The sequence below is a fragment of the Photinus pyralis genome, unplaced genomic scaffold (assembly GCF_008802855.1).
Source record: "Photinus pyralis isolate 1611_PpyrPB1 unplaced genomic scaffold, Ppyr1.3 Ppyr1.4_LG2, whole genome shotgun sequence".
Taxonomy (NCBI): Eukaryota; Metazoa; Arthropoda; class Insecta; order Coleoptera; family Lampyridae; genus Photinus; species Photinus pyralis.
Window position 1 is genome coordinate 50,864,786 of NW_022170403.1, and position 51,406 is coordinate 50,916,191.

The following is a 51,406-nucleotide window of genomic DNA, read 5'->3' on the forward strand; positions in this document are numbered from 1 at the left end:
ATAATGCATGAAGTTGTTCATATTTATCGGTAATATAATGATAATACAATAGGTCGCGGTCTGGTTTGAAGCTCTGCCTTCATCGAGGGGGTGTTGACGGTATTCATCAGGAATCCATCAGTGGGTAAAACGATTCCAGCGATCTAAAAGATTCTAAACAGATTCATTCGGAAACCAATTGAAACCCAAAACGTTACATCAAAAATATAAATAGGAACTCCAGATTCAGTAGAAACGTTGAGTGGAGAGGAAAACACGGACAAACTATACCATTACAGGGAAATCTGTATTTATTTATTTTTGCGTTGGTCATGTTTGGGAAACTTTGCATTCCGGTCGGTTCTCCAGCCATAAAACATTGTTACCAGCGTAGCAGCGGCGTCTTCCGTGGTTTTGCGTGAGTGAGGCCCCCGCCAGCAGAACCTATAAATACAATCACCCTAAATCACTTCGGAGGTCGTATCAAGTCCTCCTCTTCGGTTGTGAGATGGTGCGAAGAGCGTCGCTATCAATAAAACATAAATGCCGCTTTAAATCACTTCCCATGCCGCCGCAGCGGCCTCCTCCGTGATTGTGCGGGGAAGATGCCTCCGTCCGTTATCTTAACAGTATTCTAGGTGTTATATACTTATGTGTGCAGGTGTTTTGTGTGTCCATCCATTCTTGTGTTGTCTAACTACATGGCCATTGTTTTTCTTCCGTTTTCTCCTTCCGACACCTGATTTGACTTTTCGAAAAATTTTTGCCGCCATTCTTCTTCCGTGGACAGGGCGGTCACATGTTTTTTAGGCAGCTGACCCCCGCACGCACCTGTTCGACATCTCCCGCGCCACTGTGCTGCACCTGCAGTTAGATATATTTTATTTTAAACAAAGTTTTAATTTTAGTTCAACAAGCTTTGAATACAAAATATATTTTATATTCAAAGGTTCAAGTGAGGATACCCCTAGAGTTATGCAACACAACTCACATCAAACAGAATCGAAGTACGGAAACACATACGAAATGCTATGTATATGTTGTGTATAGTGGTACACGATAAATTTTGTTTATATGCTAAATAGTATGCGTACTGCTTTGTGTGGCCATTTGTACCTTTCGTGTTAAATTTATGCCCATGCAATTTAGAGCCATGCCATTTTGATGTTGTTATGTAACATGAAATTTACCATTCATAAATTAATAAACAAAGCCTAGCGCGACGCAGCGTATGGATTTCATAGGGTTTTGAAAAACGGAAAATTATAAGTAATCGTATGAACAGATGCAGTATTTTTTTCTCTAAAAAAACGTATTTAAACTTTTGCTCTAAAATAATTAGGGGAGCTAGTAATTGCTATAAAGAAATTACCATTGAAATCCCGTTACAAGATGATGTCAACTATAGCGCGTTCGCAAAGATTCGCACCTCCAGATCACGAATAAGTTCGCGCTCGCCAGATGCAGTATGGGGTCTTATCACGAACTTATAAATTAAAATGGACTGCTGATCAAACAGTTGCATAGAGGTAGAAATGGCCCTAAAATTCTCGATGGAACATAAATATTCGTAAATATTTGTTGTCATTTGTCCATAACCTCATTTTAGATTTGTATTTATACAATGATTTAGGTAATCGACAAATCTGTATTCTAAAAAATGACTGAAACGATTTCACTATTATTTATGATAAACAATGAGGAATATAAATTTGAAATTCCTGTAAAGAACCAATTTTTGGCGTTCACTTTAAAGAGTAAATGCAATTTTTTGTAAAGTAGGTAGAAGTTATATGGCTAGTTCATCATCTTCGCTATCGCTAGATGACAACAAAAAACTCTCCAACGCCAGAAACAAATTCAAATTGGCGCACTTTTATTTTGAAAATTTGCCAATGGAACACAGAAAATTGCCCTAAAATTACCAATAGAACGTAAAAATTGCACTCGTGCAGCACGAGTTTTGCCAATCGAAAACGCTATTAGAAAACGTGAGGTTTGCTCAAGGTTGTTTTATTAGAAAGGTTGTCTGGTAACTCTAAACCAATAGAATTTTGAAGGCGGGAAAACGTCATACAGAATTCACATTTAAAATTGCGCATGCTCATAGGTTACAAAAAAAAGGGGTACAAAATTTAGTTTTTGCAGTATATTTTTGGATTTATATGGGTATATGTATATGAGGGTGGATCTTATATTAGAAATCTTGGAAGTTTATCGACTTCCACCTTTGAAAGCAATCAAAGTATTGCAAAAATGAGTGTGGTGCGTAAGCTGTTTTACATTGCACGAGGACTTGTGAAAATGTAATCAAATTAATTTTAGAGGTGGAAATGGATAAAATTCCGCGTTCTACAAAATAGGAACCACCCCTATGTACCATTACCTAGCCTTTGGGAATTAAAACTCTAAACATTATTTAGCGGATGACGCCAAATAAAATGCTGTTGCGTTTTATGGAAAATGTATATTTATATTATGTACAAAATGGTAACCGAGGTGCACACGGCGAGCTCTGTCGTTGGGGTGAGCCCAGATGCAGGTCTTCTGACTGATGGAGTGTGGCGCGAGGTCGATCTGGCAAGGCGACCTGGTTCTGCAGGTGGAGAGCTTTTTGTTTTGTTGAAGTGCAGTCGAAGCAGAAATTGCGTTGCACTTTGCAGAGTTCGTGGCTCTGCTTTTAAACGTTTGTGGCCAGGGACGCTACGCTTTCATCGGTTGGCCGTTTTGACCAATGAGGGCGCAGCACATTTTAGTTTGCTGCCGGATGTGAAACATTTTCTTGCCCATTCTTTAAGAACGGTAGGGTCCTTGGGAAACGTAAAAACCGAGATTTTATTTACACCAGGATGAGGAATTTTAGTGTTACCGCCACTCATCTAAAAAAATACTTAATTTTAACATACAAAAGTGCATATAATTGATGAACTAACCTTTCAATCACGGCTATGAAAACCCACAAAATTCACAAATTAAATATCTTTATATTGCACCGAACAGGTATCTATAGCTAAAATATGTCCTTATGCACTTCAAAATTAAACAAATAAACTATAACTCAAGAAAAATAAGCACCCGCGCGACTACAAACAACGTTGAACGTCAATGTCAGAATTCTTGATGACGTATACATTCCGTCCCTCCCGCTTCCGCCCACATAATTACCAGGCATTGAGTTAGAAAACTAATGGAGGGAATATAATGGTAGAGGGGGTAAGAATTTTTGTAGACGGAAGTTGCCACAGATAGAGGCCACTCGCGTGGATAGGTTCCCGTGAAGGTACATTTTGGCCGACATTATTTGACATATGAAAACGCGGGTCCTGTCACTGTCAGTTTTCCACCAAATTCAAATTTTATTAAATTTGCCATTTTAAAGTACCTAATAATTTCGGATCGGTTTGTGCTCTCGTTTATAACTAACTGCCGCCATAGAGTAAATAATTATTTACTCTATGCTGCCGCATAGTGTTTTTATCACACGCAATTTTGTGAATTGAGAATGATTAGCTGCGTATCATGCAAAATTTCTCATAAAGGGAAGAAACAGGGCATTTCCTTTCATCGGTAAGACATGTCATCTATCATGTTGTAGGCGAGGTTGTTAGGTACCTAGTTTATGTTTCTTAGTTTTCCAAACGAACCAGTACTTCGAGCAAAATGATTACCTAACATTTGTAAATATATCTCAAGAACAGCTCTCGAAATTTACTTTTGTGCTCACAACGCTTCATTGACTGTGATTTCGACCAAAGGTTGCACCGGAAAATGTTCATCAAAGATCTCGTCAAATATGCAGTAAGTACTATCAAAACTTGTAATGAACCTGAGACCAACCAATCAATTGTAGCTATTGATCAACACAGTGAATTTAATGGGAGTTGTCAAGTTGTAGTGGCTATAGTAAACTGGCCTTAATTATACTAATGGAACACATCGATGTATATTTAGATTTGTAATCAATGATTATATTAAATCTGCATACTTTCCCATCCTTGTCTATTTTGTTTACTTTACCACGAGCACGAGCATATATTTTACTCCTTCTATACGTTTTTTTTTGTTATTATTCCTATTAGTGGAAAGAAAATTATATCTCTACGCCACTGAAGTGAGACGCTAATGATAACGGAAGTGGTGTGGTCTCGGGTGTGGTACTTTAATCACAGTTAGAGGCCACGTTTGGTTCCCGTGGTCTACGTCTGGCCAAGCATTTGATTCCCTCCATTACTTTTCTAACTCAATGTTACCAGGTAACCTTTGAAATAAAATAACCTTGAGGTTTGCTTGTTTATTAGTTGATTTGAATTTCGCGCCTAGTGAGTTCACATCATGGCTGCCCCCATGTAGGTGTCATTTGTTAATTCAGCATTAGCAGTCCATTTTAATTTATAAGTTCGTGGGTCTTATGGTCTAATTGCCTCTCTTACTAGTTTGCGTCATTCTTCGATAATACTATCCTTGTTACCGCATTAATGTCAAATTAACATATGATTAAATGGAAGCATTAAAACAAAACATAATCTCCTTGTGCTGTCATTGTCACGTTTGGCAAGTATGCACTGTATGTCCATAAGCACCATACTGCATCTGGAGGTGCGAACGCGCTATAGGTATCCAACGGAATTTTTAAACTCACTGGAACTGCGCGGATTACCGCCATACAATCTCCAATTAAAAGTTGGATCCAAGGTGGATTGGTTGGATCCGTAATCATATGTTCCGAAAAAAACCAGCTACGGCATGCGGTAAAGAAATTAATGAACGTCATCGAAGCTCTAATTTCAAAAGGCGTCAGGCGAAGACGTTTTGATCCCGGAACGACAAATCGTTTACAATTTCCAGTGCGACTTGCATTTGGCAATGTCGATAATTAAATAGTAGGTATAAGGGCAACTATATTACCTACCCGCACCCGCCAGAAAACAAAACTAACAATGTTGTGTAACAAAAAGCATTACAATAAGCACTACGTTTTTGAAATAATTTTTTTATTATTTATAAAAAATCGATTTGAATATTCATAGCTCAGACAGGACAACGTCTGTCGGGTCAACTTATAAATTAAATGCTAGTGTCACCACCATTTTCTGTCTATACGCTTTACTTCTCGTAGTGCCCAATATAATGCACGGTAGCTTAGCTAGTTAGCTTTAAAAAAGCACTTGCTCTGCACAGTTTATACTACCTTTTAGCTCACACGCACACCTCCAATAAATAAGCGGAAAACCGCTTTTAGCTTTTATGACGGGGGCTGTCTACCGTAAATACAGAGTTGCCAAATACTACAGCTTTAAAACTGTCAAAAGACCTCGTATATATTTAAATATTTAATAATAAACAATAATTTGTTTTGTTTTATTTTTCGTACATTTAATTTTGGAAAAATTTACCCTCTCTTGGTGTTTACTTACCTACTGGAAAGAATAAAGAGGAGGAAGTATATTTTGAAAAACCCTTCAGTTATAGGTTAGGTTTTGCGTTTGAATGATAAGCAAGCACGTGTAATTATAATACTCAGCGATGGTAGGTATCTACAGCAAATTAAATTAATTTAATTTAAATTTTGTATGAAGGATGTTCTATCAAGACCAGCAGAAGAATTTGAAAATGACCAGACCGTAGAGGCGATGTGGGCTATGAAAGCCTTCGAGCATGCAGAAATTTACTTTAACGTAACTTAAGACACCTCACTTCTGCAATGCATAATTAACAAAGCCATTTTTTCAGCTTCTAAGCTCAGTCGATGCGAAATTATTGCATCTAACACCAATAGATGATTTAATTTATAGACTTTTCCGAGAGGATTTCCCAAAGCTTAATGTAGCCGTTATAGATGAAGATAATTTAAAAAGTACAGCTGAAAAGGCCAAATGGAGGCCTTTCTGTGAAAAGTTTAAAGACATTGTTGAAGACTATAGTTTTGGCACTCTGCTGCGTGCAGATGCCTCTAGAAATTATGACGAACAAAATTCCATTTTAGTTACTAGGATACAATTTTATGCTATAGAATTGGCGAGGAATCGGGAAGGCGTAAATGATGTGATACGAAGCAAGTTTTCAAATTCTGCCACCGCTGCTACAGTATAAGCAATTAACTTTTTGGTGTTGTTCAGTGAATCTTTTAGTTTTTTATATACCTATTTATATTTAGCTTTTAAGAGTGAAATTTAGTTTACTTAAATATATCTTGTGGTTTTGAAATTTTATTTATCAGTTAAATCTGGGCAGGTGAGTTCAGGGTGAAAAGTGTGGCTCGTCCTTGCACTCTCAAAAGTGCATTATTAAACGAATAAAAATCTTAAGGTCTTAAAAATATGAATGGAGGAGCATACATTGCCCAAGGACGCAACGTTACGTTACTCCGCCTTTGCACCTATGGGGCAAACCAAACTTATTTGCAATCCTATAACTATTTTACTTTATCATATTAATCCTTTTTGAGTAATTTATCCAATAGCAAGGATTTCAGGCAACTTTGAATCTACTCTTCTTGTATATATTTTTTAAAAGACCACGCTACAGCAAATAGTGAAGACCTACATCAAGATTATGTTTAATTCGGATTCCTGCTGCTTCTTAACGTGTATTTCCGTCAAAAAAGTGAGGGGGGGAGGGAATTTTTATCCCAATGCAATATCTCCCTTACTAGCGTAGGGGTGGTAAAATTGGAATATTTTTTTATATTCTCTACCATGTTGGCACATTGATTATTATTGTTAAGCACCTCTGACCAAACTAAAGACTGTTCATATTTATATCACCTACCAATAACATTTTACATTCATTATTATTATTAGTGACTAATGTACTATTAAACAGGTCTTATATAGAGTTTTCTCTATGAGGGCTATTTAATTTCTAAGTAGGTACAATTTTTTAGTTGCTAATTATATGTAGTTGTAGTGAAACAAATACATAAGGAATATAAATTGGAAATCTCTTCAAACTTGAAAGTTTTAACGTCATGCACATGCGATGTTTGAAACATGATTGGACTGACATTAGCAAGTTCTCTGGAAAGCAGTTAAATCCTGACAGAAATAAAAAAGGGCGATTTGAATTCACATTCAAGGTGGACCAAAGGGATGTTAAATATTGGGGGGGGGGGGGGGAGGATCGAGATCCATTGGGCTTACTCTTCCAATACATGTTGACAAATAAGAGCCACTTTTCTCTTATAAAGAATGTCGGTAATTTCTTCTAACGTCAAAAGACTTGAGATTCATGAAATTAAGGTCATTTGACAACCAATTTATCTTATAAACAAGTGTTAAGCAATGTGCGAATTGAAAAATGTAGAATACAAAGTTAGCCACAGAGTTCTGCTTGGAAGGTAGATCTTGCAATCGCAAGACAGCTTAATGAATCTAAATCTAGATTTTAACAAAACCTTAAAAACACACCGCACATTAACGGATGTTTTATTTGTTAATTAAATAAAAAAGGAAGGTGTACAAAATTAAGAAGCATCAACTGCAGCAGCTGCTGATTCCTCCGTGTATTTTCCTTTGTCTTTTCCCAATGCGGCCAGACGACCCTTTGCTCTACGGTCGATGATATTTTTCCTATCCTTATCCATTTTAAGTTTTACAATTACAACCTAAAACAAATACTTTAGTTACTACATTCATATCACGCAATCAATAGTTGCTTCAAGCACAAAAATCAGCGCCATAACTTAACCACAATTCAGAAGCGATATTAAGGACTAATGTCCTGATATTAAGAAAACCTTAATACGGAATCAGTACCAAAATTTGCTAGCTGAAGTCTTTGAATGGATGTTTGATGTCATCATTCATACAACTAAATACAATACTATGAGAAAATGCGGTAAGTAATTTACCTTTGAAGGATGAATGCCAACGTAAACACTTGCACCGTTAGCCTTCTCACGTTGAATTCGTTCAATATATATTACAAATTTCTTTCTGTAGACTTGAACAACTTTGCCTACTTGTTGACCTTTATAATGTCCACGAACAACCTATAACAACACTCATAAACTATTCGTGCAAAAATGGAAAAGACCAATATTACCTGCACTTCATCGTCCTTACGAATGGGAATGGATCGTACATTATACTTTTGACGAAGCTCCTTTGACAAGGGCGAGGACATTAGACGTCGACGAATATGGGACGGTGCAGAGAAGTGCCTCTTTCTGTTTTTCCTTCTTGAGGCCGTAACTAATTTGTTCAACTTCATCTTCTAACTTGTTTAGTACACTGAAAAAACGTGAAATTTAAGTATGTCACTTTTCTAGGTTATGTGTTGTAAAACTTAAAATACACGAAAAATAAGGCGATATACTCGAAAGAATGATCCGCAGTAAGTTGCGTTTTTGCAAAATTAGTAATATTAACATTTTGATTAATGGATGATTAAAGATTTTAAAAGACGTTAACACGTACCGATAACAAGTTAAAAAATTTTAGGAAAGGAAATATTCAACATGAAGTTGCAGCGCAAACGAACGTTGCTCAAATCAGGTTGTACCAACCACCGGCACAAAACATCAGCAACGTACGTCCGCCAGGTAGTTAGGGAATTTTTTTGTGCTGCCAACTTTCTTTGCCTTACTGGCAACCCACCTTACACTAGGAGAGAAGGTTCAGAAATTAAACATGAAAAGGACAAAAGGTACTGAAAATATGTCATCTAACTAACAGGTTTAGAGGACGTTTTATTGATTTTAGTCAATCACCTTGTTTGATGAGCCTGATTGGTCCAAGACGCTGTCTTTTAATTTTTCCTTTACTTCTTCTCCGTCTGACATGCCATCTGCGGTTGAGTAGTCCAAGTTGAATGCCTAGTGAGGGACTTTATCTAATGAGACTCGCTTTCGGCCGCTACATGCACTGCTACAGCCTTTTTTGTAACAAGAGATGAGTTTCAGCAGATATTCTTATTAGCGTAGGCGGTACAACTGAATATCGAGGTAAACGCTGCACTTTTTGACAAAAGCATAAAACTCGGTACACATGTTTATTAGGTCCAAATAAAACTTTTGACCCGCAGCACCCACCGAAATTTTCGTGTGGGTTCAAAATTTGAACACTTTTGTTCAAAAGGGTGTTCAAGATTTTAAACCTGTAAAAATTGACGAATTTCGGCATTCTAGGGGTCGTTTTTGAATTATTTAGGGTCGCTGGTACGAATGGCGGCATTAAAAAAGTTGTATATCTGACCCTTAGGCCGTAAATTTGGAGTATTTTCAAAATAATGGTTAAATTTTGAATTTGATAGTTTTAACCCTGCGTGATGTTTCGGATGTCGATTGCAGCTAATTTGGACGTGCACTACATGCTAGAAATGTTATATTGACGTTAAAACAGTTTCTGGTGTGTAAATAGGCCGTTAATCGTTCAATAATTTGTTCAAAATTTGGAAATTCTATACTGGAAGGATTTTGCCGTTCTTGGTGTCGTTTCCATATAATTTGTGGTTGCTGATGCTGATTTTGTATTCAGAAAACAGATGCGACTCATAGTTAGGCCCTTTTCATACTATTTTACCTATTAAGAGGGAATGTTCGGCGCAGTCATACCCTTGTTGCCCCGGATTGCAACAACTATTGAAAGACAAAGAAAGACGAAAGAAACGGGCATTTCAATAAGATTCGGAAGTGGACATGTTCTCTGACGGGATATGCCACCTATGCTTCCATTATTGCCCTTCCGGCATCGTTTGTTGGGAAATCTGTACTTCCAGTCAGTCTTGAGCTCACTCCACGACAAGTAACAGCACACACCGAGCAAGTTCCGTCCGACTTGTGCCCCTTGAAGCAAGAGTGTCGCCAGTTGATGGCCTAGAGATAGGCAAGTTGACATATGAAGGATAAAAAAATTATTAACTGTAGGTATAGTGCAAAGCACATAAACTTTTCTGTTTTACTGTCTTACCTCTACAACCACAATAATTGTAATAAGGAATTATCGGTCAAGAAAACCAAGACACTTTGGTTGCTTTGCATTTTGCTACTTTTTTTAATCTCTAGACGGGGGCAGCTTCCCTTCCCTGCCTCCTCTGGCGACGCCCTTTCTTTGAAGTGAGGATATCGCAACGATACCGCGTGAAACGCCATCGATCGCGACGCAGTGCCTAGGTGTTCCCAGAAGTCGCCGAGGCAGCCCCCAAAGTCCATCAGACGGCGGGCGATACGATTAGGCCGCGAGTCACAGGCGTTTTAGGCCCTGTGCGTCGCTGTAGGAACTCTAAGCGCATATTAAGAGACCGTTACCACCATGACCTGACCAGCCAGAAGCTGGTTCTGACCGCCAGTCTTCGAGTGCCTCTTCAGGTACATCAATAGCACTGGTAGAAGACTGAACTTTTAGTAAAAGTTGATCCAATTTAGCCCCTTGGAACTTCGATACACAGGCTTTGTGCCACTTTGTTTTGATATGAATGAAAGCAGCTTTAATCCTCTTCCCTTCGTTGAGTTGTTTTACCAGATAACCGGCCTCTAGCGTGTATGCATAGGGAACCAGAACCAACTTCCGGTGGTGGTAACGGTCTCTCAATATGCGCGCAGATTTCCTACAGCGACGCGCAGGGCCTAAAACACCTGTGACTCGCGGCCTAATCGTATCGCCCGCCGTCTGATGTACTTTGGGGGCTGCCTCGGCGACTTCAGGGCACGCCCAGGCACTGCGTCGCAATCCTGGTCGCGATCGATCGCGTTTCACGGTATCGTTGCAATATCCTCATTTCCAGGGGCACGATTCGGACGGAACTAGCTCGCTGCAAGATGTTACTTGTCGTGGAGTGAGCTCAAGACTGATTGGAAGTACAGATTTCCCAACAAACGATGACGGGAGGGCATTAATGGAAGCATAGGCGGCATATCCCGTCAGAGAACATGTCCATTTCCGAATCTTAAATGAAATGCCCGTCTCTTTCGTCTTTCTTTGTCATTCAATCCGAGACAGCAAAGGTATGACTGCACCGAACATTCTCTCTTAATAGGTAAAATAGTATGAAAGTATGAGTCGCCTCTGTTTTTTGAATACAAAATCAGCATCAGCAACCACAAATTATATGGAAACGACACCAAGAACGGCAAAATCCTTCAAGTATAGAATTTCCAAATTTTGAACAAATTATTGAACAATTAACGGCCTATTTACACACCAGAAACTGTTTTAACGTCAATATAACATTTCTAGCATGTAGTGCACGTCCAAATTAGCTGCAATCGACATCCGAAACATCACGCAGGGTTAAAACTATCAAATTCAAAATTTAACCATTATTTTGAAAATACTCCAAATTTAGGGCCTAAGGGTCAGATATACAACTTTTTTAATGCCGCCATTCGCACCAGCGACCCTAAATAATTCAAAAACGACCCCTAGAATGCCGAAATTCGTCAATTTTTACAGGTTTAAAATCTTGAACACCCTTTTGAACAAAAGTGTTCCAAATTTTGAACCCACACGAAAATTTCGGTGGGTGCTGCGGGTCAAAAGTTTTATTTGGACCTAATGAACACGTGTACCGAGTTTCATGCTTTTGTCACAAAATGCAGCGAAAAAATTTGTACCGCCTACGCTATATGGTTCAATCTACATTGGTGAAACTGGTACATAGGTCAGTAGCACCAAATACTGTAGCTAAAAGTATTTGGTAGCACTTGAATTTCCGAGCATGAAGGACATGTTCGAGGTCATCTTAGCTCTAAGGCAGCTGTTTATTTTCGCTAAACGCATAATATACTTATACAGTGAGTTTTTTTTAAATGCGAACATAGTTTGCATGCAATGTAATTTCCCTATGTTCGATTTTAAAAAAACACATCAATCTATGAGGTGTGCGCGGTTCACATTCCCAAATCGCGCAACTTGTGTGACTATGAACAGCAACTCTAATAGTCCTTATGATGAAGAGCACTCGGTAAGATTTCTTTAAAGAAGCCATGTGAGGCCATAGCAACTTAGGATACATTTTTCTGAAACTTACGATAACTTGACCTCACAGGCCACGCACTGACACCACAACTCATTGTGAACCAACCTTCAATTATTTGTAGGTCATGTGCACCTGGTATTCTACTAATTTGATCTATTCAATACATAAATGAAGAAAATAAGAAAATAAATACCGAAAACAATTACAATAAATGTTCGAAGTGTCCTTCTTGACATTCTAAACAATAACCTAACCGATTTCGTAATTAAATTGGACGGCGGTATTTTTAAAAATGTGACAGCTGTCAATTGTATCTACTACTCATTTGAACTACTCAATAGATTGATGTGTTTTTTTAAAAATCGAACATAGGGAAATTACATTGCATGCAAACTCCTATGTTCGCATTTAAAAAAAATTCACTGTATATATGGCTAAACGTAGCTGAGCTGGCCTACGCATCTACATTAATACTATACCTATACTGGGTGAGTTTTTGTCATTTTCACTAGGGAGATCTCGCAAGTAGTAAGTGAGATAAAGTCACTAAAATGGGCATAATTATGTAGTATTGTGTGCTGATTAATTTTCCCATTCAGAGTTTCTTGTAGATCTGCAACTAGCGAAGTGATGACCAAAAAACCGAAAAATGTCATTTTAGAAAATGCTCTGACGTTCATTTATTTTCAACCATAGATATTAAGAAATTATTTTTTCTGAAACAACTTTAGAAACAACTACTTGCGTCTCTAAAATGAGCGAAGAAAATGTGATTTTCCTCTCTAGTGAGGAAAGTAAAAAACAACTGCTGATGCGTTAATCTCTATTCTTTATTCATTGGTTAATCTTAATAATGACATTTAAAATCGAAACATACCCGTATCTAAATTGCTGTGTGTCAAACTTCATTATTGCATATGACTATTTTTCAATTTTGATTGTAGTTTCAGAAAAAATTATGTGTAAAACTTGAGAAGAAATTGTTTTTCAACTCTCGTTCAATTGACAGACTTGCTACGCTCATGTGTCAAACTTTGAACTCGAGTTGAAAAACTCCACTTTCTTTTCTACTTTATTTCTCATTGACGCCATATTGGGGTTTACGTCACTCGATAGAGAAAACATTACCAAACCAGTCATATAAAACATACACCGGTTGATTGATTTGCAATGCAAGTTCCAAACCAGTCAGATGCACAAAGCACAAGCAGTGTGCGACTAGAAAGCACCCTCTATCCACACACGTATGGAACTGGAGGTTTTGGACAACAAAACTCTTGTCATCCAATCAGAAAACTAATAGGTATTATCGAACAACTTCCTAAAATGGTGCAACCTCGCAACTGAAACCGTTTCGCGACCGGTAAAAACGTTCAAATCGGTCACGTTTAGGCCGAGTCGTAAATGTGGTTCTCCACTCACGTAGGTACATGGTCATGGCCATAGACCAACTATGGTCATGGCCATCAAACGATTTTACGCTCGACTAGTTTGCAATTTGGATTGCAAACCATTAGTAATTCATTTCGGAATCAATCTTGTATATGGTTTTAATTTGGTTTCAGTCACAAATAATTTCAAGCAAGCTATGGAATTATTGCCATAAGAAAATAATATGTACAATGTGGTCCCATTTCGGTGGGATTCAATGGGTAACTCTTATTAGCGCAGATAAACGAAAACCGCTTCGGTACTCGTGAGCTATTTTTTCATGCTTATTCCATTACCGGTGCCAGAAATAAGCGGCCGTCTTTTGTTCTTTCCCTAGAGAGAAATACTGAAAATTATTCTATTCCTTCAATTTGCTGTAACTCCTTTATTTTTGAAGTTAGAATAGAACAAAATCGGTTTAGCATTATTCAAGCACTCGACGTAGATTTTTTAAATGGAAATTATAGTTGGCCATGGTTTTAAAAGATTACTTGTTTTACGAGCTTTCCGAAAATATATAATATGTCATACATACTTTCAATAATAGGTTCTTTACAATAAATTTTGTTTATTAATAAATCTTACCTAAAAATAAATAACCAAAAATATAGTCGTCTATAAAACACTTGAAAGATAAGCTTGAGCAATTACAGAAAACAGTAAACAAAACAGTGAACCAGCCGATTAAAGAAAATCTACAAATATTTTTCCAAGTGCCCTCCATTGTGGGGAATGCCATCTTGCAACTCTTCCTCAAAGATCTTGTTGCATTCAGGATTTGCAGTGGTTGAACCGCTTCAAACGCTCTTTTCTACATTTTCTCGTAATTCTTCCTCAGTTGTAGAACGATATTTAAAAATTTTATTTTTCAGAAAACCTCAAAAAAAGAAATCTAACGGGTTTAAGTCGGGTGAACGTGCTTGCCATTTTATTGGTCCCTGCGTCCCCACCAAATTATTAAGTACGAGATCATATAAATAATTTCGAAGAATTCACATATTATGAGCTGGGACACCGTCTTGCTGAAAAATAACCGTTCGTGTCTCACGAATATTATCCAGTCAATCTTCCGGATTGTGCTTCAATGTTTGGATATATCTGTCAGATGTAAGTGTGCCTCAAAATATAATGTATTAAACTATGTCGTTTTAGACAACACCACCAAACCCAAATTCGCTTCGTCGTCAACGGTGTCATTTTGATAATTTCTAGGTCGAGGCTGGGCAAATGAACCAAATTCAGTTAAATTATCTTTCCAGATAAAATGTATATATTTAACACATAATTTAATAACAGTAATAAATAATAAAAATTTACAGTCTAAAAGTCTTTCCAGTTGGTTGTATCCTTTCGGGAAATTGTAACCTGAAGACTTGCTGCTCTCGAATTTTCTTTGCACTGAATAACACACTTTGGCATGTCACATTTTTCATTTTTATTTAGCCATTGCGAAATTTATTTTCAAGGGATTTCAAACGTCACTAACTTGCGGAATGCAGCAAGTCTGATGTCAAGTCTTTTTTATAGGCGACTAAGAGACTAGAACTTATTATTGAAAATAAGTACCTAATGACATATTATACATTCCCGGAAACCTCGTAAAACAAGTAATTTTTAAAACCATGGTCAACTATAATTTCCATTTAAAAAATGAATTTCGAGTTACAGCGCAATTACTAAAAGGGCTAGAAAGAAACAACTGACGGCATTTATTTCAACGTTAAAAAGTGCCTAATGCTACAAGCGCGATTTTGTTATAGCTTCAAAAATAAAGGAGTTATAGCAAATTGAAGGAATCGGTCATTTTTCACTTTAGAGAAAAAAACAAAAGACGGCAGCTTATTTCTGGCAACGGTATTGCAATAATCGTGAAAAAAGAGGCCACGAGTACCTAGTTGTTTTCATTTATCTGCGCTGATAAGAAAGTTGCCCATTTAATCCCATAGAAATTGGACAATACTGTACATAGTACATTGTATTCATCTAGGCAAAAATTAGTAAATTAATTAGTGTTTAGTATCACTGGTTTTGTAATTTTTTCTCTATCGAGTGACATAAAAATCCAATATGACGTCAATAAGAAAGTTGATAGGATTTACTCGAAACAGACCAGTCACAAAAATCTTATTTTAGCACCATCAGAAAACTGAGAAAAAATCATTAGGGGATTGCTAAATTGCAAATAAATGAACGCTAGCGCATTTTGGAAAATGACATTATTCGGTTATTTTGGTTATAGGTACTTCGCTATTTGTAGAGCTACAAGAAACTTTGAATGGGGAAATTAATCTGCATAGGATTCTACATTACTTTGCCCATTTAAGCCACTCTATATCTTTTACGGTTTACGAGATCGCTATAGTGAAATTAAAAAAACTCACCCTGTATGGTCTAAACGGGGTTGCGGAAAGGAAAGATAGGCTGTGAATGGTGCAGTTGTAGATAATTTGCTATTCCAATGGAATGAATACATGAGAGAGCGTACTAAGCCAGTGAGAAGCCACCAAAAGTAAACTCCCGTGCTGGTGTCGCCATTTAACATGTATTACATTAATTACATACATTCAAATCCCAACAAAAATGTGATGCGAATTAGAGAAAAATCATCTTGGTAAGGAATGTAGTTCAGTAGTTGTGGCTATGTAGGATGGAAAAGCTGCAAGTGTAGATGGTATCCCAGTGGATCTTTTCAAATGCTTGCTGAAAGAGTTGACAGCTTTGTGTAATGATATAAATATGAGTGGGGCATCAGGCATGGCCGAATGAGTTTATGAGAACGTAATGGGCTAATTTCAGTGGCCCTAGCACACTTGCGCACAAGTTCACATAAATAAACGATTCCAAATGAGTTTCTAAAAGCAACTAAATCGGAAAAAAATTTTTGGAGAGCAATCCACATTCAAGTATGAAACGAATTCAAATTCTCATAACGATCTGCTGAAGATTCTATAAAGAACGATTCGCCAACGTCAACAACCGCAAAAGTCTGATCTCTGACCGGATCAAGCCACTGGGGCAGAGTCGGAGGCTGAACGCATGCTCGCGCTTCTGTATTGTATTTTTGCGTAAGTTTATTGCATATTCACAGGATGTGAATTTATGGTTAGAGTAGCTACATATGCATTAGGTAACTCAATTGGGACAACATCTTGAGGGTTGCAATTTTTTTAATTGGTTGCGAAACTTTTTTTATTATTTTGTTTGTTTTGTTATTATTAATTATTCTTGCAATCAATACAAATAAAGTCCTATCATGTTTCTTTATGTTTATAAACTTGTAGGGTAAGAGCTATCCAGAGAGGCATCTTCCAGGTCGAGAAACGTGGCGACCATACGCCATCCCCGGATATTGAACTACACACATCTACAGTAACAGCTCAGTAAAGGCATATTTAACACAACTGATGTTTCCAAAAATGTACTTTATTTCGACTAATATTTCCAAATAGTTAGTCTATTGCAAAAGTGTGTAATATTGTCAAACCTTTTCCAGTTAAGTACAGTGAGCAATGTGCTAGTTAATTGATCTGACATAATCTATAAGGAAATAATTCACTTTGGTCATAAGAGCAGCCAAAGAACAATATCATAGAAACAGAGCATTTTTGTGTTTTGGTATGAACCAATCTACTTTGATAATTTAAGTACTTACGTGATAACATGCAGTAGGAATTGTAGGTTACAAAGTCCGGGTATTACTACAGTATTTTATGACGTCTTTGGATTTACAACATCAGTAATCACAGTTTATTTTCGGTAAAGGAAACCCCTTATACACTTACGTAAATTCTCAATAGATATCTAATGATAACCGCAATGCTATATTGGTATATTATGATTACCAAGAGAGAATTTTCATATTAACCATACCGTTGACGATTGTAGACGACCAGAACAGGTGCTCTGTGACCGACATTCTCTCCTGGCGTGCACAATATACAGTGTGTCTTTGAAATACCGCCTTATTTACCTATTTTCAGTTTCAAGTACTTACCTACACAAACGCAAAGCAGGTCAAGTTTATTTTCAAGACTGGTCCTCATAATGGGTAAAGGTACCCAGGTGTGTAAACCACTGGGCGCCTGGATCACCATTATTGACCATTTGCATTATTGTTAGGTACCTACAAAAAATAACTAAATTCGTAGGTATGGAAGGTCTTAATTATTAGGGCATGCCGCCTAGAACGCATTCAAAATGTATGCTACACAGGGCCCTGCAACAATGCATCGGTCTTTCCTAACGCATACCTGGTAAAAATATCGACAAGCCTTTTGTGCAAATGTTAACCATAGATGGTCGCGCATCTACAGAAATTATTTTTGAATTTACAGGGTGTCCCATTTTTACGGTGTCAATAGACAACTGATTTTTTTAACATCTCGGATATTTTTAGTTGTTTCGATGTCATTTTTTAACTTCCTTTTTCGTATCTCGCCAAATAAGAGATATCTCTCTTATCGCAAATGCACTGTATATAATACGGACTTCTTAGCGCATTTTGAAGTCCGCACTTTGTCCGTCTGTACCACTACTAGTCCTTGTTGTGGTTTCTTTCTTATGCGGTGTAGTAGTACAGCCCAGAGACCAGAACGATAAACGTTTATTTGGATTGGTCACTTGCTTCCCGAGTTATTACTGATTCTGTGCGGGGAAAATGCGTTTGGGTCGGTCGCCAGTGACACGTTTTTAACTTGTTCTACCTTCCTGCGCTTTCGCGCCGCTCCCGCTCCCGCTACCACCGTACCGCGTTAGTATGGGGATCCCAAGGATACTATATAATATAAGGATTGCTCGATCCCTATACTTGTAATGTTGCCCGAGTTTAAGTCATATGTGACGTCACCAACGGACCTGGCTGTCAGAATTGACAGTTATAATTTGCTAAGTTGTCAACGTTTTTGCATTAGCGTTATAACTGTGTGTATGTGTTCGCTATATTGCAACAAAAATGCTTGAACGCCGGCGTGCAGTATTGGACTATAATAACAATTTGGGGTAGTATTCACATTTTACACTCAACTGGCTCTCATTTTAGCCAGTGTCAAGAAGAACGTCGAGAAATCGTTATTTTAAGATGGACAAAGTTGAAATAAACTGATTTAGCTGCAATTTCCATGGATGATGAAGAGTAAAAAAACCAAAAACGCAGGATGAAATGGGTTCACGATATTTTGAGTATGCGAAAAACCGAAGGAGAATTTGTAGACGATGAATTACAAGTGTTTCTAATATAAATACCTACCTATAACATCCATTTGGACGTATTAGACCCCTTCTTAGCAGACGTTTTTTGAAGCGGCTGGTAGCTTGACCCCTTCACATGGTGCGATTTGCAGCGCCACAAGTAGCACGAAGCGCTTTTCAGAAGCGCCTTCACGCAACAAAAGCGCACGTACCAAGAAGGGGCGTCGTTTTTTTAAAAAAATGGTGTCTGGTTTGAGGAGAGTTGATTTACTTGTGCCTTAGCGTACATATTTTTGTACTGATATTTTGTATATAAAGCCAAGTTCGTTATGTTTAAGATTGTTATTACCGATATGTGGGGGTTGTAGTTCGACCCTTGAAGGAAGGCGAAGCTCTATTAGACTAAACACTTCATATTGTGTGGTAAAAACCATTGTAGCACGGTGTGGCAAACTCCAAAATTATAACAGAAATTGTACAGAAGAGACTTATAAATTTCAGTTCTTACTCATCTGACATTTCCGCATAACCGTATCTTTTTTTCGAAGAAACTTTCCACTCTGCGCAGCGTTTCAAAAACGCATCGTGAGAAGGATCTCTTAGAATCTTACATATTATCCTCGCCATTAGAGATTGCCGGTACGTCATAGTTCACAATCGTATGGTTTAATATGAAAAAAATGAGTCAAATTACTTCCGTAATAATGCCAACTTGATTAGAAAATATACTCCGAGATGGCGACAGCTGTCATTTATTGGATGTTTATTTGAAGGTGCAAAACTGTCAAATCACAGAAAGTATCGTTAGTCGATTTTGGTTTTTAATTGGTATAAAATATAACGTAAGTAATAAAGACGGTGAGAAAACAAAATCCTTGTAATCTAACAGGTCATTAATGAGTTATTTTTACAGGCCATATGGTAAGATAAACCCAATGTTGTAAGCTGCCTCATTACAATGGAATTTTTCCAAAAATGTGAACATTTAGTAATTACGCTACGTCAGAATTATTACAATGGTCGAGTCTTGCATTCATAAGTGAGTTTGCCGATAAAGAATTATAAATTCACAATTAGAGTATTCAATTTATAGGTTATACGATTTTCATACACCCAGCTGCACATTGCAAGACTACCACTTTTCAAAGTTACTCACTCTGTTACTTATGATGGCTTACAATAAGGATAAATTCAAAATGATACACTAAATGGATATTAATTATGTTCAAAATATATTATAATATACGACTGTCACTATCACTCTACTTCTATTTCATATTTATACTTTTTTTACATTTTTAGCACAATGTTAGATTACTAGGAATCAGAAATGAGAAATAAGCAGCCTCTCAACTGGATCCTGATGTTGATCCTCCTTCTACCCTACGCAGTATAGAACGTGTGTAGAAATGTTTTAACGAAACAGGTCAGATTTGGCTCTCTTGCGGGGCCGTTTCTTACCCGGGCTTTCCAAAACAGGGTTAGATGCCGCTCTTGTCTTGATGCTTCGCACCGTCCTCTCAGATATACCCAAAGCGTTGGCCACTCGCTATAATTGTGTGTTTGTACTAAATGAAAATATAAGTATATATAATCACACTTACTTCTTGAACAGCAGATACGGGTACAATGGACCACATTGAAAAGTGCGTAACCGATGATTTAAAAGTGCGTGACAGGTAAACGATTAAAAATCACAACTGTCAAACAAATATACGGAAGAACTATTTTAGTCAAATGAGAGTTCAAATTCATACGGTTTACAAAACGCATTGGTTATTCGTTTTTGTTTTTTTCTCTTTCTACCTCATTATCTCATTCAATAACTCACTTCGTTTCCTTCAAATGCACTTCAAATATTCACTGTCTTTATTTGATGTGCTGTTTTTCATGTGACTTTACTATAAACGTTTTGGATAGCTAGAGTCATTTACTTATGACGTACCGGCAATCTCTAATGGCGAGGATAATATCAATTTTTGTTTCCATTGGTCTGTAGAATATACGCCATTTTTGTGCCAATATTCCGAAAGCGTTTTCTACTACTCTTCTCGCTTTACAGAGCCTCACATTATAATTTTCCTTGAAAATATCTGTTCTGCTTTGACTGTATGGAAAGGGCCTCAACAAGTATGGTTTTAGTGCAAAGGCTTCGTCTCCAATTAAGACATGGGGGAAAGTTCATTCTGGCCTGGGAGATTTTTCGGCTCAGGTACACCCATCTGATTTGTTTCAAATCTTCTTCCCATGTTGGAAGCTTCGAATATTCCACCGTCGCTGTTTTTACCAAAACCGCCAATATCAACTGAAATGAATCTATAATCTGGGCCAACAATAGCCATTAATACTGCAGAAAACTTATTCAAATAACACCAATAATTAGATCCTGTTTTGTCTGGACACTTGATAGTAACATGCTTGCCATCGATGCTACCAATACAATTTGGGAATCGCTAGGTATTTCTAAAACCTTCTTCAGATTTTTTCCATATTTCTGTAGTTGGTTCGGGCAAGTAAATATGTTGCAAATTTCTACATAAAGCTTCACAAACTTCTACAACTATGGCACTTACAGTCGAAAACCCGACTCTAAAACTATGGCCTATTGTATAAAATGTATCTCCGGTAGCCAGATACATAAAAAAGAGTATTTTGTTTCAGGGGATGAGATTAAAAAAAAATGGAGGAATCTGCGCGATACGTACGCTAAGTACATAAGAACTAATAAAACTAGAACTGGACAAGCGGCAAGCGATAAAAAAAATGGATATGGGCAGATCATATGGAATCGTTCAAACCGTTCCTAAATTTTGCTAAGACTGCATCCAATGTCACAGATGTTGATACACAAGAATCTGAAGCATTCCCAAATATAGAATCACCCGAAAATATATTAACGGATGAAAATTCCGCAGTACAGAAACCAACGTGTAGTAAAAATCTACTAACAACTCAGACAGATGATTCCCAGAATAAGATTCAACCCTCCTCATCGAAACCTACTCGAAATGAAGCTCCTAGGGTTACTCTTTCAAATTAAACTTCTTCTACAGGCAGAACAAACAGAAAACGCAATTCTGAGCCATCCACATCTGTGAAAGATACGATCAGTTATTTTGAGAGCAAAAAGAGAGTAGTGCATGATGCTACCGATCAACTGTTTTTGGCTCATGCTTCTGCGGTAAAATCTTTCTCTCCTAGAAGGCAAATTGAAACAAAAATGAAGATTGCGCAAGTTATCATGGAGCAGGAGTTGCTTCAATTGGAGGAAAGTTCTTTGAATAGCCATCAATCTAGAGCTGAAACTACAGACACCTATCAAAACCCCTCTTCCGTCGGAAGTATTTCGGTTGTATCCCTACCTTCACCAAATGACACTGCATTACCTAAAGAATCGAATACTTCTGGGTTCTATGAAGTGAATTGTGAAAATAATTATATTACACTACACAACTTGGCGCAGAGTTGCAACCAAGCAGCTTCTCATAATCCATCAGTTTCCAACTATGTCAATTCCTTTAACCCTTACAATACATAAAGTATATTTTAGAGTTATTTTGAAATAAAGAGCTTTTTGATCCTTATTCTCTTTTACTGTAGTAAATTAATGATATAAATAATGCCTGCAGTTTTTTTTTCATTTTCTTACCTTAATGTTATGGCCAACCGTTCTTCGGGAGAAATAGCTTCTCGGTAATTCGTGTCTGATTTTCTAATATCATTTTCTACAAGGTGCAACAGTTCATCGAAACAATCTATTGTCATTCTAAAATAAATGTAGCATCTTTTATCGTCTTTTCGTAATTGAGGCATCGGCGTGTGATATTCCCCACATTTCAGTCTTTCTAGATTGATATCATGAACCCATTTTCTTCTTTTCCTAAGATTAAATTCATAATATAGTCCATATTGTTGTTTTAGGATAACTATAGATAATAATTTTACCTTGAATTGTCGTCCTCCATTGCTAACATTACAAGAGCTTCTTCTTCATCTGATGATGTATACATTTTTGTGAAGAATTGAGATCACTGACTAGTATTCTTTGTTTTTCGTTGTCACCAACTCTTCTCAATACTAGACACATACGAGTATGACGCGAATATATTCGCTTCAATATGAAGTTCTTTACGAATTCCGTTAGGAATTCGACTGCGAACTTTCCGTCACGAATCCGCTGCGAATAATTCGCGTTGGTGTGGGGGAGCCTTTACACGCGAAAATAACTGATAATAAGTATTGTGCAATAGTGACGAAATCATATGTGAGTTCAACGCCATCAAGAGCAAGAAAACTTTCCACGTGAAGGCAGTTCGCAATCCCATTCTGGGAAACCATTTTCACCTTTTTGCCAGCGATTGTTTTACCTTGAAGGGGCCAGCGATTTGTTTACCTGCCGGCGTGTTGTTTTCACCTGAAGAAGATCGAGTAGACATCGACATTCAAACCAATCTATTTGGAGGTTACCGACATCAACAAAATTCAAGGAGTCTGAGCCGCACTAGGAGTCAAACGCAGGCAGGCGACGACGAGCTTCCATGTGAAGGCGACATAAAAAGAGATAAGTACTTAACAATTTTATTTGTGAACTCGCGAGTTCGGCAGTCATTTGGGCGAATAAAAGAAATAAAAAAACCTTTCTGCGTTTCTGATGTTTAAATTAAATAGGTATCATTTGTATTAGAGTATTGGATTGTTTAGATTAAGCGAGGTAGAAATAATATTTAGTTGTTTGGTAGGGAGGCAATAAGTTAGAATTAGAATTTGATTTAAAAAGCATTGAAGAAAATTATACCGGGGTTACGTTGCGCTAATAAGCCTAATAGCCTACCTTATCAACACATTCAGAATCCATTGGATACTTTTTATAGTACAATTTAATACAATCGATTTAGACCACTACAAGCAGTTTAAACCAGACAACCAAATACATAAATATTTATTGTTTATGCTGTTTACTCAAGTTTTCAGATTGTACACATGAGATACAACAGTAAAATGCGAAAAGGAACCACAAAAGGGCGAGAATCACTGGATATTTAAAATAAGTCATGTCATTTGTCATGCAGAATTAGAAACATTCCTATTCCATGATTTACATCTTATTTCCTTATGATTTGACCGCCATAATACCAAAAATAGTGTAAGTAGTGTAAACACAAATCCAAATGCTTGCTACTTATCATATGACAAATCACATCAGAAATATGATAGTGTAAAGGGTACCTTTACGAGGCAACCTGTAATATACCGGCATCATTTTGAGTACTTGAATGCTGTTTAAAATTGCGCGCGTACTTCTACGCGCCGGACTACATTTATCAAGAAGTAAAAACCCAAAGGTAAGAGCGTAAACGCGTTGTGAGTTCGTTTAAGTAATTTTCGCAATCTTTTTAAAATTAAGTTTACCGCCCGCATAAACAGAGAATGTATAAATAATATGTTCTGATAAGTTTCACTTTGACTCTCATCGAAAATGGAAGGTTGGGCAAATACAGGCTAGAATTAATTTGTAGATCTAGTCTATCTATTTTTCGAAAAAGTTAAAATTTGTAATTAGAGTGTCTTTGTAATAATGATGAGATAAGCGCAGATAATCGTTAACTATTATGAAATTTATCTAATCCATTAAAGGTCTGGCCACGCAGGTATAAATTCGTTTGAGCGCTGCCTCATATACGAGTCTTATCAATTTATCATCATTTTGAAGACATGTATTTTAAACTTGTTTTGGCTTCCGTTGGTCTGATGTGTGTAGATGTTGCCTCAGGTATGTAACTACACGTTTATCATTTTAAGCACGAACGGTCTCTAAATTTGAAGCTTCACTTGAACTTTAAGATTGAATTTTGTCGCGGCGTCCAGGGTTCGCGGCCCGCCGCAACGTCCACCTGTCATGCATTGCTACAATTGGCTAGTGAAAAATGTGAAAATGAGCTCCGCTCGTCTGAAAGATGCATTTGTTGGTAGTGGACGCAGCGGGCGGGGTATTTTTCCCTTTCTTAATTTTTTGTATAGAGCCAGCCATGTTCAATTGCAGGGCAACTAGCTGTCAAGGATCCTAGCAGCATTGCAATAGTATTTTACATTATTAGCCAGGTAACTGAGTTTTTACTGGCGATAGGAGAAGTTGACTAGCGAGCCGTTAGGCGAGCTTGTCATCTCCTAGAGCCAGTAAAAACTATTACCTGGCGTATAATGTATAATATTTTATTTGTTACTCATTTGTAAACAATAGTAAGCGTAAATAATTAGTTCTTAAATTAATCTTGAAGAAATGTCTAAAATATCATGTTATCCATGTAACAGAGACTTCGCATTAATTCTGGCCAATGAAATTACTAGATTACTAACTTGTAAAATTTTTACAAGTCTGCTGTCAGTTTTACAAGTCTGCTGTCAGTTTTACAAGTCAGTAGCGTTTAAACATGACGTTTACCCGTTTGCGTTTTGTCTTGTTAATCAACGTTTACAACTGAGTAACAAATAAACTTTTTAATTGAACAGCTGGATTTATTCTGGAAATTATGTATAAGGGGGGAGTCTTACGATTTCTTGTTCAATCCACATCTAACACAAACCCTAAAAACGTACACCTTAGAGAGGGTTGTAAGTTACTTTTCTGATAATTAGGTAATTATAAACCGCATATCGACTAAAAACTTAATTGAGAATTTCACGTTCCTAACGCATTCATCATAATATTTACCTAGTAATAGGAAGTCATCTAAATAAACAACTGGCATGAAACCACATGATCTCAGATGTGCAACTATAGGTTTCATAATGAAAGCTTATTAAAAAATTAAACTTGCTACAAGTTTGGTTATATACATCTTTACGAAAAACTGGACCGTTTTCCTGCTACCGGCTCCGGAAAGGTGGTAATTTTTAAACAAAATTGTTTTTCACTCACGGTTTTCGTATGTTTCTAAATCCTCCCCCGTTCATTTTAGGGGAAAATCGTCACAATAAAACCTGTACAGCATTAACTTCAAAAGAATTCAATTTTATTGTATCCAAAAATGTTCACAATGATTAATCTGCTTGAAGGATCTCGTCGTCAATATCCTGGTCGATAGCTTCCTCAAGGATAGGCGGACGGTTTAGGCCAGTCACCTACACATCCACAAACACGAGAGCAGTGGATGCCTGCCTTCCTACAACCACACCTGTTGTTGCATCCCGTAGCACAGCGCCAGAATATTGAATTTAAAATGTGATTTGACGCAGGAGGTTCGGAGGACTTGACTGGGGTGAGGATTCCATCTTCATCCCTAACCCAACTCCATGCTTGTGGGTCGATGGTGGTATTACCCAGCCAAATTTGGGTTTGAAGGAAGACCCTATGAGCATGCTGGGCAGCTGTCGTTGGTGGCAGAGTAGCCAAATTGGTTTTTACTTTTGTTGACGATTTAACGAAGCATTTAAATCCTTTTGGTTGGGTGGGGCGTTGTAAAGGATGAGAAACATGGCTTCTCCTGCTTGGGTCACTTGATGATTGGTGGATGAAGGATTGTAAAATACCTCCGCTATTGCCTTTGTCTCATCAGGCAGTTTTTCAAAAGTTTTTGAGACTTCTCTTCGCTTTTGTTCCACGTTTTATGGAATTAATGACCTCGTACCCATCGAATAGAACTGCACAATTGGAAGAATAGTGATTTATTATATATGAAGCATGCTGCTCACCGATGAAAGATAAAGTGGTCTCAACATTCCACTTGACTCTGTGAAGGAGAAAGCCACCGTCCACTACAGTGTAAATTGTTTTGAGGTTCACTGCATCCATGCACAAAGGGACAGCCTCATAGAGAGCAGGTTTCTTCGTTTTCCTGAAGCATCCTTCGTGGAATAGTCATGGGGTATGGAGGTAACTCGTATTTCAACAGGTCTGCAACATGCTCATCACTTCTCTTGCTTATTAAAGTTCTTTGAAAAATTACGGAAGCATCTACCACAACTGCTTCGTTATGAACTTTCACAGTGGTGCTCATAGCAGACATAGGGACCACATTATTTTTCTTAGATTGCTTCATGCCAGCAAAGTTCATCCCAATGAAGGATTGCATTGTACGGGATCCAATTTCCATGGCTTGATGACAATTAAAGTTACTGCCACCTATGACTCTGGTCGAGAGGGATATGACATGGTCACGTTCAGCAAAAGGCGGGCGGTTCGCTAACCAATCAGCAAGCTTTGCTGTCTTCAGTATCTCTTTTGATACGTGATTCACGCAAGTTAACATGTTGCTCACCGCTAACACTGTGGGTACCCGCAAACATTTCAACACATAAACAGATTGAAGCTGCAATGCCTGCTTCTGCAATCCATTTTAATAATAATAATAATAATAATAATAATAATAATTTTTATTTCATGTGCAGGCAGTACAAAAAGAGCTTACAATCGTCATATGGAAAATGAACACAACATATTTATATACATTTATAAAGATATAGATTTTGTCAATACAGAGTCAGTGAATCCTCGCCCTCGTGTTAGTCCTCCTTCGCTTTTGTCACACATCAAAGTCTGCTCGATGGTCATGTCAGACCACAACCCTGCCCATCGATTTCCAGTTCTATTCACACTAAAGTACCAAAAATCGATATACTGCTTAAAAAGGTGATGATCACCAGGGTCGCATTTAATGAGATGTCTTGCACATAGAGATGTGTTGGGCCTTTGTCATTCATCCTTGAGAGCGCATCACTGATTTTTTTTGGAAACGATTGAGGGTATGGACATTTGAGTTGACTTTTTCAGGGAACCATTCGTCGTCAGACTGAAGCATGTCCACAATGACTTGTTTGTCCTCAGACGAGAATGTGGCACTTTCGAGAATAATTTGTGCTAGTGCTGTTTGCACAAGTAAATGGCCTCTAACCGCTCTGCTATAAGCCTGAGTTTGGAGCAAAAATGCAACACGGGAACTCCTTCAGCCCACTTCCTGCCATTGTGTACCCAATACACCCCAAAAAAGACAATAACATATGAAACCCCCCCAGGACCATTTTTATATTGTTGAATTTGAGAGCATTAGCAGTAACAATTTCCCGAGATATCAGGTAGAGCGGCTGATCCATTGTTACAAAGCAAGTCGTTAATGCAAGACGAGTGACATCTTCTGATGCATAACTTAGAGGAGTGTACAACGTATCGTTACCACTCCGGGGGGGGGGGGGGGGGCAAGCTGTGAAATGCATTACGCCCGTCCAGAGTAGCAATATTAAAATCGGCATTCTCATAAACATATTGGCAAAAAGTATTTGCAGGTGTCGTATTTTGGTGTTTGTAAAGGGAGGATATTTCTAGTTGTTCAATGTTCAGCATGGTGGTAATTCGCACTGAATTCCAAGTTAGCCAGTAAATTTATCAAACTTTTGCATCCAAATTTTCGATGAATTAAGTACGCAATGCTTGTCAGAATTGAAGATATAAAAGACCGCGGACGAACGACAGAAATGATGGCATGGGAAAAATGGATACTGTTTTCCTCATGATATCATCTGAACCCCTTCTTTTCTTTGGGATAAGAGACTCCATTAAAAGCTAAGAGTGTAGGTAGCACCATCCCCGCAGATTCTCTGAGTAACTCATCGCTTGGAGGATATTTGATTATGTCATATGCCTCACATTGGATCTCTTTTCGTATAATTGCAGCAGCCGTTCGTACCTCTCTTAAATTTTCTTCTTTTTCGTTCTCCAGTCGACTTGCTTACCAAGCAGAATTCAAAATACTCTCACCCACGTTTCGAAAGCATACAACCGTTTTATGGAAACGTATCTTACTAAAAATGATTGTATCCCCATACTTTTTCTCTTAGCTTTCACCCACGTCAACTCTGGCATTTCACCACTTACTTGATCCCTTAACTCATCCATGGAATACTGAACTTTGTCTTTCTTGTCCAAATAATAAAATATTTCCTCCATAGCAGCAGATACATAGTCTACCTGAGGTCTCCCTCTCTTCTGTCACCTTACACCAATCATGAATTGAGGGGATCCATGTTTTCTTGAACTCAAAATGGGGTGGACATCGAACAAATTAGCGAGAATTAATAACTCCAAATCTTCCCCATGCGTCTAAATTTATTAGATTAAATTGTGGAATAAATAGTTGCAACTAGTTTCGACGTTACCGTCATCTTCTGTATGTATATAACCAAACTTGTAGCAAATTTAATAAGCTTTCATTTTGTACTGAAGAACTTTTTCACTGTAACGCACCATTTTCGAGAAAAACTGAAAAATGGGTTGTTTAAAGCCCCCCCCCCGTTCCCCCAGCGGTACTGGAATTTGGAAGGACTTCATTGTTTCTTGTTCAGAGAACCTCTCCCTACACATTTCTGAAAAAATTGGAAGTAGTATTTTGAGTTCCTCTGATTTCCATTTTTGGTCTAAATTGACTGGGCGGTTTTATTAAACCGATAGCATTAGCAGCTGCTGGGCTAGGTAAAAGGAAAAAACAATACACCCGGTATCGGTTAAGTGTGAGGTGTGCGGCGAACATGAGACCCGGGGAGATCTTGAAACTGACTCGTGTGTGCCGGAACGCGAGTCGCATATCGAAATTCTTCGGGAGCGTGACTTGGAGCTAGCAGAAGGTGAACGCGATCGACTAACTCTCCGAAGACGGGCTAACTCCTTTTGCAACCGTGTCAATTTCTTTTCCAAAAACGCCGGACTTCTATCCCGGCGGCGCGGCGGTGTTTTCCCATAGCAAAAAACAACACTTCACAAACAACAAGGAACGCGGAAACGAAATGCAACACTCGAGCACTAAAATAGTAATGGCTGACTAAAAGCGTAACTCTGAGGTTCGCCGCTAAAAATTTTTTTTCTTTCAATTTGTGCTGCACTCGGGCGTGAATTAGAGGTACTACCAAACAATATGATCATGTAGTAAAAAGCGGGAAATATCATTCATCTATTTCATCTACAAGGTAACACTCGTGTAGCGTTTATTTTGTATTTCTCGACCCATTTATTGGTAGTTTCAGATCAATCTGTCCAGGGGTAGTTTGGATCAATACTTTAGAATCTATTAAAGCATATTTGAAGGCGTTAAGAAGGTGTATTTCTTCTATAGTCGTTGAACTTACATTCCAAAATGTAGTTCTTACGTGTTCCTTAATCACCGAAGGAGGACGTTTTCCCATGGACACTTCTTGCAGAGCCCATAAGAATTAGTTAATTACATCCTGGTTACATCTGAAACCATAAAGGCTAGTCCGACTAGAGTATGTTTTACAAGCTTCTATCGTAGCATGTTTATGAGCAATTAGTGGATTTAGTCAGTTTTCATCATATTTGTTACATAACGAAGGCGATTGACACAAAACACCAATAAATCACTTGAGATATGATATGGGCAGATTAATACTTTCGAGTTCGCAATTAAAGTATTTAAAATGGAGATAGCTTTATCCTTGGAGATAAGAGAAATAGTAAACAAGTTTATCAATGCTGTCAATCATAATTTATGCAAATTCTTTATTTTTTGCGGGCAATGCTCGCAAATCCGTTTATTTAAAATGAATCGTCTTCTGTTCTAAAGGTATTGACATATAGGTATAATTCCGTATTGAAATTAATGTACTTTTCATTGCTTCGAAGATGATCACATGGGGGAAGATTTTCCCCGATGAAATTGTAAAATAAAATCTAATATGAGACATCGACAACTCTCTGTGTTATTACGCAAAAAAAGTGATTTTCTCATCGACTTTGTTGAAGAAACGTAGCCTTTTTTTTTAAATTCGTGGAAATTATTTTTAATTTGATTTCCTTATACGTATCAAATTGTAGGTTTTTTCTCATACAACTGCTATAGTTGCCATGGTATGTATGACAACTCCCCTCAAGAAGTTGACAACTGTCGAAAGTTTGTTAATATTAGCGCAACTAGCAGTTGTACACGACCTGGATATTGCATATTTTATTATGGAGGTAAGTTATATGTTAACTAATACACAAATATCATCCATCTCGTTTTAGAGGTTACGATCAACCATAAGCCCGTTGTCAAAACGGGAAGAATGTGTGCTACAGAACAATGTGCTGCCATGAAAGGATGGACCGCAAAAAGCATACACTGTTCGGATTGCAAAGGCGACTATTGCAATACTGACAAATATGATAAATAAGATTACTGATTACGTTATTGTTTTTTCTTTAACTGATCGTCTAAACTACAAAATGTAATAATTATGTTGTAATATACGTACCATTGGAATCCATTTTTGAGACACCTTTTTTCTCAATCATCAAGTCGCAGGAAGTCTGTGGTCACTAAAATAGAGGGAGGTGTTTATATTCAGGCGCACTTTACAACTCTGTAGTTTGCAGTAGGTATTTGTGACGTTAGAGTACGCAGAAATTTAACTTTGGACGTGTTTTGGCGGTTTGCGTTGTTGAAAATAAACTCTAAATATAATAATAAACGAAAATGATGAATGAGTATAAACTGATCGAATTAATTCAAGATGGGACACAAATTCAGTGCAGTTCAGAAATAAAATTATTAAATTAAATACGTGGAATGAAATTTCAAAACAACTAGGGGCAACTGGTAAGCTCATACTTATTAATTTTCTTAATAGCAAGTTTTCTTTTAGGTGATGACTGCCAGAATACTTGGAAGAGGTTACGAGATAGATACACTCGCAATAAAAGATTGGCACCCTCCGGTGCAGAAGGTGCTAGGAAAAAGTGGGACAAAGAGGATTTATTGCGATTTCTGGACAAGATTTTAGTGACACGAAGGTAACATACGTAATTATTTTGACAGTCTAAAAAATTGAATTCCAATTTTAGAACTACAAGTTGCGCAGCTGAATACAGTGAAAGTAATGGAAATACTGAATCGCTACCAGAAACGGAACAGATTTTCGCACAGGAAAGTGTAGAATTGAATGAAGTTGAAATTTTCGATTCTGCAAATGCAGAGGATACTGGTGACAATCATACACAGTCACTACCCATTAACGTGGAAATAATCCCAGCAGAAGTTGTAGATTTGAAGCCTACATCCACCTGTCACTTTTCATCTTCGTGGTCAATTACACTATTTATGTAGTCATCTCTAACTCTGATGCACCTTAGAAAATGATGTAAAGCAACTGTTGCCTTAACTATACTGTCCACAGTGGTTGGTTGTACAAAATCGGTTTTCTTAGAATTCTCCACCTGGACGCCAAAATTCAAATGCCACTATTCGGCGGCCCCTACTTAATCGATAGTTGAAAATTCGCGATTCTTTTGACATTTCATTTTTCGGATAGGGTCTTATAATATTTCTTCACAAGGGAAACGCTTCATCAGCAACAAAATGGCAAGGAAAATTTTCATTTGTGCGAGGTAAAATGTAGTTTTTTGGAACATTTAGGGTTTCGTTCCATCTTGCAGCACCAAAATTAGGATTTCTGAACACTCCATTATCTCCACAAATGCCTGTAATAATCCACATTATGTAAAAGGAATTATAATGTTATGATGTGATACAAGGGTAATGGCGGTAAGAGCACGCAATTTAAAAAAATCATTTAATTACAACAAGACTTGCTAACATAAATCAACTTAAAATTATTTTCATAAGTCTAAAGTTCATATGCAACTATCCTTTAGGGCCAACAACGGAAGTAACTAAATACAAATGAGAAAAAAAATAATTTTCAAACTTGTGTAAATGCGTACTCTTAACAGCGTTAACGTTAAATAGTACGCATATAATCTTCTAAGAGTGCGCACATAGTTTATTCACTACAGTCGTCACAGTAATGACATATGTTAGAGATGGCTTTGTATGAAAATAAAATAGTTCGTAGTTGGTATGGTTACAAATAATAACAAGATTGTATAAATAAAATATGTTGCGTTTTGATTTCTTGTAAGAAGAAGCTACTTATACCAGCGTGTTGGTACACCAAATTAGCGGCCCCGTTCCTAAAAGTGTTAGTTTTAACAAGTGGCGACCGTGACAGGACAAGTGGGTAAATTTAGGTTGTGTACAACAAAAAGTAAAAGAGATTGTCAAACCTGTATCGTTGAAGATGACTGAACCACTCAAAAAACGGCGTACTGTAGCCCGCGGTGCTTTTACTCGAGCTTTTAATACATTTATGGAGACGGTTTGTACGGAAACCGCTTTGGACGTTAAGCAAAGCGCGTTTCAATTATTAGAAATACGGCTGAAAGAATTAGACCTCAGTCAAGAACATTATAACAAGATTGTATAAATAAAAAATAAGTTGCGTTTTGATTTCTTGTAAAAAGAAGCTACTTATATCAGCGTGTTGGTACACCAAATTACCGGCCCCGTTCCTAAAAGTGTTAGTTTTTAACAACATACATACTCTCCTAATCCAGAATAAGCGGTACAATCTTCGTGGAACCAGTTTTTGCAAAGTGCTGCATTGGACACTTTCAGGGGGATCTTTATATATTTCCCGGCAAACTGGGCAGAAAATCTCTGGCGATTTTGTTTTCTTTGGCACTGATTTCTTTGTGGTACCGACGAGTTTTCGTTTGGACTGTGTAACTTTTTGGTTTTTGGGGTTGCTTGAGTGCTTCTAGTTCAACTCATTTTTATAAGGAGACTCAGTTAGTAGAACGGACTTCTTCTTTTTGCGAGCGTTGGCTGTTCTTGGTGGTGCCTTCGGCAATGGTTTTCTGACCTTCGGCGAGATAAAATTGGTTGATGGTTTTTTGGCGGTGTGGAAGGTGGGGAATTTCGTGAATCCGGTGCAGATGATGGCGTTCGAGCAGAGGATGTAGAGGGGATTTCCATTTGCAAATTTTGGTTGCCAGTAGTATCACTGAACTGCTTTGGTTGCTGCTGAAGAATGATTAAGGGTAAATCTTCATCTTCTGTTGTTGGCCCTAAAGGATAGTTACATATGAACTGTAGACTTATGAAAATAATGTCCAACTCATTTTCTGTGTGTTGACTCACATTTGATTCTGTGTGTTCATCATGTCCTTGATTTGGGTCTGGTTGATCGGTTACCCATACAACACGATGATCTTTCAGACGTGTTGCAGAAATGTATCTATGAAACTTTGATAATATTTCTGAAATGTTTCGCAAGATTACTGAAATGTTTCTGCAATATTTATAAATGCCAATATGTCCTTTCATGAAATATATCCTGCAATATTTCTGAAACTCATTTTCGAAATATGTCTGATATATGTCAAGCTATATTTCCCACACCAAAAATAGAAATATTCCTACAATATGTGAGTTATAGCAATATAAATTTTACGAAAGGAAAACACCCAGTCTTCACCACATTAATGTAATAATTTAAATTAAATTATTAAATTAATGTGGTGAAGACTGGGCGTTTTCCTTTCATAAAATTGCACACATACCAACATAGGAGATGGATTTACAATTTCAAGTGTATAGCAATATAAAGTTGGAATTCTTTCGAGTTTGGTCCTGCATTTGCTCTGCTCCACAATGAGTATTATACGATGGTTCAGAAGGGCCACCGCCCAACTTTTTTTCATGAAAATCTTGCACTTCGTGATTTAATCTCGCACTGCATGATATTATCTCGCACTGTATGATTTTATCTCGCACTGCATGATTTCATCTCGCACTGCATGATTTTATCGTGCACTGCATGATTCTCGTACTGCATGATTTTATCTCGCACTGCATGGATTTATTTCGCACTGCATGAATTTATCTCGCACTGCATGATTTTATCTCGCACTGCGTGATTTAATCTTGCACTGCATGATTTTATCTCGCACTGCATGATTTTACTAGCACTGCATGAATTTATCTCGCACTGCATGATTTAATCTTGCATTTCGTAATTTTATCCGACTCTAAGTACATCATTTTATCTAGCACTGCGGATTTCCATATTTAGGTTCTCGCTACACCCATTGCATTATTATTCGTGATTTTGTAGTGAGTGGAAGATTGTGCGCGTAGAAAAGTTTCTCCATTTCCGGCCATCTGCAGAAGCTATCCCTGTTCTAGATGATTTAACAAAGTTCTATTTTGGATTTGGGTTGACGCAACAAGAAATAAAAGCCTTGCTGAAACTTCGACACGGCTTTGAAATTAGTGAAGGACATTTCAAACGTCTTTTGAAAAAAAATAACTTACGAAGAAGAAAACCTTATTCTGTCCCCACTGAAGTAATACGGTTTATCAGGAATCATTTACAAACAAGCTCCCAATTACATGGATATAGATGGATGCACCTAAAGTGTCTTCAGCATGGTCTAGTGGTTCGGCGAAGTACCGTAAGACTTTTGTTAAAGGAACTAGATCCAGAAGGAGTTTCCTTGCGCAGTAGACGTCGGCTAAAACGGAGACAATATTTTAACAAAGGGCCAAATTACTTGTGGCATATTGATGGTTATGATAAACTAAAACCATATGGTATTGCCATAAATGGATGTATTGATGGATATTCTCGTCATATTATCTGGTTGAAAGCTTGTTATACTAACAATAATCCTCGGATTATATCTGCATTTTTTGTGTCTTCCATCGAAACATGTGGAGGATGCCCACGAAGTATACCTACCGACATGGGGACTGAAAATAGTCACATTGCGCATATGCAAACTTTTTTAAGAAGCAGATTTTTTATAAATCAGAATTCGTTACCGGCATTTATTTATGGAACAAGTCAGCACAATCAACGAATAGAATCCTTTTGGTCTATATTGCGAAGGGAAAATGCACAATACTGGATGAATCTCTTCGAGTCTCTTAAAGATGAAAACTATTTCAATGGAACGTTGGTTGATAAAAGTTTAATTCAGTTTTGTTTTCTTCATTTAATTCAGGTAGGTCTATCAGAAATAGTACAGAAAACGATACCTACACCTAAAAAGTTAAGTATAGGTACCTAACTCAAAAACTAAATTTCTTTAAAGCCGATATTTCACACAGAAACAAGAGTTCACACGGTCATCATTGTTCAGTATTAAATTCTGAATTAGTCAAAATGATTCACTGAACAAATTCGCGAGGACTCTCTCATTTAAGGTTATATGGTTAAAACAGTGTTTTTTTTAGATGGAGCTGGATGAAGTGTGTCTTGTATGGAACAGTCATCGAATAACGACAAATCGAGGAAGTAGGACATCTGGTGGCAAACCCATTATAAGGTATAATTTGCCAGAATTATTTGGAACAAAAGATTATAGTGTCAAAATATCAGAAGAAGAATTAGATTTATTCAAAGAACAGGCCATGTTTTTAGAAGAGCGTACCTGTTGTGACGAAAATGGATATAAATTATGTAAAATTTTGATGATCGAAAATAATTATGAAAACCCACAAACCGTTGATGAAGCTTTGACTTTATATAAATATATTAGAAGTAAGACCTATGAATTATTGGAGTAAGATAAAAACATAACATTAATATAGGTATAATTTATTTAAAAAATACAGTTTGTATTATGTATACGCAGAAAATAAAATGAAACAAACAACTATTCCGCCCAAAGAAATCTAGGTAGCACCAATGTAGGTATACATACAAACGAAAAAGTTTAAGTTGTATGTACTTATATAAAAAAATGTTTCCTTTTAAAAAGTTTTTGGTAGATACAATTTACAAAAATTATGGTAGTCCAAAACCTATTGCATTCTTCACTGCAAAATCCATGGTGTCTTTAAATTCTTTATAATCTAAATGACAAGTCGGGATACTTAATTGGAGGGCACATGTATTGGCAGTCGGATATTTGCTTCCATCACAATTATTAAATGTTAATTTGGGTGTAATGGGAAATCCTAACGGTGGTATAATATCGGAACCAGTGGCAAACACCAACATATCAGTGACACTGACACTATCATTATTTGTATTGTCTAAAGAAAAAAAACACGATCAATAAAAGTGAACTTTATAAATATTTGCATATTCACCTTCGCAATCTACTAGGTAATCCCTAAAATAAGATATAGCTCTGTTTTCCAATATTCTCTTGTTAGACCCCTGTTCGCTATACTCGATGGTTTTAAACAATAATTGTTCTAGTTGGCGTTCCATATTGTGGTCATCAGGAGGTTGTAGACCCACCTGTAGTTTATAACACGCAACACTGTTTTGCAAATCTGACTCAAGGTAAATCACGGTCAAACGCAGGAGAGTTTGCGCATGACGTCTCAAGATTGCATGCAACCAAGAAAGGATGATACGAAATTAAATTCGCTAAAAAGGGCGAAATTAATTCCGTGTTAGTTAACTCGGAATTAAATGGAAAGGAATTAATTCCGAGTTAACTAACACGGAATTAATTCCCTTCGATTTAATTCCGTGTTAATTAACGCGGAATTAAACAAAAAGGAATTAATTCCGTGTTAGTTAACAGGGAATTAAATAGAAGGGAATTAGTTCCGTGTTAGTTAACACGGAATTAAATAGGAGGGGTTTAAATCCGTGTTACTTAACGCGGAATTAAATACGAGGGAATTAATTACGTGTTAGTTAACACCGAATTAAATAGGTGGGAAATAATGCCGTGTTAGTTAACTCGGAATTAAATAGAAAGGAAATACGAAGGCGCAGAAGGGACATACTTGTTTCTTTTTCCGATAAAGATATTAATTTCGTGTTTGCAAACACTAATTAATTCGTCATAGTTAATTTTGTGATTGCTAACGCGCAGTGAATTGTATAGGAATTAATTCTGCGTTTGCAAACACGGAATTAATTACGTCATAATTAATTCCGCGTTTGCAAACACGGAATTAATTACGTCATAGTTAATTTTGTGATTGCAAACGCGAAATGAATGGTAAAGGGATTAATTCCGCGTTTGCAAACACGGAATTAATTACGTCATAATTAATTTCGTGATTGCAAACGCGGAATTAATTGTATAATGTCGAAACGCGGAATTAATTGCCTTTGATTCCCAGACGTAACCGAGGTTTCTCTGTAGCTAGTAACAATTTTCTTTCGTTGGGACTACTCTTCCAAATAAACGGACTCAACGTTAAGGTGAAGTGAGTTGTACACTATAGTAAAGTTCCTGGCTTTCTATACATTACCTAGTCTAGTAAGTATACCTAATTTAATTTTATATCAAACTAAGTTGATGTCTTTATAGGTATGGATTATCGAGATAAGTTGGTGGAAAATTATTTTTCTGTAGGGTTTCAACAAAATGAAATCATTTCTATGTTAGAACTAGTGCATAGAGTAAAGGTGCATCCTAGAACGTTGAAGCGGATACTCTGTAGATTAAAGTTATGTCGCCGCAAGAATTATAGTGATATTGGTATTGTAGTCAATTTTATTAATAGTCAATTGGCAAACTCAGGACAACTTCATGGTTACCGATGGATGCATCTTAAATGCATCCAGCATGGCTTAATAGTCACACAGAAAACAGTAAGAGAGGTGTTAGCACTACTCGATCCAGAAGGAGTGTATATACGAAAGAGAAAACGTTTACGTAGAAGGCGATATTTTAATGAAGGGCCGAATGCAGTTTGGCATATAGATTCTTACGATAAACTAAAAAGATATGGGATTTGCATAAATGGTGCCATTGATGGTTTTTCTCGGCACATAATATGGTTGCATGCAGGTCGGACTTCTAGTAACCCTAAAGTAATAGCAGGGTACTATCTTTCTGCAATTATGCGTTTAGGAGGATGTCCACACACAATTCGGGCTGATATGGGCACGGAGAATGGTACAATAGAGGCAATGCAAACAGCATTGTGTCAAATTTTTACCAATCCAGAGCAGTGCAAACCACCATTCATATATGGAAAAAGTACAGCCAATCAACGCATCGAATCTTGGTGGTCGAATTTACGTAAACAATGTGCACAGTTTTGGATAAACTTATTTGAAACATTGGATGAGGAAAATATGTTTAACGGTTCTTTCCTTGACAAGTCTCTCATGCAGTTTTGCTTCCTGAAGATTATACAGGTAGGTATTATAATAACTATACACTTACGCCGGTCCCTCATACTGGCAGAACGGTAGAACAAATATCGACTCGGTGAATAATATGTGCTAAGTTAATACCTTAATTAAAAAAGACCGTCTTCCAAGTTACACCCTGTAATGAATAAATGTGAGAAGAACAAAAGGGTGTATAGTGTAACTATAAAGTGCTTATACCTAAACAATTACCATGCTACTACATTTTTAATTGTGACATTAAATTAGCACTTAAATTTACCATTATTTTAACTTTTTTCCTGTCACCAAGCATTAAGCAATCGTCACTTCTATAAAAATGTTCACGAAATGATTGTATCTGAACTGAATGTCTTTAATATTTAAACACTATCAAAATAATTATGCACCCCCGTCAATGTATTGTCTGAATTTTTAATTTATTTTAGGAAGATCTAGATGCTGTAGTGCAAATCTGGAATTCGCATCGAATTCGTGGTTCGAAGAAGAATAGGCTTTGCCTTGGAAGACCTACGATTATGTATCAAGCCCCTAGTCTATTTGGCGCAGAAAATAAGTTAATCCCCATCTCCGAAGCAATTCTTCGATGTTTAGAAGACCAGTGTTTGTTTTACAGTAATCCATGTGACCATTCTATCATGGAACTATGCAGAAATATAATTTCAGAAAATAATATTACGGTCTCTGTTGATGATCCCTATAGTGCTGTAAAACTTTATGTCGACCTTAGGACCATGATCATTCACTTAATGCAACAACACTAATGTTTATTTATATATAAAATGCTTCTTTTAACATAAAACAAAAGATGTAAAGAATTCGTATTGTTTTTATAATATGCACAAGAACCTTAGAAAACTTAAAATGTTGTATTCGATTACCAATAATAATAATGTAGTGTTAAACTCATGCAAAAGCAAAATCCTTACAATTAGCAATTCCAAAAGCAACATCAGATTTAAATTCATTATAAGTTGTGTAACCAAGCGGAAGTCTTAATTCAAGACCACACGTATTGGCTGTCGGGTAACGTACATCTCTTTGGAAAGTGATTGTTGGTTTAACGTCAAACCCTAGTGGTGGTAAACGGTCGATTCCTGTTGCAAGTATCATAATATCTTCTAAAGAAACTTCGGTTTCTGAATCTATAAACATGTTACATAGAAATAATAATACCTAAGTAATCAATGAATCTTTTACCTTCACAATCGAGTAAAAAATCGCGCCAAAAACTTATGGATTTATTTTCGAGCAGTCGGGCAGACGAGTTTATTTCGGAATATGTGATGTTAAATAAACTGTTCAAATCTTTGCTGGTAATGGAATTATTTTCGCCACACATGATATCTTCAAATAGATTTGGATGGTCTTTTATTAAATTCAAAACATGTCCAGTAGCGAGACCCAATTCAAATTGCTCCAATGCAGGTCGGATACGGTTGTACCCGTAAAATTTGAGTAAGTCTAAAATTGTACATTGTATGATCTAAATACCTTTCACCTTTAAATTTCAGGAAATTCAAAATATTCGACAATGTTGCAGAAATAAGTTAAAATATACCTTCAAGCATCACATTCTTTTCTTCAATTTTGGTAATGATCGGCCAACCAGCGATAGAAAATACCGATTCTTTCTCTACATATTCTTGTAAGCACTTAAACTCACAGAAAGTGGTGATGCGCAATATTTTTTCACGAATTTCGTACTCGATATCATCCATTGTCAAATTGTTGGTATAGCCTCTAACTAGGAGAGAGTACAAATTCTTGGAAAAGAAGTATGGACCTGGACCTCCATGTATAAGCGACAGAGCAATCAGACGGCCACTTTCAAAGTATTCTTGTTTTTGGAGCGCATCACCATCCAGTGTAAGAAATTTCTTCTTTTCGCCAAAAAACATTCTACTGTTTTTAATATGGTTTATCACCAACCTAAACATTTCCCGTGTAGGTCCGCCCGCATCAACCGCTCCTTCACTGCGTCCTTCGATATCACTAAACATAACACTGATTTTGTTAAAGGGGGAAAATGTCTTTCGTCGAATGGCTCGAACGCAACAATTAAAAATATCTGCACGATACACATTAAACATTGAAACTTTATCTGAGGTAATCTTGTTTTGTAATGGTTTAAGAACCATTTCTAAGGAGACCTCTTGTGTAACTGCTTCGCCGGTTCCATTTAATGACCTAGAATCCGTTTCACGAAATTCTTCCCATTGGTTTGTCTGCAGCTCTGCATAATTCAACGACGTCTCATTTAAGCTTTTTGTAATAACTGTGTCTGTATCAGTATCGAATAATAACTGATTTATTTCGATCATAGTTGGGCTACCCTAAAAACGAAAAACAATAAAGATGTTCTTAAAGATAAGTACCTTACAAGACGTGAATCGGGGGAAATCATTGTGCAAGGCTGGTTTGCGTCTATACCACAATCCAAATATTGAACCAAACAATCAGGATTGGGTTCATATTGCTCACCGGAATATTTGCTTATAACTGGGGTCGAGATAAACTCTTTTAACTCAGTATAAATTGTCTTGTCCTCGGGTTCGTCCAGTTGTAAATTTTGATTTGAACTGGTTCGAGCATTGTCTATAGTAGTTAGCTTCAGTTTTTTTTTGGGAATTTTTGTTTTTATTTGTTTTTGGGTGGTTCTGTTTTTAATACAAGGCGATTTATCTTCCGGTAATATTTTGTTCGTGGCCAGGTAGAAACGTAAGGTAGTCAGCTTGGCTACTTTAAATATTTCACCAATACTGATGTTTTCATCGAAATGATTTTCCTGGTAATCCACCAAGTCATATTTGAATTCATCTAGTTTCCCATACTTGCAAATGCCATTTGGGAAAAATAAATTAATAGCTTCTTGTAATAATTCTACTTTTGTTAAGGTTTTTTTAACTTTGATGTTTCTCACACCACCACCATTAATGTCCCGCACCAGTTTTCCATTCATTTTCCACCCCAATTTGACAGTTCTCTCTTCTTGGTAGGGTCGTCCCGGAGTCGCTTTTCTACCCTCTGATGACCCGGCCTGATTATTGGTGTTATCCTCTTCCCCATTGTAACTTCTCTTAATTTTTTGTATTAAACTTAGAGTTTTCGTCGAGCAGGAAGGTGATGTCCAGTGGTGTCTTCTACAGAAGTTAGTTACCGCTATTTGGTCCCCAATCTTTGGAATGTATTTCTCTAGTTGCTCAAATGTCATTCCAGTAATTGCTTCCATGTCAACCTAAAAGAATAACTAAGTACTATCTAACTGACTTCTGGCTGTTTACACCGTCAAGTTTAGGCAGAACTTAAGATTAACCACAGGTGAAAATCCATGATTAGTTGAGACAAGGGTTGCGACGCATTTGAAAAGCGTTAACCTACTTCTTAATTTTTACGGTGCAAATGGGAATGTCTTTTTTGTGGTGTTATTATTTTACAGGTAAAAAGCAGTTCGTTTTTTTTTTTTAAATTACTGACTAGTATGAGATACGTTTGGATTGGAACATAATCTACTCGTAATAGCGTGTAAGAAAGGCACGTGTGCGCATACAAATGCCAGTGCGTTTAACTAAAATCCGCCAAATCCAAACTGGTTTCATTTGAGATAAATCGCTTTGGAATCGTTCTAGAATTGTCTCGATATGAGTTTAGTTTTTGCGTTATATTAAAGCAAAACTTGAAATATAGGTTTTTTCAGAATTTTAAGTGACACGGTATACCTTACAAAACAACTACTCCTACTTAGGAATAATTGTAACAGAATCCGTTTAATTGAGCAGTTTCCGGTGTCTCGTGTGATATCGACTTTGAGTCTTTTTGCATGATTGCATGTAAATGCGGTGGTCTGCGGTTAATAAAGATTTACTGGAAGGAAAAGTATTTTGCAAAGGAAAAGCTGTTCGATAAATCTAAATCCTTATAAGGTACACCTGGGCTGAGACACACTGCAAGTCAGCAAGTTTAAATTACTCAAATCCATAGATTCTAAAAATTTAATACTTCATTCTTACTATTTACACTCGCCTACCTTATCATTTTTCATTGATGCCAGAGCACTTTCTGAGACCGCTCCACGAGCCAATAAAAAATTTTCCAACTGTGATTCCATTATTTGTAACCTATCAAGTAGAAACAACACTTTAGATACAGCAAATTCAATCGATTACATTCGGGCGGGAGGTTTGTGTTGTAGGTATGTAAGTTACAACTGGGCGTTAAATTTATTTTTCTGGTGTGATTCTAATGTCCGCCGCATAGATTCAGTAATAACATAAGAAAATTGTGTCACTATTTATTTATGTTTCATTAAACTGCTCCGAGATTGAATTTTTCCACGATTATAATTCGTTCTCGTTATTGATTATACTTGCTACTAGATCGATTTGAAAGTAATGCACTAAAAGACACGATCACAAAAACAGGATAGGTACTAAATAATTTTGGTTTCAACAATGTTCTTGTTCTAAGTTCTAACCGAACAAGTAGGTACCAGACGAAAAGAGTACTGCTGAGTTGCTAGAATAGCTTAAAAATAAAGTCATCTTGATATATAGCCCGTCAGCGGTTTCGCTTGCAGTTAGTTGATATCGTACACCTAAGTTCTGGCACCGTACTTTTGCTACGCGGCCAGGAATTATTATTCCTTATACGAATCTGTATCTGGATGTAGGTACGACGATTTGAACGAAAATCCACTAGCCAAATTAGCTATGATAGTACAACTTAATTCCGTGTTTCTTAATTCCTATACAATTAATTTCGCGTTTGCAATCACGAAATTAGCTATGAAGTAATTAATTCCGTGTTTGCAAACACGAGATTAATTATAACGTAATTAATTCCGTGTTTGCAAACGCGGAATTAATTCCTATACAATTAATTTCGCGTTAGCAATCACAAAATTAACTATGACGTAGTAAATTCCGTGTTTGCAAACACGAAATTAATTATGACGTAATTAATTCCGTGTTTGCAAACGCAGAATTAATTCCTATACAATTCACTGCGCGTTAGCAATCACAAAATTAACTATGACGTAATTAATTCCGTGTTTGCAAACACGAAATTAATATCTTTATCGGAAAAAGAAACAAGTATGTCCCTTCTGCGCCTTCGTAATATTATGTTAATTGAATTAGATGTTATTTTTAACTTTTCTTTAAAAATGGTAGTTGTGGCTCTTTTTTCGTTCTTTTATCTCGAAATAATTTATTTGGGTGCTAAAAAACTCTTTAAAAAACAGCGTCTTTTGAAATGCTGTCATAAACTAACAAGTTTAACATTTGTTTTTGGTGTTGTTATCGATCTAACTAGTTATTTGTACTGAAATAAGAATAGTTGCTTGTTTCGATCATGAAACGCAATCAGGAAAATACTAGGGTCAGTGTGAACACTTCACGAAACAATTGGAATTACCTTTAGATTGTATAATGTATGTTTATATTTTTTCAGTTGGACATATTCAAATAGTGTTACTACATTTGCTATGAATTTTTTTCAGATAACGAATCCGACTCGAAAAGTGAGGTTGCTCTCCTGCTGTTGCCCTACACCGTAGCACTAATACCCTGCAGGAAAAAAGGGGAAAAAAGTTGGAGGCCATCACGAAGTGAGGTTCGAGACGGATTTATAACGCATATTCCAACATCCGGAGATGTGAGATTAGCCATTAATCAACGTAAAGAAAAATTGGCTAGTCTTGGCCGAACCTTTCAACCATTAGTGCTAGTAGTAGGCCAGTCAGTTTGTGAGTACGACCATTGCTTTGTGGTAGTAGATGATACCTTCTACTCTTTTAATACTTTGATCAAAGCAGTTGATACTGCCTTTAAAATGTTCCATGCCACTGGAGCATCATATCCCGATGAATCGGAAGATGTATGGCTGCTAGTACAGAGGTTATTTTACCGAATAACCACTAAGTACGACAGGTTAAACCAATCCGTATCTTCATTACTATCAGAATTTAACTTACTGGAGTAAAAATGTTCACCTGCTACTCATGTAAATGAGAGAATTTTTGAAACAGTCTCTCAACTTATAAAACGTGCTAGTGAGGGGAGGGATTTTCGTTGCGGAGTGCCCAGTTGCTATAGACACTTTTCAACCCATCTTTCTTTTAAAAGACATTTACTTAACTTGCATGGCAATCAACGTAATTCTTGTAACGTAGAAAATACCACATATACTGAAAATACTGTAGCGGGATGATCCCAATACAAACCAAGAGACTTTAGGTAATGAAATAAGCGTTAAAATTGATGATGCGTCTGTTGGTGATTTAAGTACCGATATTTTATCAATAGTTTTCATGCTTGACGAAAATCCCTCCATTGCACGAAATACTGTTCAGTTTTTTATTAACATATTGCACGATTTCGTTGCCATATCTAAAGAAAAATTAGAAGATCAAATAAACTTATTAATTACTCAAAGTGAAATACCTCAAGATATACGATTGAATATCACAAAGATATTGAATGAGTACGGTAATAGCCTACATTCTTTTAGTACCGAACACAAAAGATTGCAATACTTTACAAAAACTGGAACATATGTTGGGCCTAGAGAGGTCGTTGTAGGTCAACGCATGGAGCATAAAAAAATTCAATTAAGCTCTCGTTTAATACCAGTGAAGTGTACAATGCAAATTGTACCAATTAGACATGTTTTTGAAAAATTTTTTTCAATTTCATTTGTTATGCAGGAAACATTGCAGTACCTTAATCAACTTCGTTCATTTTCTGTACCAATAATAAATTTAGTTCAGAGCGCAGCATGGAAAGAAATGGAACACAAGAATAAAGGGGACCATTTAAATTTACCAATTGAAGGGGCAAGTGAATGAAGGGGTTATGTAACAAAAAAAAGTTTTTGAGAAAAATCGCTTTTTGTCAGCTGGTCTTGCATTTTTTAACAAAGAAAATTTATAGAAATATTTTTATATCATTTCTAGGAAAGGTTTGTCTGTCTTCTTTGAAAAATATTTGTTTTGTAATTTTTTCAAAATTAACAATTTTATTCAAAATTGTTTGCACATAACCCCTTCTTCCACAATAGATTATTGAAAAATTAAATTAAACACAATGCAACAGGTGTCAAGTCTTTTATTAAAATTCAAAAGAAAAATAGGTACGTCTAGAAAACAGTTTGTGTGTTGTCCCACTAATTGGTACGACGACGTCTTTGTTTTGAGGTTTCCACGTCTGCTCCAATTATAGCCTCATAAAATCCTCTATGTTCCTCCAAAATAAATGGCATCTGCTCACGAATGTTTGCGATTTTTTTTTCGGATATATTTCCGGTTTTTCCGAGAATCCTGTCACACTCTATGTTTGAAGGTGGTGAGTAATTTCCTGTTGGAGGATTTTTAAACAGGGAAACTTCCTTGAAAGGAGTGTATTCATCATACGATTCCTTATACAAATAACTTCCAAATTTTTCAACGCGGATCCATTTAATACCATCCCTAAATGGGACTTTTTCATTAAGCAAATTCTTTTTTTTGTTAACAAATCCCATTTTCGTTGCCAAGCTATCAACGTCACGAAAATACTGCGCCATATCGTTAACAACAGAATTTTTTGTACAAGCTGATCTAATTATTTGCCTGTATTGTTCTGGAGTATAAATTGTGCTGTGTTTCCTGAGAACTTTTTCTATTCGTCCAAAGTCTCTGTCCGAATCTAGGTATGTATGTCCTACCTCGGGGAATTTATGGTCAATCGTCTCAAAAATCCCTTTTAATATAAGTAAGTTGTAAAAGCATACAACTTGGAAATTTTTGTTTTGGCCAGCACATGAATCCGACCATACAGTAAGAGACTTCTTTGCTTAATGTTGTCGCACGTATGGACAAAATTCCATAAGCTGCTTATCACTTCTTGACTACCTCTACCGGCTACGTCTTCCGTCCAAGTTTGCATTACAGATTGATGTCCTTCACTAGTTACAACATGAATTCCCAAATTATAGAACCATACTTGCCTTAAGTAAAAGGCCTTTGATGTAGTGAGTTTTGGTAGCGGCATGGTTTGTTGTAGGTCAACAGTCAAGTAACATAGATTTTCATTTTTCAAAGCATTTTCTCTGTCCTTCATCATCAGTTGAAATCCTGACTCTACATTTTCCTTATGCTCTGCATCTGCCTTTTTGGAATCACATTTACTACATGTGTCACTTTTTGGGTGAGAGAAAGACAAATTAAATTTGGTGACGAAAATGTTGTTATATGTTGACTTTTGTATAAAAAAGCTCTTGGGATGGTTACTTTCTTTACATTCCTCAATGTACAATCGATACATGATAGACATGTTGAGAGTTGGCGCCAAATATTTTTTATTTGGATTACTATTTCTAGAATAATGCGATTCCTCTGTGGGAAACTTATTAATGTGATCCATAATAGCTTTCTGTACTTCATTGTTCAATTTATGGGGCGGGGCCTGCTTGCATGTATTCCACGCCTGTCTTTAGGAGGAGCGGATTTTCCATCCTTTAGATGTTTTTTTATAATGTCTACTTTTTTCCGACTAATTTGAAATAGTGTGCAAAGGGCAGTTTTGCAAACAAAAATGTTCTCGTTACCTGATACCACTGAATATTTATACGAAGAAGATTTGTGCTTAGTGGCACCTTTGCGTTCCCTTGCTACCGACACAGGAGTAATGCTTCTAAACAATAAAGCGTTTTTGGCATTTACGTCGAGTTTATAAAAGTCATTAAATATTAACGCGCGTGTATCTTGGTCAAAACGGGAACTACATTTTAATCTGCATTTTTCGTGGCATAAACATCCAACACAAACAGTTTTTGCAGGTACAACTGTACCTTTGTATGAGATATAGCTTTCACCGCTTTCTCTATTAATTTTGGCCTTTTTTTTTCCATGTGTTTGTACCTTTAAGTCGCTTCCTTGAAACTTTTTCTTTAATCGGAAACGTTTTAATTCGCTTTGTACCTCTAGTAGTGATGTTTAAGATGTTTTGTTCTTCTTGTAAATTAGTGCAAGATAGGACAGCAACTTCCCCAATTTCTTCTAATGTGTTGTCTATGTCTGAATTTTCACTTTGTTCAGCGTTTGATTCTGACGGGCGATATTCACTTCCACTTGAGTCGTAGATCGGGTTGTCACTCTCGCTTTCATCGTATACTGATTGATTAGCTAAATAAACAAAACCGTATAACCATTAGTTGATATTCTTGGAGAGAAACACGTTACCTGGAGAGGCTAAATCTTGCATGTCTTGGTCTTGCAGCATATTATAAATATTGGTACATTCCATATTTACATTGCTAGAAATATTATCTAAAAGTGCGCCATCAGTGGAAGGATTTCTTGGTAGTACATTTTCGCTATCCCCGAGGTTACCCCTATCCTCTTCAATCTGTAATATGTAATAGGTTTTGTGAAATAAAAAAAAGCCACCAGTACCTACCTTCGACTGAAGTAGAGAAGTCTTGTAAATAGTGCTCATGGCCCATCTGATTTTTCTCTGTAACTAACAATACGTCATTAACGCGCTATCGCTAAAATACATCTTACATACCTTGTATAACTTGTTTTTCACCATGTCCACCATTAACTTCCCACGCGACATTTTTATTCTAAAGTAGTCAACAAGACCGCAGTCTAAGTACAATCAATCGATCAATCAATATTTTACAGGTTCTAAGTACAATCAATCGATCAATCAATATTTTACAGGTTAGAATTTAGCAGACTGTAACACGGAACACGCGCTCATGTAAACTAAATGCGGCGAATGAAGGGGTTATGAACACATACAGTTAGGACACAAGTGACAAGTAAGAGACGCGTGCGCTTAAAACGTGATATTTTCACGCGGATGAAGGAGTTAAGTGCACATAGCTCTTTCTTCCACTTTAGGTTGGCGATATTAATATGAAATTGAGTGTTTTTAGTGGGGCTATGGGCACATAACTTCTTCATCTAAAACAGTTTTGACATTTTTGTTTCTTAACCCCTTCTTACTACTTTATATCTACTTCACCAGTACAAATAGACCATTCTATTATATAGTCCAGGAAATAGAGACTGAAAATAGACCATTTCCTGCAAAATGAGAAGTAGTTCCAATTTTTTTTGCATGTCATGAAAGAATATCTGGTGGTTAAGAATCCAAGTTTTCGACCTCCCACCCCTTGTGCTTCCCCCGTACCACCCTTAAAACCAAAGAAATTTGGTTGGTTTTTTAGTTTTTCAATCATATCTTTTTATAGACTCATTTTACAAAAAAATATTGTTACCAGAAATTGTAGACTATTAAATTCTACACAACTTTTATATACACTACTTTTTTGTGAAATGTTTATTAAAAACGATATCGAGCTACAGAGTTGCTTATATTTTTAAGAATTCTGAAATTCCTATGTAGATGTTTTAACCAAATTTTATACTTTATCTCTATAATTAAGAGTTTTATGAAAAATTATCTTGAACTTATCGTGGTATAAATCCCCCTACGCTGCACCCTTACCAAGGGGGATGCATAATAATTCAACTTTCAACCCTTGCTAGTGGGGACATTTGAATCACTGTGAGATTGTAGGGTTTTCTAATATACTTTTGAAACAAAAAAATTGTCTCACTTCAGTTCAGCTTCATCCTTCAAATCCTTCATACCCCGCCTGCCCCTCCCCCCACCCGCGGTAGGAATAGATATTTAAAGAGGAATCGAAAATATATGTAATAAGCGTTGTACTCTCTGACTAACTTCACAATCGCCACAAGAGCGTTTAAATATCTATTCCTACCGCGCGGGGGGTGGGGAGAGGGGGTTGAAACTGAACTGAAGTGAGACAATTTTTTAATTTCAAAAGTATATTAGAAAGCGCTACAATCTCACAGTAATTCAAATATCCTCACTAGCAAGGATTGCAAGTTTCATTATTTTGCATCCCCTTTGGTCTTTACCAAAGGGGATGCAAAATAATGAAACTGTGAGATTGTTTTTATGAGTTTTATATCCCCTGCACCATACCACAATAAATTCAAGATATTTTCTCATAAAACTCTTAATTATAGAGATAAAGCATGAAATGTAGTTAAAACATCTACATAGAAATTTCAGAATTCTTCAAAATATAACCAACTCTCAAGCTCTATATCTTTTTTAATGAACAATTCACAAAAAAGTAGGGTGTATCAAAGTGTGTGTAGAATTTATGGTCTCAATTTCTGATACAATATTTTTTTCTAAAGTGAACCATTAAAAAGATATGATTGAAAAACTAAGAAACCAACCAAATTTCAGGGGTTTTGGGGGTGATACGGGGGAAGCACAAGGGGTGGGAGGTCGAAAACTTAGATTCTTAACCACCAGATATGAGATGCAAAAGAAATTGGAACTACTTCTCATTTTGCAAGTTAAAACCCTCTATTCCCTGGACTAATTAGGGCATGAGTTAGACAGGTACATAACACTTTCATTCACGCTCATAACTCATTTTCTAAAATAATGTTACATAACCCCTTCATCCACTTGCCCCTTCAATTATTATTTACTTTGACGATTTTGAAGTAAACAACCCGCTGGGTAGTCACAGTGGCATACATAAATTAGGAGTTGTATATGTTTCTATTCCTGTTTTACCCCCTAGTTATGTTTCTAAATTAAAAAATATATTCTTATTAGCATTATTTCACGCATCCGATAGAAATCATTTCGGAAATCAGACGATTTTTAGAGAAGTTATTAACGAATTAAATTATTTACATTTTAAAGGTATTTTAGTTTCAACGCCTGCATACAATGGTATTATAAAGTTTCATGTGGTATCCATTACAGGTGACAACCTTGGTTTGAACAGTATTTTAGGATATGTAGAAAACTTTAACGCAAGTCACTGTTGTCGGTTCTGTACCGCTAATAAAAGTCAAATTCAAAATTTGTTATTTCCGGAAGAAACGTTACTGAGAAATATGCAAAATTACGAGATAATGTGTGAAATGAATGACCCTTCATTAACAGGAATTAAAGAGAAGTGCGTGTGGTTAGGTTTAGACGGTTTTAACCCATTTAAGCATGTGGCGGTTGATATCATGCATGATTATCTAGAGGGGTGTTGCCGCTATGTAATGAATTTCATTTTAAGATACTTGGTGAATGAATCTAAGTTGATTAATATCACCACACTAAAAACGAAAATTGCAGATTTTGATTTTGGTGTAGATAAATCGTCTGCTTCTACGAATTGTATTTCGTTTGATGGATCTGCAATAAAAATAAAAGCATCCGCTTCAGAAATGTTAAACCTTGTGAGATATTTTGGAGTTATTTTTGGTTACTATGTCCCTCGAGAAAATGAAGTGTGGAATCTGTATTTGTGTTTGCGGATGGACTTCTGAATTCTAGAGTTTACACTGATAGTGAAGAAATTCTCCCTAGTCTTATAGCTACTCTTAACGAACAATACCGCAAATTATCAAAATTAAACTTGACACCAAAATTTCATTTCTTAGTACATTACGCTTCATTAAGAATGGACCATTACAGCAAATTTGGAGTATGAGATTTGAAGCGACACACAGACTTTTAAAGATTATTGCAAATTTGTCATGTAGTAGAGTCAATATATGTAAAACCATTGCAAAAAACCCAATTAATAGTGAACAGTGTTCTTAATGGTAGAATTTCAAAATCAGACGTTGTATACGGCAAAAAATTTCTGGTTTCAAATAATGAAAAACTTCTATATAATAAACAATCCTATTTTAACCAAAATAACATCTCAGAAATATTTTCACTAAAATGGGTTAATGTTTTGGGTACAAAATACAATATTTTATGCATTCTTACCGTAGGGGTCAGTGACGAAACATATTTTCCAGTTTTTGCTGAAGTAAAAAATATTTTTATTGATCAGAATAATATCGTTTATTTTTTTTGTACATACTTTGAAACTATACATTTTGATGAGCATTTCACTGCTT

The 51,406-nt window shown here is 36.6% G+C and overlaps 7 protein-coding genes and 1 long non-coding RNA gene across 10 annotated transcripts in view; 6 read left to right on the forward strand and 2 right to left on the reverse strand.

The window, feature by feature from the left end:
- The window catches only part of LOC116164981, a 1,511-nt gene extending 279 nt beyond the window's left edge, over positions 1–1,232 (forward strand). Inside the window, exon 3 of the long non-coding RNA XR_004144050.1 lies at positions 53–1,232. This is a non-coding gene — a long non-coding RNA (uncharacterized LOC116164981). The remainder of the gene's footprint in view (positions 1–52) is intronic.
- Positions 1,233–5,182: 3,950 nt separating this feature from the next.
- Positions 5,183–6,183, forward strand: LOC116164439 (protein PBDC1). Its single transcript, XM_031478622.1, has 3 exons — positions 5,183–5,505; positions 5,556–5,654; positions 5,710–6,183. The coding sequence occupies exons 1-3, from the start codon at positions 5,503–5,505 to the stop codon at positions 6,067–6,069; spliced, it is 462 nt and encodes a 153-aa protein (XP_031334482.1). The 5' UTR covers positions 5,183–5,502; the 3' UTR covers positions 6,070–6,183.
- Positions 6,184–7,386: 1,203 nt separating this feature from the next.
- On the reverse strand, positions 7,387–8,519 carry LOC116164440 (60S ribosomal protein L26). The gene is made up of 4 exons (XM_031478623.1): positions 8,397–8,519; positions 8,023–8,210; positions 7,829–7,969; positions 7,387–7,582 (listed from the first exon to the last, which is right to left on the reverse strand). The coding sequence occupies exons 2-4, from the start codon at positions 8,188–8,190 to the stop codon at positions 7,442–7,444; spliced, it is 450 nt and encodes a 149-aa protein (XP_031334483.1). The 5' UTR covers positions 8,191–8,210; positions 8,397–8,519; the 3' UTR covers positions 7,387–7,441.
- Positions 8,520–21,015: 12,496 nt separating this feature from the next.
- Positions 21,016–22,051, forward strand: LOC116164077. Its single transcript, XM_031478204.1, is given in 3 exon segments — positions 21,016–21,254; positions 21,257–21,446; positions 21,567–22,051. Coding segments are annotated over 3 exon segments (819 nt in total). The 5' UTR covers positions 21,016–21,110.
- Positions 22,052–24,208: 2,157 nt separating this feature from the next.
- On the forward strand, positions 24,209–31,721 carry LOC116164739. Of its 3 annotated transcripts, XR_004143981.1 has the most exons (5): positions 29,466–29,760; positions 30,329–30,469; positions 30,518–31,091; positions 31,138–31,285; positions 31,337–31,721. XR_004143981.1 is itself a non-coding variant. In XM_031478955.1 (3 exons), the coding sequence occupies exons 1-3, from the start codon at positions 24,226–24,228 to the stop codon at positions 30,664–30,666; spliced, it is 348 nt and encodes a 115-aa protein (XP_031334815.1). In that variant the 5' UTR covers positions 24,209–24,225; the 3' UTR covers positions 30,667–30,759. The 3 variants fall into 3 exon arrangements, 1 of the variants encoding a protein (XP_031334815.1); XR_004143980.1 differs by having other exon boundaries at positions 29,468–30,469; XM_031478955.1 differs by lacking the exons at positions 29,466–29,760; positions 31,138–31,285; positions 31,337–31,721 and adding an exon at positions 24,209–24,283 and having other exon boundaries at positions 30,518–30,759.
- Positions 31,722–34,344: 2,623 nt separating this feature from the next.
- LOC116164078 lies at positions 34,345–35,906 on the forward strand. The gene is made up of 2 exons (XM_031478205.1): positions 34,345–35,341; positions 35,574–35,906. The coding sequence occupies exons 1-2, from the start codon at positions 34,742–34,744 to the stop codon at positions 35,904–35,906; spliced, it is 933 nt and encodes a 310-aa protein (XP_031334065.1). The 5' UTR covers positions 34,345–34,741.
- Positions 35,907–37,501: 1,595 nt separating this feature from the next.
- Positions 37,502–39,289, forward strand: LOC116164477. Its single transcript, XM_031478663.1, has 3 exons — positions 37,502–37,570; positions 37,622–38,457; positions 38,880–39,289. Exons 2-3 carry the CDS (start codon positions 37,624–37,626, stop codon positions 39,213–39,215), a joined length of 1,170 nt encoding a protein of 389 aa, XP_031334523.1. The 5' UTR covers positions 37,502–37,570; positions 37,622–37,623; the 3' UTR covers positions 39,216–39,289.
- Positions 39,290–39,346: 57 nt separating this feature from the next.
- On the reverse strand, positions 39,347–41,683 carry LOC116164080 (G2/M phase-specific E3 ubiquitin-protein ligase-like). The gene is made up of 4 exons (XM_031478206.1): positions 40,835–41,683; positions 40,013–40,787; positions 39,652–39,915; positions 39,347–39,596 (listed from the first exon to the last, which is right to left on the reverse strand). The coding sequence occupies exons 1-4, from the start codon at positions 41,681–41,683 to the stop codon at positions 39,358–39,360; spliced, it is 2,127 nt and encodes a 708-aa protein (XP_031334066.1). The 3' UTR covers positions 39,347–39,357.
- Between the last annotated feature and the right edge of the window lie 9,723 nt (positions 41,684–51,406).

What these genes read in the sequence shown, in the direction of transcription:
- LOC116164439 (XM_031478622.1), top strand. An exon ending in ATGCAGAAATTTACTTTAAC is followed by an intron (nt 5,655 to 5,709) that starts GTAACTTAAGAC and finishes CCATTTTTTCAG; the next exon opens with CTTCTAAGCTCAGTCGATGC.
- LOC116164440 (XM_031478623.1), bottom strand. Translation starts at nt 8,190, where the DNA reads ATGAAGTTGAACAAATTAGTTACGGCCTCAAGAAGGAAAAACAGAAAG. An exon ending in GTAAGGACGATGAAGTGCAG is followed by an intron (nt 7,970 to 8,022) that starts GTAATATTGGTC and finishes GTGTTGTTATAG; the next exon opens with GTTGTTCGTGGACATTATAA. An exon ending in TTGGCATTCATCCTTCAAAG is followed by an intron (nt 7,583 to 7,828) that starts GTAAATTACTTA and finishes TATTTGTTTTAG; the next exon opens with GTTGTAATTGTAAAACTTAA.
- LOC116164739 (XM_031478955.1), top strand. Translation starts at nt 24,226, where the DNA reads ATGTATTTTAAACTTGTTTTGGCTTCCGTTGGTCTGATGTGTGTAGAT. An exon ending in GTGTGTAGATGTTGCCTCAG is followed by an intron (nt 24,284 to 30,328) that starts GTATGTAACTAC and finishes ATCAAATTGTAG; the next exon opens with GTTTTTTCTCATACAACTGC. An exon ending in TTGCATATTTTATTATGGAG is followed by an intron (nt 30,470 to 30,517) that starts GTAAGTTATATG and finishes ATCTCGTTTTAG; the next exon opens with AGGTTACGATCAACCATAAG.
- LOC116164078 (XM_031478205.1), top strand. Translation starts at nt 34,742, where the DNA reads ATGCACCTAAAGTGTCTTCAGCATGGTCTAGTGGTTCGGCGAAGTACC. An exon ending in GTTTTCTTCATTTAATTCAG is followed by an intron (nt 35,342 to 35,573) that starts GTAGGTCTATCA and finishes TGTTTTTTTTAG; the next exon opens with ATGGAGCTGGATGAAGTGTG.
- LOC116164477 (XM_031478663.1), top strand. Translation starts at nt 37,624, where the DNA reads ATGGATTATCGAGATAAGTTGGTGGAAAATTATTTTTCTGTAGGGTTT. An exon ending in GCTTCCTGAAGATTATACAG is followed by an intron (nt 38,458 to 38,879) that starts GTAGGTATTATA and finishes AATTTATTTTAG; the next exon opens with GAAGATCTAGATGCTGTAGT.
- LOC116164080 (XM_031478206.1), bottom strand. Translation starts at nt 41,683, where the DNA reads ATGGAAGCAATTACTGGAATGACATTTGAGCAACTAGAGAAATACATT. An exon ending in TTTCCCCCGATTCACGTCTT is followed by an intron (nt 40,788 to 40,834) that starts GTAAGGTACTTA and finishes TTTCGTTTTTAG; the next exon opens with GGTAGCCCAACTATGATCGA. An exon ending in AAAGAATGTGATGCTTGAAG is followed by an intron (nt 39,916 to 40,012) that starts GTATATTTTAAC and finishes GTACAATTTTAG; the next exon opens with ACTTACTCAAATTTTACGGG.